This window comes from Megalopta genalis, chromosome 2 (genome assembly GCF_051020955.1).
Source record: "Megalopta genalis isolate 19385.01 chromosome 2, iyMegGena1_principal, whole genome shotgun sequence".
NCBI classification, from domain to species: Eukaryota; Metazoa; Arthropoda; class Insecta; order Hymenoptera; family Halictidae; genus Megalopta; species Megalopta genalis.
In genome coordinates this window covers 38106879-38167826 of record NC_135014.1, presented here as the reverse complement: position 1 = coordinate 38167826, position 60948 = coordinate 38106879, and the positions used below count along the sequence as shown (strand labels likewise).

At 35.9% G+C, this 60948-nt stretch overlaps 14 protein-coding genes across 33 annotated transcripts in view; 8 read left to right on the top strand and 6 right to left on the bottom strand.

Annotated features, from left to right (window-relative positions):
* Nucleotides 1-1540: 1540 nt before the first annotated feature.
* mop (tyrosine-protein phosphatase non-receptor type protein myopic) lies at nucleotides 1541-9414 on the top strand. Of its 3 annotated transcripts, XM_033478671.2 has the most exons (16): nucleotides 1541-2229; nucleotides 2435-2637; nucleotides 2708-3030; nucleotides 3132-3244; nucleotides 3318-3700; nucleotides 3788-4135; nucleotides 4220-4443; nucleotides 4517-4752; nucleotides 4828-5484; nucleotides 5554-7030; nucleotides 7097-7620; nucleotides 7695-7976; nucleotides 8077-8261; nucleotides 8377-8675; nucleotides 8785-8931; nucleotides 9016-9414. In XM_033478671.2, the coding sequence occupies exons 1-16, from the start codon at nucleotides 2143-2145 to the stop codon at nucleotides 9141-9143; spliced, it is 5616 nt and encodes a 1871-aa protein (XP_033334562.2). In that variant the 5' UTR covers nucleotides 1541-2142; the 3' UTR covers nucleotides 9144-9414. The 3 variants fall into 3 exon arrangements, with proteins under 3 accessions (XP_033334562.2, XP_033334560.2, XP_076375424.1); XM_033478669.2 differs by having other exon boundaries at nucleotides 1542-2229; nucleotides 4828-7030; XM_076519309.1 differs by lacking the exons at nucleotides 1541-2229; nucleotides 2435-2637 and having other exon boundaries at nucleotides 2892-3030; nucleotides 3115-3244; nucleotides 4828-7030.
* On the bottom strand, nucleotides 9415-13860 carry Stt3A (catalytic subunit 3A of the oligosaccharyltransferase complex). Of its 4 annotated transcripts, none has more exons than XM_033478674.2 (12): nucleotides 13710-13860; nucleotides 13035-13191; nucleotides 12810-12977; nucleotides 12574-12734; nucleotides 12106-12495; nucleotides 11874-12027; nucleotides 11559-11797; nucleotides 11318-11482; nucleotides 11043-11231; nucleotides 10736-10955; nucleotides 10355-10543; nucleotides 9415-10268 (listed from the first exon to the last, which is right to left on the bottom strand). In XM_033478674.2, exons 2-12 carry the CDS (start codon nucleotides 13129-13131, stop codon nucleotides 10123-10125), a joined length of 2118 nt encoding a protein of 705 aa, XP_033334565.1. In that variant the 5' UTR covers nucleotides 13132-13191; nucleotides 13710-13860; the 3' UTR covers nucleotides 9415-10122. The 4 variants fall into 4 exon arrangements, with proteins under 4 accessions (XP_033334565.1, XP_033334563.1, XP_033334564.1 ...); XM_033478672.2 differs by having other exon boundaries at nucleotides 13591-13825; XM_033478673.2 differs by having other exon boundaries at nucleotides 13608-13825.
* A 349-nt stretch (nucleotides 13861-14209) lies between these two features.
* Nucleotides 14210-21150, top strand: Nup205 (nuclear pore complex protein Nup205). Of its 2 annotated transcripts, none has more exons than XM_033478976.2 (7): nucleotides 14210-14367; nucleotides 14484-14647; nucleotides 14743-15159; nucleotides 15249-15540; nucleotides 15617-16336; nucleotides 16448-20389; nucleotides 20629-21150. In XM_033478976.2, the coding sequence occupies exons 1-7, from the start codon at nucleotides 14358-14360 to the stop codon at nucleotides 20832-20834; spliced, it is 5751 nt and encodes a 1916-aa protein (XP_033334867.2). In that variant the 5' UTR covers nucleotides 14210-14357; the 3' UTR covers nucleotides 20835-21150. The 2 variants fall into 2 exon arrangements, with proteins under 2 accessions (XP_033334867.2, XP_033334866.2); XM_033478975.2 differs by having other exon boundaries at nucleotides 16439-20389.
* Nucleotides 20710-22087, bottom strand: PIG-C (phosphatidylinositol glycan anchor biosynthesis class C). The gene is made up of 2 exons (XM_033478998.2): nucleotides 21940-22087; nucleotides 20710-21859 (listed from the first exon to the last, which is right to left on the bottom strand). Exon 2 carries the CDS (start codon nucleotides 21810-21812, stop codon nucleotides 20991-20993), a length of 822 nt encoding a protein of 273 aa, XP_033334889.2. The 5' UTR covers nucleotides 21813-21859; nucleotides 21940-22087; the 3' UTR covers nucleotides 20710-20990.
* A 198-nt stretch (nucleotides 22088-22285) lies between these two features.
* On the top strand, nucleotides 22286-23505 carry Rpn12 (regulatory particle non-ATPase 12). The gene is made up of 3 exons (XM_033478999.2): nucleotides 22286-22442; nucleotides 22671-22743; nucleotides 22831-23505. The coding sequence occupies exons 1-3, from the start codon at nucleotides 22335-22337 to the stop codon at nucleotides 23448-23450; spliced, it is 801 nt and encodes a 266-aa protein (XP_033334890.1). The 5' UTR covers nucleotides 22286-22334; the 3' UTR covers nucleotides 23451-23505.
* Nucleotides 23506-23650: 145 nt separating this feature from the next.
* Arp10 (Actin-related protein 10) lies at nucleotides 23651-26123 on the top strand. The gene is made up of 5 exons (XM_033478996.2): nucleotides 23651-24627; nucleotides 24702-24854; nucleotides 24931-25215; nucleotides 25292-25571; nucleotides 25646-26123. The coding sequence occupies exons 1-5, from the start codon at nucleotides 24548-24550 to the stop codon at nucleotides 25979-25981; spliced, it is 1134 nt and encodes a 377-aa protein (XP_033334887.1). The 5' UTR covers nucleotides 23651-24547; the 3' UTR covers nucleotides 25982-26123.
* On the bottom strand, nucleotides 26116-27601 carry eIF3f1 (eukaryotic translation initiation factor 3 subunit f1). The gene is made up of 5 exons (XM_033478997.2): nucleotides 27341-27601; nucleotides 27026-27195; nucleotides 26772-26954; nucleotides 26459-26680; nucleotides 26116-26366 (listed from the first exon to the last, which is right to left on the bottom strand). The coding sequence occupies exons 1-5, from the start codon at nucleotides 27447-27449 to the stop codon at nucleotides 26193-26195; spliced, it is 858 nt and encodes a 285-aa protein (XP_033334888.1). The 5' UTR covers nucleotides 27450-27601; the 3' UTR covers nucleotides 26116-26192.
* Nucleotides 27602-27937: 336 nt separating this feature from the next.
* LOC117225427 (DENN domain-containing protein 1B) lies at nucleotides 27938-34264 on the top strand. 9 transcript variants are annotated; one of them, XM_033478985.2, is made up of 15 exons: nucleotides 27938-28469; nucleotides 28758-28913; nucleotides 29006-29143; nucleotides 29217-29379; nucleotides 29446-29499; nucleotides 29576-29833; nucleotides 29913-30014; nucleotides 30113-30340; nucleotides 30441-30617; nucleotides 30707-30739; nucleotides 30824-30881; nucleotides 30945-31128; nucleotides 31229-31337; nucleotides 31766-32437; nucleotides 32734-34264. In XM_033478985.2, the coding sequence occupies exons 1-15, from the start codon at nucleotides 28453-28455 to the stop codon at nucleotides 33148-33150; spliced, it is 2766 nt and encodes a 921-aa protein (XP_033334876.1). In that variant the 5' UTR covers nucleotides 27938-28452; the 3' UTR covers nucleotides 33151-34264. The 9 variants fall into 9 exon arrangements, with proteins under 9 accessions (XP_033334876.1, XP_033334879.1, XP_033334875.1 ...); XM_033478988.2 differs by having other exon boundaries at nucleotides 27944-28469; nucleotides 29272-29379; nucleotides 29463-29499; nucleotides 31208-31337; XM_033478984.2 differs by having other exon boundaries at nucleotides 27946-28469; nucleotides 30824-30878; nucleotides 31208-31337.
* A 155-nt stretch (nucleotides 34265-34419) lies between these two features.
* ValRS (Valyl-tRNA synthetase) lies at nucleotides 34420-39026 on the bottom strand. 2 transcript variants are annotated; one of them, XM_033478977.2, is made up of 9 exons: nucleotides 38639-39026; nucleotides 38244-38417; nucleotides 38042-38169; nucleotides 37802-37966; nucleotides 37519-37720; nucleotides 37166-37454; nucleotides 36967-37091; nucleotides 34824-36872; nucleotides 34420-34752 (listed from the first exon to the last, which is right to left on the bottom strand). In XM_033478977.2, the coding sequence occupies exons 1-9, from the start codon at nucleotides 38819-38821 to the stop codon at nucleotides 34537-34539; spliced, it is 3531 nt and encodes a 1176-aa protein (XP_033334868.2). In that variant the 5' UTR covers nucleotides 38822-39026; the 3' UTR covers nucleotides 34420-34536. The 2 variants fall into 2 exon arrangements, with proteins under 2 accessions (XP_033334868.2, XP_033334869.2); XM_033478978.2 differs by having other exon boundaries at nucleotides 38651-39026.
* Nucleotides 39027-39112: 86 nt separating this feature from the next.
* Nup133 (nuclear pore complex protein Nup133) lies at nucleotides 39113-44104 on the top strand. 3 transcript variants are annotated; one of them, XM_033478982.2, is made up of 15 exons: nucleotides 39113-39219; nucleotides 39525-39650; nucleotides 39729-40068; nucleotides 40137-40454; nucleotides 40531-40701; nucleotides 40787-40919; nucleotides 40995-41162; nucleotides 41239-42161; nucleotides 42256-42399; nucleotides 42483-42684; nucleotides 42761-42920; nucleotides 43002-43197; nucleotides 43295-43489; nucleotides 43594-43816; nucleotides 43899-44104. In XM_033478982.2, the coding sequence occupies exons 2-15, from the start codon at nucleotides 39541-39543 to the stop codon at nucleotides 44030-44032; spliced, it is 3417 nt and encodes a 1138-aa protein (XP_033334873.2). In that variant the 5' UTR covers nucleotides 39113-39219; nucleotides 39525-39540; the 3' UTR covers nucleotides 44033-44104. The 3 variants fall into 3 exon arrangements, with proteins under 3 accessions (XP_033334873.2, XP_033334871.2, XP_033334872.2); XM_033478981.2 differs by lacking the exon at nucleotides 39113-39219 and adding an exon at nucleotides 39344-39464; XM_033478980.2 differs by lacking the exon at nucleotides 39113-39219 and having other exon boundaries at nucleotides 39341-39650.
* Nucleotides 43809-47939, bottom strand: LOC117225430 (uncharacterized). Its single transcript, XM_076519308.1, has 14 exons — nucleotides 47555-47939; nucleotides 47271-47457; nucleotides 46915-47180; nucleotides 46687-46851; nucleotides 46457-46615; nucleotides 46209-46376; nucleotides 45941-46119; nucleotides 45655-45878; nucleotides 45443-45594; nucleotides 45177-45377; nucleotides 44970-45095; nucleotides 44729-44880; nucleotides 44444-44651; nucleotides 43809-44374 (listed from the first exon to the last, which is right to left on the bottom strand). Exons 1-14 carry the CDS (start codon nucleotides 47592-47594, stop codon nucleotides 44235-44237), a joined length of 2367 nt encoding a protein of 788 aa, XP_076375423.1. The 5' UTR covers nucleotides 47595-47939; the 3' UTR covers nucleotides 43809-44234.
* Nucleotides 47940-47960: 21 nt separating this feature from the next.
* On the top strand, nucleotides 47961-52113 carry LOC117225429 (uncharacterized). Its single transcript, XM_033478990.2, has 16 exons — nucleotides 47961-48133; nucleotides 48201-48256; nucleotides 48341-48536; nucleotides 48609-48774; nucleotides 48863-49059; nucleotides 49135-49290; nucleotides 49375-49535; nucleotides 49608-49945; nucleotides 50011-50122; nucleotides 50204-50327; nucleotides 50408-50547; nucleotides 50627-50827; nucleotides 50940-51089; nucleotides 51163-51317; nucleotides 51378-51588; nucleotides 51681-52113. The coding sequence occupies exons 2-16, from the start codon at nucleotides 48211-48213 to the stop codon at nucleotides 51815-51817; spliced, it is 2490 nt and encodes an 829-aa protein (XP_033334881.2). The 5' UTR covers nucleotides 47961-48133; nucleotides 48201-48210; the 3' UTR covers nucleotides 51818-52113.
* Nucleotides 51112-54593, bottom strand: LOC117225431 (RCC1-like G exchanging factor-like protein). 3 transcript variants are annotated; one of them, XM_033478995.2, is made up of 10 exons: nucleotides 54327-54593; nucleotides 53944-54080; nucleotides 53762-53866; nucleotides 53606-53665; nucleotides 53238-53526; nucleotides 52988-53160; nucleotides 52705-52866; nucleotides 52508-52635; nucleotides 52298-52429; nucleotides 51112-52169 (listed from the first exon to the last, which is right to left on the bottom strand). In XM_033478995.2, the coding sequence occupies exons 2-10, from the start codon at nucleotides 54050-54052 to the stop codon at nucleotides 52092-52094; spliced, it is 1236 nt and encodes a 411-aa protein (XP_033334886.2). In that variant the 5' UTR covers nucleotides 54053-54080; nucleotides 54327-54593; the 3' UTR covers nucleotides 51112-52091. The 3 variants fall into 3 exon arrangements, with proteins under 3 accessions (XP_033334886.2, XP_033334885.2, XP_033334884.2); XM_033478994.2 differs by having other exon boundaries at nucleotides 53606-53866; nucleotides 53944-54077; XM_033478993.2 differs by having other exon boundaries at nucleotides 53606-53866; nucleotides 54327-54592.
* A 5503-nt stretch (nucleotides 54594-60096) lies between these two features.
* LOC117225327 (uncharacterized) overlaps nucleotides 60097-60948 on the top strand; it is a 3336-nt gene continuing 2484 nt past the window's right edge. Inside the window, exon 1 of the mRNA XM_033478801.2 lies at nucleotides 60097-60338. Coding sequence (XP_033334692.2) covers nucleotides 60334-60338 — 5 coding nt within the window. The 5' untranslated portion in view covers nucleotides 60097-60333. The remainder of the gene's footprint in view (nucleotides 60339-60948) is intronic.

Sequence of the window (60948 nt, the reverse complement as noted above, 5' to 3'; positions counted from 1 at the left end):
GAGCGGGAACCATCGAACGAACTGGATCTCCTGTTCGCGCCAATTCGGGGAACGAACAAGACTTAGATTTGAATACTTGTCGTCGCCTGTCGCCAGCCGAATTCTGTTCGTCTTTCTTCTTTCTATTTGCCGATGGAATACTATTATATTGCATTGCAACGACTTCTCCTTCGTTTTCGATGATTAACGCTCATTTAGCGGACTGATTGAAAGTAAGAAAGGGATACCCTGAGGTCCTAGGAATAATTTCATTATATTTCTCTAATAAATCGTTTGTTGAAATATTTAACAAATTGTCACAAATGCTTTGTTGTATTCTATCAGCTAAACACTCTAATCCCACGTTCCTTCTTCTTCCTTTTTCGAATTTTTTATAGAGAAGGAAAACAAGTCGATAAATCGACCGTTCGTAAGTTCAAGGTGAATCATCAGCATTCCCAAAACTGCTTTATTTTTAGGAATTCACGGTTTTCTCAATATACATACAATACATATAACATACACATCTAGCAAACTACGATGCTACGATCCTACTCTCGAATCTTTCAATGGGACGAGTTTCTAACACCCGCAGGACTTATCTCCTTTTTTTTCCTCTCGACCATGGATGGAATGCCAAGGAACATCGCCTCCCTCTTCCTGCGTTTGTTTGGAACGGTCCCCCATTGAGATTCGAGCTAATGCGAAAAAAATCGTCACAACCGATCAAAAGGATTTTGAAGATTTTCCACTCGTTCCAATTAAGCTACAGGTATTTTGTATTCGTGACAACCTGTAAGTTATCCTTGGCATCTTTATAGCTCGCCTTATATTTGTATGTTGAATACAAAACGATTGAAATATACTTATCAATATACAATAGGGCTATTGATTTCATCCAACATTTTCATGTTTTCTACATTTTATTTTGCAGACCTGTTTCCATTTCTACTGTTCCGAACATTTAATAACGTTCTTGTATACATTTAACTACTGTCGTGCATCTATCCTTATATGTATTTTGTTATTACTACTACACTATGAATTTTTTCGTGAAAATAGGAAAGTATTTTTTAATTATGAGTTCGCGTATATAACATCATAACCTACCTATCGTAAAGCGCTCTAGTTTTGAATTTCAGCCATCAAAAAGTAGATAATCTTGATGGGTGGGTTAATGTTAAAATAGCCAATGCGGGTAATGGTGGCGCCTCTTTTGGTGATAAAATGAAGCTCCGTTTGAGGTTCATACAGCACCAATTGGGGTAGTGGCAAAACATTCAATCTGTTAGCCAAATTACCGACTGTTGATTTTGGCTAGCAGCACCACAGACGAGGTATATGTAGTAGTAGACCATAGTGCAAGAATAAGAAGCTTAATTTTTGAAATATCGATAACGATGAGCGCTACACGGAAATGGTCATGGGGCTTCTCTCTTAGATCATATATTATTGTCTAAGGGGCTTCTGAAGCCCCATTTTTGAGTAACAAAAATTTACATTGGGTGATGATTTGGTGCTAGGTCACAGTCTGAACATGTACTCCAGAATATTCTTATACACTTCTATACCTCGTCTGTATGCCATGTACATACGGATCATTTCTTGGTCCGTGGATTTTATACACTCCACCTAGTGGTATATATTATAACTGTAACAAGTTTACGAGATTTTTTCATAATCTGACATGTTAATATTGTCACTTCGGCCAGTAGCAAAATTATATATGTGTGCATAACACCAATAAAATCTGCATTCCTTTCAAGTGACTTCTTTTCATCCGTGAAACGGTACAAACGATGCGTATGTAGTATGTACATGTAACTTGTGACTTTGTTCAACCAGTTTCCAAAGAAACAATTTATCTAATAATTAATTTTCAAGTCAAAATTTGTTAATTACATGCTTAACGCTTAAAATGTAACTGTTATTGCATGGAACAATACATAAATTAGATGAAACATTGAACTGTCACATGACATATCCTTCGAGTATGTTTTACACATGGAAATAGATCCAAAGGCGGTACAATCACCCGTCAGAAATACGTGACAACGAGAACTATGTTTTGTGAACAAATCCTATTTCTACGCGTTTGACAGATGATTAATTGTCAGTCTTAAGAAACTTAAAAACGGTTGCGATTAAAAGAATAAGCTCACGATGGAAGCAGTACCAAGGTTACCGATGATATCGTTCCAATTAAAAGTCAGTCCGGAAACTACTACGTTTGGATTAAAATTGAAGCAGGTACCACGAATTTGCATCTTAAAAGTATTTTAGTATTTTGTATATTACACTTACACTTCATTTCACTTTTTGTTAAGCACACCATCCTAATGATATTTTAAAATTTTTATTATACAATTTTGCAGAGCCATATTAATTTTGCTAGCTTTATTTGCAAAAATAAACAAAATAATAAATGCTTTTTATGTTTTTCTTCTATTTTCAGTACATCCTTGATTTTTATAATGAGGATCCTGAATCCTATTCGAATGAAATACATCAGTTGGAAAGTTTACGAGCAATGGCTATTAGACCACCAGTCGACATGGCTGGTTGTTTATTATTGAAGAAGTATTATTGTCAGTTACATTTTCTTCAGAGCAGGTTTCCTATGGGAAAAGATGGAGCAGCAGCAGTCACATTTACATGGTAAAAATTATACTTTCAATAGAAAACCATCTTTACAATTGAAAATTTTCATTTTTATATATTCATATAGGAGAGACACATATGCGAATATGGTTTGTTCTTTGGCCAATATTCGCTTTGAAATCATTTCGGTATTATACAATATCGGCTCGATGCATACTCAATTAGGTGCACGTACAGAGAGGCTATCTGCTGATGGTATGAGAATAGCCTGTGCACATTTTCAATGTGCGGCATGGGCATTTGAACATTTAAAAAACAGTTATCCACAGCCATCTGGTGTAGATTTAGCCCCAGAATTGATGACGTTTATGCATCAACTTTGTTTGGCTCAGGCACAAGAATGCATATTAGAGAAGAGTATGCTTGATAATCGTAAACCTACAATCGTCGGTATGTATTAAGCAGTTAGAAATTGCACGGATACTATTATGTTTTATGGCTTTAATTATCTGCTCTTGTGTATCATTCTACAAGATATATGTATCATGCAGCAAAAGTCGCAAGACAAATAGTGGATTATTATACGCTGGCATTAACCACGCTTAAACAAGGTGGAAGTGAAGATGGAACTATATCAGATACAGTTGGTACAAAAATATACAGGGTACAGTATAATAATGCTTTTATTTGCAAGTATTTGCATGCGATAAGATAAACTTAAAAGTATGTTGTTTCAGAGTTGGAAACGATACGTGAAATTTAAAAAGGCCTACCATCTAGCAGTTACTCATTTATATCAAGGGTTAGCAGCAGAAGAACAGAGAAAAATGGGAGAGAGGGTGGCATTTTATAATGCTGCATTAGCTTCGTTAAACGAAGCACAATCAATTTATGCACATGCAAAGACTGAAGAGAAGACACTTATAGAAGAAGCACTTACCTTTACAAACGACGTGATAGAGGGGAAACGTAAAGCAGCTAAAAATGAAAATGAATTTATATACCATGAAGAGGTACCTGAGAAGGAAACTCTACCCACAGTAAAAGGAGCCTCGTTAGTTAAAGGAATATCGTTTAGTATAAACGATCCTGAAGTTTCGGGTCCTGATATATTTGCCAGGTATATAAATTGGTCTCTTGGTAACTGTACATTGTAAAATTTAATCTACACAATATAATATTGTTTATCATTGGTCGTACAACATAGATTAGTACCAATGAAAGTACACGAAGCCAGTTCTTTGTACTCGGAGGAAAAAGCAAAAATATTGCGATCCATTGGCAGCAAAATCGAAGATAAAGATCAACAGTTGAATAGTTACTTAGCATCTTTAAAGTTAGAGCATATGAGTCTATGGGATCCCGATGTTCAAATTACGGAATGGGAACGTTTGCCTCTTCCTGATGAATTGGTTGAAAGATGCGCAGCACTGAATGCAAAGCAGCACGTCATTCAAGAACTAGTAGATGTAATGGGAAAATTATCCAACACCAGTCAAGACGTCGAGAAGATATTGAAGGAAATTAATAAGCTTCTTCTTGACGAAGAGATGAAGTTGGAATTTAACCATTTAGAAACTAAATATCTTTATTTTGTCCAACAAATCAAGAGTTTATTAATGCTTCCTTAATTTTACAGAGAAAAACAGTATCAGGATGCAGTTGGAAAAAGACCGCCATCGATCGTAGCTACTGATTTAACCAGGGAAGCTAAAAAATATGAAGAAGCTCACAGCAAAGCATCAGAGAGTAATCATGCATTGCACAAAGCGATTACAATGCATGTGAAAAATTTAAAAATACTCGCCCAACCACTTGCCGAACTTATGACTCATGTACCATCACCGAGTGCCTACCTTTCAGGTATACTATAGTTTTTTTGCAAACCTATTTTCTAAACAAACTCTTACGTTCTTGTCTATTCTACATTTTTCAGAACAAAACAACGAGAAATCACAAACTGCTATCGAATTGGAACGAATGCACACAAAAGAATTGAAACACATTTTAGGCAAAGTGGATGAAATGCGCCGACAAAGAAACGAATTACATACAAAATTACGCGATTCGATTGCACAGGATGATTTGACACGATTATTAGTTACTGCTACATCCGATTCCGGACCTTTGGACCGCTTATTCGCAGATCAACTTAGTAAACATCAAAATTTAGTCAGTATTCGTTTTCGCAAATTCATCAAAATGCTTCTATCCAAGAACTTAAAATTATTTAATTTGATGTTGCAGGTATCATTGATAGAGCAAAATCTTGTTGCACAGGATAATATCCTAGCAGCTTTGACAGACGCGTACGCTCAAACTGCTAACGTACGAAAAGGAGTCGAGGAAATATTAAAACGTCGAGAACATACTGTAACGTCTTTAATCGCGTCCTATGATGCTTACGAAGATTTGTTGGGCAAAGCCAACAAAGGTCTCGAATTTTATAGGAAATTGGAGATAAATGTGTCGAAATTGCTGCAAAGAGTGAAAAGCACTTGCAAGGTGCAGGAAGAGGAACGCGAGCACATTCTTGCTCAGGATAACAAAAATTCCCAAGGAAAAGTCGATACGATGACAACTACTACTTACGACCAAAACCGCGTTCGATCTGGTAGTGGTCTTAAGTTGAAAGATTATTTAAATAACAGACCAGAGAATGTTCAGAATCAATATTATAACGTGGGCAAAGGCCAAGCTAGACCATTTCCAGGAGACGCAACAGTGAAAGCATATTTAGACGATACAGTAGACAAAAACGTAATTCATTCCGCGGGAATTTCATTACCGGATACAGCATCGTCTGCACAGTCTATGCAACAGTATTATCCCGCATCATACACAGATTACAAACCCAATTTACCATACGCTTACGAAACTGTTTCGTATAATGAAAACTCCACGGTAAACAATACTTCGATTCCAAGCTATGTACAAATGAATAACACAGATACCACGAATACTTATCCGCAGGTAACCGTAACAAATATGACAACGAGTACTGCAAGCACTGTAGCACATTATCCGACAAATTCCTTCATGTCAAATGGTCAATACTCTGCAGTTTTGGATGGTCAACACAAGTATTCTACAAATACTCAACTGCAGTATAATCTTCCTTCAAATGTAGCACAATATGAAACTTATCAACCTCCGATAAATTACAACACCGGATACAATTTTACACAACAGTATCCCTCTACTGTTGAAAAATCCGACAACGCGATTGACACAAAAGTTCGGAATCTACCTCCCGAAATGTCAGTAGTATCACAGACAGCTGTACCAACGTCTAGTGTAACTAGCAAATCCCTGAATGTGCATCAAAATATTTACATGGCTACAGATCAACAACGGCAGCAGTATGGAACTGAGTCAGTTCCTCAGCAAACACTTGCTTCTGAAGGATCTGCGCAAACTATTCGAAACCAACAGGTGTTGCCAGCTAATGGTCCTCAGATGCAAAACTATGTACTCCCACAAATCAGTCAAAATGAAGTTCCATGTTCTCAAGATTACAGCAGTGGAACAGTATACTATAACCAATTGGATCTGCATACCCAGCAGACAGCTGGGTCTGCTCAAAGCACGCCTGGAACAGCCAATATTGCTGTCTCTACATCTCGCATACCAACGCATTACGTGCATACAAACATTCCTCAATCCGTTAACTCCACTACATCTTTGACAGTTATAGGGAACGAAAAGGACACTTCAAACTTACATAGTACTACTATTATGCAATATCCAGGCCAAACAGAGCCATTTTATGTGGATAAAACTTATTCGTATGGAACGCAAGTACCCATCAACAACACAGCTTTAAGTTACCCCTGTACATACCAAAGTGTGCAGCAAAACACTGGTGTTTCATATGCCCACACTATCATGCCTTCTGATACCTGTAACACATACACATACCCAAGCTGCTCAAGTACTGCAGAAATAATTCAAAGTCATGCAAAATCATCAACCATCCAAAATTATTCACAGATGTACCAGTATCCACAGCAATCACATTATTCTGGATATGTTGGTTATTCGCCTTCTTATAATCAAGGATATAATTACATGCAAAGCAATCAAATAACAAATGCAGTAACAGAGACTTACAAAAACCATATGGGATACACATATAATCCCACTAGTCAGTGCTACGATTACAATCCATCAATTAACCTACAAAATATGCAACCTGCTCAGGAACAACAACAACAACCACCACCAGCACCACCACCACCACCACCAGCAGAGTTGACATTGCAAACGACTGTTACAAACAGTAACGTTTATTTACCTCAAGAGAGCAATGCAACATATACAAATGCTAGCAATAACTCATTGGTGAGTCAAACACCATCTTCTCAGTATTCGGGGCAGCCGTATCAGTCTCAAGGTGCATCTGATATCTATTATACAACACCATATGGTCTTCAAATGCAAAATCAAGGTAATTCTGAAAACATTAGGTAATTAAACCTTTGAAAACAACCTGTTAGCTTTCTTTGTCTTTCAGCATCCACTGGTAAAAATGAAAACCAAACAAATTATAATCAAACATATATGCAAGCTGTTAACAATGGAACAAATACAACTACGAGCAAAAATCCCACAAAATCTACCACAAAATCATCAGAAAAGTCTAACGTGGATTTGTTGTCTGACTTGGACATTACTATAAATCATGCTCCCTTAGTTCCGGAAATACGTCCTTTGAACAAAACTCAAATACAAGAGGAATCTGAAGTCAGCACTGTCGATGATGGAGACAACATAGAACGACAAAATGAAAATGAACAAGCGAATGCACAGGCTTGTGTCAGCGAGGATAAAGTAGAAAATGAAAATTTACAAATAGTGTGGGATACATGGTATAATGATGTACAACCAAAAAAAGATCCTCTAGGAGAACCAGTGGCTCTTCAAAAATTCATTAGCGAAGTTGAAAAATATGAAAAATTTATAGATAGTTTACTTGTTAAAACATTAAGCGGGGCAACAAATCTTGACATAAAGTGGAAGGAGATCCAAGAATTTGAAGTACGACTTACTACCATAAAATATTTTGCTATTCTATTGTAACATTATTAAATATATAATTGATTTGATTCTAGGAGAGAGAAACAGGAAAGCAATCATGTACTGTGGCATTGGCTCATTCCTCAGAGAACAGAGTTATGGAATGTATCCCTTACGATGCTGCTAGGGTACAGATACTATCAACGGATACTCAACTAAGTTATATCAACGCTTCACATGTAGTGGAAATCACACAATGGATGCCAACATCGTTCATCGTTACTCAAACACCATTAGTAGATAAAACACAAGTATTTTGGATGATGACGTGGGAGCAAGAATGCGAAATAATTGCATGCTTAGCTTCGGATATGCAGGTGACTAAATACCTCATAAACAGAATAATTTTAAATACAGAACATTTTTTTTTTACCTTTAAACCTATTGTATTAAACGTTCTTATTTTGTTTTGTTCAGTTAAATGGTGAAATCTATTGGCCCACAAACGAAGAAGATATCTTACACATCGGCACGTTTACGATTACATTGAAAAAGAGGGTCAATCATGTTTCTTATATCCAAAGGGTTATATCTGTATATAATATTAAGAAAAATTCAGAAAAGACTGTCGTGCATATGCAATTCCTTACGTGGCCTTCCAAGTGAGACAAATGTTTTATGCGATGTTTACTTCTAGTTGGATCAGTATAAGATACTGATGACTGAGTACAGATGAAGATACTGACTACTTTTCTCCTGATTTTATCTTGTTTCTAGCGGCTTCCCTAGTAGTCCAGGAACGTTACTTACATTTGCAACAGACGTCATGACGGAACAAGCGTTGCGACGTTGCTCAAAGCCCATAATTGTTCATTGTCTGGACGGAGGATCGTTGAGCAGCTTATTTTTGGTTGCAACGGCAACAGTATGTCATATAAGGGCTGGATGTGGAATAGTCGATGTACCCCTGGTATTTAAAGGTTTTCTCAAATACCGCAAACAGGTTGTAAATAAGGAATCTCTGTTATTTGCTTATCAACTGGTTTTGTATCACGCCCAAGACATTTTAATGAAACGTAAGGACAGCATTACTTTTTAATTCAATATGTAAAATGCTCCTAGATTGTTGATTTTCAAATTATTATTCTTGAATTATCTTTATTTGTTATTTTTTAAATATCTTAGGCGGCATTTTATCATCCACACGCTCAACTTTCGAAAACTTCGAAGGATTCAAGGGGAACAAAGATAAGATCTCGAGAAAAATGCATCCTTCGGATGATTTCCTTCAAAGTCTCGGCATTAACGCTCAACGATCAGATACCGAACAAGGTTTACTTATAATCCATGTGCAATGAAATGCCATTCATATCATAACAATATATTGTATAGTAATATTGTTGATCACTGTTTTAGGTCAACAGAAAGCTGCGGCAAACAATGGTACAGGACCTTCGAATTCAACATCCATTCAAGAGAAAGGCAACGAAACAACGATGGATCCTTTGAATCAGTTAGATCCTTTGTGGTCCATTAGAAGATAAATGATTATAATTGGAAAGTAGAGTTTTATTATCCACGGATTAATAAATCTAATATTTAAATAAATGATTCCATTCCTATATTTCTTAAATTAATGATATTAATAAGGTACTGAGACAAATGTATAAACAACACGATTCATTTTAGTATTATATAAATGAATAATTAAACATCTGAAAAAAACGTTCGTTTCTTAATCCTAAAACAATTGAGAATTTCAACGTAAATTGTTAAATACGAGTATATCGAATAAAACATACGCACTGAAACAAATGCTGTCTTGTTTACATTTATTTTCACGTTCATCAAGAATCGCACATATTTGTACAAATTCAAAAAATTGGGGTTGACATTAATTACACTTTCAAGCAAAGCATGTCTGTACATGCCTTTGCATAACATATGGATGGTGGGACTGTATGTATAATACCTATGTATATATTCTTTTTTTATTTTTAGATATATAATGCTCTAGCATCGAAGCTTACGATATAACATTTCGATTACAAAAACTGATCTTTTTTTAGTGTAAATTTATTTTCTACCTAAGCTACTGTTATCTTATAGATTGAACTTTTATATTGTTAATTTTCAAGAATTTTAAAGAGAATAGAAAGCATATTCTGTGTACATTATAAAATTAAAAAATATACTTATGTATATGTATTCGCATGGAAAACAATCATAAAGATCGATACTAATAAATTCATATAGAATTATATGCTTTTCTAGGAAATGAACATGGACTATTTGTCAAAGACTAAATTACTACATTTATTAAATTACTTGTTTGCGACGAGGCCCGATATAATTATTTTTCATGGTTTCGGTTATACCGACGTTAATGGAAGTAATATGTGGTTCTGTATTTAGTGTCACATCCATACTTCAACCAATTACAAAACTTATAAGCGAGCAAGATTATGACATATGTAGTTTACAAAGTGATGCCTACTTCGGTGTTTATTATCCTGTATGCTTTTAATTTCCTCTATTCCTCAAATCTTTGACCTTATAAATTCGCACCAGCCAATGTTCTGTTGTATAAGCTTCTTCCAACATATCCAGCTCGAAATCTTTATTACCGATCTCCATATTTCTAACTCTATCATATCCTGAAGGTTTGCCTGTTTGATATAATTTCGATGTTACAGAATCTCAATTGTCTATCAAGTTTGAAAATCGTAATAATACAAACGATTGAAAGACTTACCACCTTCGGTATAAATTTGACCGAATCTATAGTAACACATTTTGTACATAAGACAATTGAGCAAAATTGGAGAACCTTCTTTATCCACTCTAAATTCTCCTGCGGAGTTATAGTAATCCCATTCCGTTATTGATTTGCCTTTTTCAGTGCTTCCACCGATACGCACCATCCATAGGAACTTGTTTATATCTATGATACAAATGCATGTGATTTTGTATAATATAAGTTAGAACAGTTTCTTGAGTTCAGTACTCGCTGTAATTCGTTTTCACTGTATAAAGTTGTATATTCATTCCATAACTAAGGTGATTCTTTCTTTTAAAAAAAACCATGAAAATCGAAAACGAAACCACATTACTTATGGGATGATCCAGTATATACCATCGGATGAGTATCCTGCAAGTCCTCCAAAAATTACAAGAACATAATTCACGTCTAATTCTCTCATTATTTCGTAAGCTTTCTCCTCGGAACTCGCCATAGCTTGACCAACTCGTGATATGTGAGTATTGTTCCATGTATTATTGTCCACTAAAATTGTACGGTTCGCCATTGCAGTAATTTGGTATCCATAATCCCACCAAGACATTACCTTGGCATTCTACATTTAAAGAAATTATAATTTACATGTACGTTCCAACAAATGTTTGTTCAACTATTTCAAACTATCGGAAATATAATGTATTACTTCTGGTGTGTTCATACGTAGCCAATAATATGCTTCTCTAAAATCATCAAAAATCATTCGTCCACCATCTGGAGATCTTGCTGATAATACAATACTGGGTGAACTATAAGCTTCTGCTGTAACCCATGTGCAGTGAGTAGTGTACGAAAAAAAGAGAATACACATTATTGTTATAAAAAGTGATGCAATCTGAAAATTAATAGTTATCAGATGTAACATTTTCATATTTTGTGTATTGCAATGATCAAAAATTTATAATAGTTTGCTTTAATTACATCACTTCTAAGTATGTAGTTGCTTTCAAACTTTTTAGACTTCTTATCAGTAACCTTTGTACCATTCAGTTGCTTCATATAAGTAACAAGCAAAGAAGATGCTCCGATTCCACCCAAGATACACATTACAGGAGCAAGAACTAACATTAGACGGACCATTACACCCTGCATGATTAAAAAGATATTTGAATATAACTGACATTAGTTGGGATAGAAATAATTCTGAATAAATTATACTCACGGCAAAATATAAACTAGTAACTCCATATAAAATAAGGAAAATATTGGAATCTGTTAATTTTGAGAAACAGAAATACAATCCCGATGGAAATAGAAATACTAAAATTTGTAAATCAAAGTAAAAAGAACTCCACGATGTTGGCTGATGTTCAGAAACTGAAGCAATTATTGGTATGTGATTCTTTGCATAAGATGGATCCAAAAGAGAGTAAAAACGCCCAGTCCATGGAGATATTTTTCCTTAAAAACATTGGAAAATTGTTAATGTTAATATATATTATGATTTCAATATATTATATGCAAATACAATAAATACCTGTAATGGTTAAAATAATCCCCAAAACAACTGAAATACTAACTATGGAGATAACGAGACCACGGAAAAGTACTTCAAAATCATCTTGAGACATTTTACTACGTAAATAATCAACTAAAGCATGAATTTGACAAAGTCCAAAAACTCCTAATGCCTATGGACAGAAATAAGCATGATTTCAACAAAGGTGTAGAATTAAGAAAGTAATATAGCTATACTTGTTATCACTTACAAGCATATGTTCAGAGCTTTGTACAGGTTGAAAACCAACAAATGATATCTGCATGGACAGAATGGTTCCTATACAGTATAGGATACTGTATGCATTGTATATTCTGTGCGAAAATCTGCCAGTCACCATTAGGGTCAACACATGCAGAGGAATAAGATTAATTAAGAACACATAACCACCCCAGGAAGACACCATGTAAAAATATGCGAGAGCAGCACAAGCCGACCAACAAATTGCTCCTGTCTTAACTGCTTTGATCCACATATAATATGTAAACAGCATACAAAAAATAGCTATACCCTCATTATCGTAAGAACCTGCCACAGATCGTGATATATAACCAGGAACTATTGCTATCATGGCTGCAGCAAATAATCCTGATGCAGAATCCTTAAATCAAATGAACGTAATACATTTTATCATTTTATCAGATATTAAGGAGTTGAATGTTCTATAAAAACAAATTACCTTTAGCTCTTTAGTAAGCAAGTAAGTTATAATTGTTGTTAAACTAGAAAATAATGGAGCAAGGAAGACACAAATAGTACGTATATCTAAGGTAATATTCAGTAACCATAGAATACGGTACAACGCTGCTGATGTTATCATTAAACCTGGATATATTGTCCCTGTAAAGTAATATTAAATTCATTGTAACTTCCGTAGTAATCTATACTGAACCATGTAGTATACTAGATATGTACCTCCAATTATCCTGCCAAGAGGATACCAAACACGATCGTCGAACCAATTATGAAAACCATAAAACCCATTTTCAGCTAGATACTTTGTTGTACGGTAGTTGAAGTATGGATCGAATTCGTGAATAACACTCTCGAATCTTAAGACCGAGAATAATCTTGTTGCAAATGCTATAAAATATTTTATTTAACTATATTGTTGATTATTCGTGGCTTTAGTATACTTACATAAAATTGCTGCAAGGGATAATACGGTTAATTTTAAAAGAGTTTCTTGCTTTTGCGCAGACATAAGCAAACCCTTTGTCTTCATTAACACACCCATATTTATTAGGCTTACAAATAGGACTTTCTAATTAATTAAGCGCTTCGTTTATAATTTTACCTGCACAAAGAAAATATAAAACTTTGTTATTTACTTGATTATTGTATTATACTTTATAATTATAATTCATTGTGAAACCACAGTGTTTTCACATACACGAATCAAACAATAAGAAGGAGCAAAAGGTATTAGGTAGAAGAAGCAAAGGTTCAGCATAAATAATACATGTTCACACATTCATGAAAATTTTAAACTGATTACATATGGTATTTGTCAGTTGACATTAGGTTATGATTCATTATAAAAGTAAACAAGAGGAAAAGTATAAAACTTAACGTTTGTGGGTGAGAAAATGAATGAATATATCAATGATCATACTATTTGAACAGTGCAAAGTGATATTATGCTTAGAAAACAAATAACGTGTACTATAATGATGTCGTCTATGTGAGAACTGACCACGTATACAAAATTACCGGCCGGTGACATGCGTGTATTTTGATTCACGTGTTTTCACGTTCCACATCGCACATTACTGTAGTTTTCCGACTAATATATAAACCGTGATCTTCACTTACGAGTTTAGAAATTTCCCAACAATACAAGAAAAGGAAGAAAATAACAAGATCATTTAAATGATTACTAACTCAGACACATTGCGACTCGAAAGAAAAAAGCATAGATTCAAAGCTGTTCCTGGTTATGCCACCTTGTGTTGAAATCAAGTGCCGATTACATACGCCCCCTGAGTTTGAATTCTAAAATTAAATACATTTCTGCAGAATGCATATATACAAATGTACATACTATACATATGTATAGCGATATGTACCTCATCTTGCAAAACTCCCTGGCCGCGGCACGCTCCGTTAGCGAGAGAAGCAAGTGAGATTTCTTTGGTTTGATTGGCTGACGATTCAATGCTAAGCCAGGATTCAGCGCGGGTTGGATGCGCAGTAAAATGGTAGGGATACAAGGGCTTACTTAGAGAAGAAGAGAAACGTACAGGAGTTAGTGCTAATACACGCAATGTATTTACAGGATATGGTTTCATGTCACGTTACTTGATGCTCTATGGCTATCAAGAAAACCATCGTTCCCGCCAGAGGACCGGTGTTTGTATTATGTGTGTTGCACGATATTTCTCTTTAATTACGTTACATTTAAGTACAACACTTATACTCGATAATTTTGTACCTTTGTAACGTTTTACTTGTTAGAAAAAGATGTCCGAAGGTAATTTTTTGTTTATATAAACACTTACATAGAGAAAAGCGTCTAAAATATTGAATCCTTAATGTGCCGTACATCGCGTTGCATTTAAATCGTTCTTACTATATTTTCAACTGCAGAAGAAACTACAACAGCGGATATGTGGACTCCGTATAAAGAGCTACAGAGTCTCGTAGAACGATATATTACATCTTCTCCAACCAGTCATGATCTTCAATACCATGAATTTACAGAAGCTTTACGAAATCATAGGCAGAATTTTCTTACTCTCTTAAAGAACCCTGTATGCAAGTATACAATGTGAAATAATTAAAGCTGTATAGCATATAGTAAAGGTAAACACTTACATTATATATTTTAAACTTGTTATTGCTGTAGCCTCAAAACACAAATAGTCGAGAAGAAATAAAGAAAGGAGCAACTGACGGCATTACACTTCCTGACTTGGGACATAAGTTATTATCAAAAGAGCTGGTGGATGAAACTCTGATTATATCTGATATGTATAATCTTAATGAATTCATGGCATTGGATCTTTTATGCACGGCGCAGTTACAAATGCCTTATCATCCTGGTTTACCTCGTGGATTAACAGCAATTTTATTATATTATGATGGAAAGAAAGCTCTTACATCGACTCTAAGGATGCTTGTGCAAGCTAGAATGGGTCATAGTTGGAAAATTGATGCACCCATCGCCCTTTTGAGGCACATCACGGAATATACGGATAAATTAGAGGAAGACGATTTGTTGGAAGGAATTTTATCTTTACTGAAACTAATGGATCCCGCAAAGGTATTTATTCCACATTTGCTATGCACATAAATACACATTTCTATTCCACATTTGCTATAAATTTAAGATTTATATCATATACTTTATAGGAACAAGAATTGCTAGAAAAAAATCGAGCATTAGGAGGACCAAAACATCGCTACATGGTGATGAAACTTTACAACGATTCTAGACAAGACTTAGCTGATATTTTGTATTTATGGTCTGCACAGTCCTCATTGCCCAATGAAATTTTGCTTGGCTTGTTGTCGTTCTTACAAGCAAAAGCCATAGATTCTGAAGCAGGTGAAGACGGGCTAAATAAAGTTACTCTCGCCCTTATAATGAGCGTGTTAAATGCGATCAACTTTAGTTCGTTACATAGTCGCGAAAACGGCGAAGGTACGATAGATATTTAACATTTATGGATCAGTTCTTAGATATAATTATTTTAAAGAACACTCGAAATTTGTTTCAGAATTGATAAATTCAATGCCGTTAATCACAAATAGCGGCGCGCGTGAAGAATTAATTGAGAAATTATTATCAACAAATATCACTTGGGAAAGCGCTGGACTGCGAGGGCTAATACAATTTGCGTTTGCAGTTGCCTTAACAACAATTAAAACCATAATCAATTCGCAACCGATAAACATTACGAACGAAGACGAAAGACTGCTAGAAGCAGCTTTATCCAACAAATGTTTCCACTTTATGGCTGAAGTATTATTCAAGAACAAGAGTATATATTACGAAGAATTTTATATTCGTTACTTTCACACTCTTATATCTGATTTTATATTGCTGATGCCTTTGAAAGTGAAAGATTTACGAAGTCGAGCGGATGAATCCATGCGCTTGATACAAGTCTATCAACAAGAGGGTATCGAGCCACCTTTAAATTTGGATAATCATTTTGAATATTTATTGCTAACGGTGGCGGAGTTATACAAAGAGGATCCTCTAAAATTGGATTTGTTAATGGATTATTGGTGTCACCATTCCGACTCTACACACGTATCTGCGCCTATATATATGAATCGTTTTCCATCTAGACAAGTTGCGTTATTTAAATTTGTACGGCTCGCAGGTGAAATATTGCCAGCTGGCCTGTTCGTACCTTATCTTAAAATGATAGCATCTCTCGCCTCTTCTTCGCAAGCAGCTCGACAAGCGTTCAACTTTCTTAAACCAAATGGTAACCAATCGTTTGATCTCACTATTTGCTTAGTAGTTTTATAATTACTCACGAAATTTGCAGTCTTCTGAGCAGTAGAACTCTAATAAATATTCTTCTTAGGGACTTCAGGATCAACAACGATTTCATGGGATCACTTTTTCAAGTCGTTGAGCCAGTATTATATTAACCTTCGAAAAGAATTGCCTCCTAGTCAGGATACCGTTTACCTAGTCAGGCAAAGAAATCATCCAAAGGGTATCACTCCAGACGAAGTAAAAGGACTCGAAGCAGTACTTTTGGTAGTTCAAGTTGTTGCGAGGAACGATGAAATGTCAAGAATAGCGATATGCGATCATCCAGGATGGAAAGTGTTACCATCTTTGATCGGTTTGGTCAGTTGCAGTATATCGATTCCATTGAAAGGAGTGCTTATAAGGACTCTAGCCGCGCTAGCAAGGTCTCCTGAAAGTTCATCCACCGTGTGGCAAAGTTTAGAAGCCGCGCAAATACTGTCAACGATCCCGACCATTAGTAGCTATCAACCGAGAGGAGTTCAGACTGAGTTAGAAGAAATTGAGTCGAAGAAAGACGAGTATCCGTTAACGCGAGCAATGTTAGAACTACTGGATGTTCTGACCGATTTCCCGATACCACGACTGTTGGGAATGGGCCATCGTAATCCCGGTTTCGATCCATATTTACATTTCATCATCAACACCATTTTCCTCAAGTTTCATACACGGTCGTACAAAAATTTCGCAGAAAAGTGGGAGGTCGCAGAGGGTTGTTTAAAAATTTTCTCAAAGCTCATAAATCAATACGAGCCAACCGTCGAGGATTTTACTGGATGCAAGGTAGAACTTCAAAACGGAGAAACTACGGTGGTTAATTCTGCTCCGGGATACCACATTATGACTCAGTTGCATTCGAAATCGGAGCTTCTTCATGTAATATTATACATCCTGGACAAAGGTTGCTCCAGTTTTGATGCATATGAGTCGTTCCCAGGTAAGAAGAATCTTGAAAACGGTACTTTGTACTGTTTGGAAATATTGGAAAGAGGATTGAAAACGCAGCACAGCTATATGGCTCAGCTAACAGCTGCAAAATCAGTACACAAACTCCTAACTGGGCTATCCAGGTTGCTTTTAGAGGTGGATCCACAGTCAAAGAAGCCCGACTACATGATAAACGTCGCGAAATATGTCTCGTACAGCTCGTGGCTGCCGCAACATGCATTTCATGCAGTCGGCGTGATTCTCGAGGTGACGAACGAGCCAGGAGCAGACTCTGAACTGCTCTCTACGTTCACATCGACTCCCACTTTAGCCACCAACATCAGACATGGATTTGTAGAATGTTTGGATACGGATATCACTCTAGATGAAGACATCGAGTCAATCGAAAAACAATACACTGGCAACTGTAAAGAAAGAATCTTACTTTTGCTAATGCAGAGTATTACACGGCCAACGCCGAACCTCTCTCACTACCTGCTAGCATTCGATATCACAAAAGACATACGTAAAACATTGTTCTGGCAACCAGGTTTCCTTGGGTTTCCACGAACGTGCTTACACTCGATACTAGGAGTTTTAGAGCAGTCTCTTGAACGCGGTCGCGACAAGATCACGGAAGCTTGTTACTGTTTCCTACATACGCTGGCTGCAAATAATAAGACTTCCGTCTCGGTGCTGAGATTTCTCCGTTCCGCCGCCAATCTGGATTTTGTACAAAGACACCTATGCAAGTTACCTTTCGAAGGTCAGAATACTGCGACGGACCTCGGTTGCACATCATGGCTGCTGAAACTAGCAGCGATCGAGTTGCGAGTCGCCGGTGGAAGATTACAAAGTTCTCTAGTTCAACGACTAATGGGAAATTTTGGCCAGGAGAAAGGACAAATAGTTCCATCACAAAAGCTTCTGATGGATCTATTACACTATATTGAGTTTCAACTTCAACTGGAACCACAGTTATCCTTGGATTTCTTTGATCCGTCTCAGGTTGAGATGGTACTAGGCCGCTGTAGCGTTCCGGTCGCCCTGATTGGGGGTCCACGTCTTGTAGATATCAGAAAGTTACACTCCTTGATCACGGAGGAGTTGGCTGTGACACAGAACAGCGCAACCGCGACTCAACGCAACCTGATGCAGCAGGAGGTGCAAAAGATTTTGACTCACGCCTTGAAGAGGAACCAGACGAAGCTGTTGTCATACGCGACCGTCAAGTTCGTGGAAGGCTGGTGTCAAACTACAGAAATACTGTTTTGTGTCGCAACCAATCAACAGCTACCCACACCACAGAAGCAAAATCTGTTGTTGAATCTGTCTCACGATCTGTTGCAGAAAATGACCTCTTGCGAAGCGCTCAGCGAAATCAAGACCTTGGTGTCTGGCACGGTACTGATGTTGCTGGTCAATCTGAGGAATAGTTTCATCACAGAGACGGACAATGAGTCGTTTCCGTCGTCGCCCTCGAACACGACCATGATGAAGATCATTCTAAGCCATATCTTGCAGTGGATACTAAACGCGGGTGCCTCTTCGCAAAAAGTGATCACGCATCTGTATGCAGCTCTTTTGAATTTTCTGTGCGTTGTAGGCTTGGAGAAGTCGGAAAGCACCAATATTATTGATACAATGTACGTTAGCCAATTGGACAGCACGGTGAACAGGGTAATGCCGGTACAAGAACGTTCCCATCGATACGCGACGATACAAGTGATAAATAGTTTTGGGAACAAATTAATGGATATCTTGTGTCACAATTGTTCTGGTGGTCACGATGTCTGTAAAATGCTGGCGCTCTCTTGTCTGGACAAAATCTTGGAGCTGGACTATGACAACGCTTGGATACTTTATCTGACTAGTAGGGGATACCTGAAGCACATGATAGACAGCCTCCTCGAATCTGATAACATGTTAAGGTGTATGCTACAGTCAGAACCACAAACGTTGCGACCGCTCTACCTCTACGAGGCAAAAATGGCGACGTTCTGTAGAATGGCTTCCACTAGGCTCGGTGCCGAAAGTCTTCTGGAAAACAAGATCCTGTCATGTATGTCGAGCATGGTCGTTTTCGATCATCATCCCGATGTTCACATCGGGTTCGAAGGGGGAGACTACTCTTTCATACCTTCAATCGGTCAACGATACCAGCAAATCTTTCTACCGGCATTATATCTTTGTGACGCTCTGCTCACCACCCTCGGAACGGAGAACCAATCTTGTGCTATACAAGTCTGCGGGTTCCTGCAAAGTCATCGGGATGCCATCGAGATGGTTCTACGAAACGCCTTTCCCAAAGCAAATCCTCTATTCTTGAAGGAGATTGCGTGTCTCACCGGCGTAATATCCAGATCCGCGAACATTGACATGTACCGATTAGTCGACGAAGAATTGGCCAAGTCGGACTTTGACGATCGCAAATTGGAAGATACCACCGGCATGAGAGAACTCCGCGCTCATCTTTATCGATTGCAACGACTGATGCTCTCCCTGTTGTGTAAATTTCAGCTGCAACCAGCGCCCGTTCGCTTCAGTCACGAAGAAACCGATGCGAACCAACAGCACATGTCGTCTGTGCAGATTGTCGCCAATATTATGCTATACACGCGCAATCAAATGCAACATACCAGGATGGATCAGAAAATACGTAACGTGCTGTTCGAACCGCATCTGACTTCCAAACCAGGAGGTAGAGATGATAAGATCAAAGACAACATCACTGGTGGTGTACACCTGGGGACAATCGTCGATCAACTTGTTTCTGTCACCAATTTGTTACACTCTGAACTACCGCATATCGACACTCTTGTGAGAAAGGTCGCCATGGTAGGAGAAATGAGTACTACGGAATTGAAGGAATATATGTCAGAAGAAGAAGAAACAGAACTCGCTATGAAGAAGCAACGGGTGATAGTCGAACAGCGATTGAATCGCTGGGTCAAAGAGAAGCGTCAGACCATTAAATACTGCTCCCTGATCATAGAACACGCTTTGTATATTCTCTGGAGTCACCTGGACTTTTACATGATTCAAGTGATATCTCGGCATAGTCGAATGCAAGGTAATCTGAGTTTTTTTTCTATGAAATCTATGGTCTATGAGTTCACTAAAGTGAATTGTACCATATTGGGTATATTCGTTCGTTCGTACGACCTACTTGATGAGGGAATTCTCTGTACACAGAGAATTCAACCAACCTGGGTAGGTCTTTAATATTCGCGAATTCACGTACAATTCACTGTTTGCTTTGACGATACTGCTTCTTATCGTTCACTGTTTTCTAACTTTTATAATTCTCAGTTTCATCAGGAGGCATAGACGAGGACATGGTCGCGTGGAAAGGATCGTCGGAGACGTTAATGGAACTTAAACAAGGTCTCGTTTCTACTTTTACGGATAGCTTTATTACGCAACTGTTGGATACACACAGCGAATACGCAACGGTAGATCACAACTTCGTCGATGCGCTCGTCAGAAGGATCAAAAGATTATTACAATTTATATAAACTCGCTTTATATTTACATATATATATAGTTATTCAAATGTACAAGAACATATTTTTTTATACGTCTGTGTATATTTATGAATGCTATCGAAAGTCATGCGCGAACGATATTTATTAGAAACATGAAATTGGACAGATCATAATATTTCAAAATTGCTAAGAAGTAATAACAGCCTCGTCCCAAGGACCATAAATGTTGTCTTTATATCTCTGACATTGTACATACCAGTAAGGACATATAAAATGAAGGAATGTTACAGATATCATAAAAACATAAGAGATTGTTTGCGAAATGAATAAAAGAAAATATAAAGTACTGAAGGTCAAGAAGCTTGAAATAAATATTTTGTTGCTTAATTTATATAAAAGGAATGGTAATAAAACAAAACATTGCACAGCAACCGTAAGAAGAGAAAATGCGTGAGATGGAGATGCCAATCTAGAAGCTAACATCAGCGAACCAAATATGGAAGATGTTATTGACAAAGAATCGGACAAAGAAATCTGGAGAGAACCATACTTGCTAAATATCAAATGCGTTAAAAACATCAATATGGTCATAACGTAGATTGTATCTGTACTAATGGTTTCTGTTAAAGTCTTCAAAACAGGAGACAAAATATAACCAAATGTAAGAAAAATTAATACTGTCCTAATGTCTTTTGTTAACTTGGTCAAAGTGTTTGGTTCTTTTAAACAATATACAAGATAACCAAATACTGTCAGGATTACACTTGATACAAATATTACATCAGGCGTAGTCCACTCTCTGTTCAACCATACAAATACAATGACAAAGAGTACTACAATATTTAATTGAATACATATTGTAGCTCCAAACATAATTGCTTCTGTTAGTGTTATATTATTTAGTTTGATATTCTTACGTAACTGCTTTAAAAACGAACTATCTGAATAATTGTCTGGCAGTCCATAATTTTCATATAAATTTTTATGCCATTCTATCTTCGATGTCATTTTCCGATTCACACATCAATTGCCATTCACGTTTTATATAGAACAGACTGGAAAATAATCGGAAATTTTTAAACAGTAATCAAATACATTGAAGTTTTATATTCTTGTATAGCATAATTAGACGAACCTTGCTTCTTATCCGAGATATTTAACCAATTGGGAAACATTTTAAAATAAATTTCGTTTGAATTGTGTATATTCGACTACAGGCAGAGCTACAGAAAAGCAAGTTCATTCGTTCTTCTCTTATTACTATAGTGTATGTATTTCATCTGTATTAAGTTTAGTTTACATGAATGCAATTCTGATATTCAGAAAAATTATTTCAAATTACTGAAATTATTCACTGCTTTTTCTAAAACGTTCAATAATTTCAATTTCTATTTGAAACCGTTGTTTGAATTCGCGTTTTACAATTTCAAAATTATCTCTTACGCCGATATAATACCTATGATGTGACTACACAACTATACGTTTGTCATCGTTTATGTACACAAATTATACATCGTCGTATGTGGAAAAATGGCACCGCTGAAGGATGTTGTTTCTTTGTACAAACATTTAAAGCAAGAATGGCAAAAGGTTCCGTGCAATTTAAAAAGATGCGGCGAAATACTTAATCAATTAAAGGTAGTGTATACAAATTGGTTATGGTACTTTAATATTATTGCGAAATATTAACATTATGAAATATGCAGACAGTATAACCTAATTAGTCTGTCAAAATGAATTGTCATGGTATATGAAGTCTAAGTTTATTATATAGTATTCGTTTAGTATTAAGTATTACTGTTTCCACAATTTTTTTCATATGGTTAGTATTTATCAGAAATTTGATCAAGTAATTTATTTTCACAGGTTGGTCTTACTCATTTGATGTTTCTTCCAACATCTAATAACACAGCAAGTCAGAATGAACTGTTGATAGCTCGTATGTATCGATGCATGATATACATGTATCTACAATTCGAACACAGATAGAAAATAATATTATTTCTTACCTATCTTATAATTACAGGTGATATTTTAGAAATTGGTGCACAATGGAGTATAGTCACAGAAGACATACCTTCTTTTGAACGTTACATGGCACAATTAAAATGTTACTATTTTGATTACAAGTCTGATCTTTTGGAATCAGCATACAAATATCATCTATTAGGACTGAATCTGCTGTTTCTGTTGTCTCAAAATCGTGTTGCCGAATTTCACACGGAATTGGAATTACTACCTTCTGATCAGATACAATCTAACGTTTATATTAGACACCCTTTAAGCTTAGAACAGTATTTAATGGAGGGATCATACAATAAAATATTTTTAGCGAAAGGCAACGTACCAGCGGCATCGTACAACTTCTTCATAGATATTTTATTGAATACTGTGCGTGATGAGATTGGAGCCTGTATGGAAAGTGCTTACGACAAGATTTCGATTCAAGATGCCTCCAGAATGCTTAATCTAAATTCAGAAAAGGATGTGAAAGCGTTCGCGATCAAAAAGAATTGGAATTTGGCCAAAGATGGTTACTTTTACTTCGCAACTACGAACGAAAAGAAAGCTGAAGAACCAATACCCAGTTCAGATTTGGCTACACTAGCCATAGATTATGCAAGAGAACTTGAAATGATTGTTTAATAAACATGTCTATCATCCTCTTGCTATTTTATAAATAAATACAAATTATCATGTAGTTATTACAAATTAAATTAGCCTTTCATACTCACGTTAAATTCGAAATAAAACATTAAAATTTATTTTTTAAAAAAAGAAGCATACTATGGTAAAATCATAATTACATGATGTACATATGTAGTACATACCTAGTATATATATATGCATACCATATAGTATGTGAGGTCTAAGGTACTTACATACTATACTTTCTACTTGCCTACATAGTTTTAATGTTTTGTCATAGTTGGTGCTGCAAATTTTATACATGTGTTATGTATGTAACATAATACACATATCCACTAATTTTTTAGCCTATATACCTATATATATAACTTCAGATAATTTCCCTAAAGCAAAGATAAAATTACCTACGTGACATCAGAATGATCAAGATGTATAAGCTATGCCAATATGATATGTATATGTACATACAATGATACGTAAGTTTTAATGTTAAAACAGGATTCACTGCGAATTGGATGCGGAGTAAGATGGTGGGGATGTGCGCGCCAGCATAGGGAGTAAGAAAAGTTTGCAGGAGTAGGTTCCATTATGTACTGTATTACGGTCCAAATCTAGAAATGTATTCTGTTATTCAGATCCAGAATCTGGACTGGAGTCAATTTGCTCTGTCTGTCAGCGAATCGTCAACCAATCAGAGCAAAGCAATTTCTGTTCTCATCCTTGACTGTGTAGCAAGCTGCGGCCCGAAACCGTGTAGGAGTTAGAGTTAGAATTATACAACTGTACACACTTCTAATTATAATTATAATCGATTGTAAAAAGATCAAGTAGTAACTAAAATATCAATAAAAGTAGTACTTGCTATTGTCATTGTTTTTCTATACCTTTTCTTATACGTGCGTTTAATGATCCACACAATTTGCACAAAATGAAATAGAGTGTGAGAGAATTTTTGTTTTTATGGTACTAGGACGGGCCAGTCAGCTAGTATAATTGTCAATGCGTTTATAATCCCAAAGTTTGCAAAATATATTCGTGAATCTCTTCATTTTCGAATTTCCTTGACATAAAAAGGAAAATTAGTGTTCATTAAAATGTTACGTCGCTATGAACGTGTCTTACTTTTTTCGGATAAACAAATGGTCATATTTGATATTGGAAGCGCATACACAAAGTAAAGCAACACCTGCATTTGTTTGAGTATTGTAACAATTAATTGTAACAATTTAAAATTAAATTTATGACTAGATACGGCTACGCAAACGAAGCTACACCACGCGGAATGGTAAGGACTGAGACTATTTGTTCAGAAACTAAACAGATCCGGAAGATTTATGACTATAGGGACACAGAGGATTTGTATCAGCTACTTGTAGAGTTTTTTCATTGTTTATTTTTCAGGTAACAACTTTATATATTCATAAACTATTTTCATCTTATTGTGTTGTGTTCTTTAATTATTTATCCTTGATCACAGATATGTTGTGATAACACCTAAGGATGCCAGAATCATGATATTAGAATCGTGTTTAACGCCATCTCAATTCAGAGAAACATTGGCTAAAGTATTGTTTAGGCATTTTGAGATTGGTTCTTTAACTTTTTTGTCTTCTCATTTGGCAACAATTAGTACTTTAGGCACCAATACAGCTTTAGTATTGGATGTTGGATACAAAGAAGCTACATTGATTCCAATTTATGAAGGTGTACCAATCTTGAAAGCATGGCAGGCACTTCCTTTAGCTGGCGAAGCTGTACATATGTAAATACTGCACATCAAAATATGATACAATCGTTATTACGTACACATGTGTGTTACTCATATTTTATTTTTATAGGCATTTGATGAAATGTTTAAAAGAAATATCACCCAATGTGAATATAACAGAAAAACTTGTGGAAGATATAAAAGTTAGAACATGCTTTGTTACTACATTGGAAAGATCCATTAAATTAGGAACTGAAGATGCTCCTAAACCTCCTCCTATGGTTGCATACCATGGAGTTAAAAATATTATTATACCTGGCGAAGTTAGAGAGAAAGCATTTGAAATATTATGGGAGAGAGATAATGATAATTTAAGCATACCTACAATGATATTAGATGCTATTCTTAAGGTATGTTCAAGATTATGTTATTAAGATCGCATTGATATTTATTTGAAATATCCTAATGCTACTTTTTGCTGCAGTGTCCAATAGATACTAGGCGAACTTTGGCTGAAAATATAATATTAATCGGAGGCACAACAATGGCAAAAGGATTCGTTAGCCGTCTTAAATCAGAACTTCTAGCTTTATTGAAAAGCAATCTTTACTCTGAAAAGCTAAAAATTCAAGTCTTCAAATTTCATACTGCTCCTAGTAAACCTAATTGCACAGCATGGTTGGGAGGTGCCATTTTTGGAACCGTTGACCTGCGATTGAGATGTATAACGAAAGAAAATTTTTTGAAATCGAACAGAGTGCCCGATTGGACTAGTTTAGTGGATAATCAGAGACAGGATCTTGCAGCTTGTGAATTATGAATCACTACTTAATGTGCTTGAGCGTCTTTATATGTACATACTAAAATGTATAAACAATTCTATTTATTTTCCACCTGTATTTCTTATCAATAGGAAATATACTTAAATGCATTAAATGAAAAGAGAAACGCCGCTTTGAAAATTTGAAATGCTTTTTATTCACAAAAACCGATTTACGAAATTTTCAAATTTATATTACAAATTTTTTGTATTACAAGGTTGTGAGCAGTGTAAGTTTCTCATTGAGTTGGAGTTGTGTTTTTATTAATTGCGAAAGTGCAACAACCATCAAGAGATCTTTTACGTTACTGTTAAACATTTCATCGAATTGATCGCTCGACATTTTTGGTACAGAGTGCACCATGTCTAGCAGAGCACGACCTACCTGAAAGTATTAAATAATTCATTGCAAATGTAAATAGAACATAGAAATACAAAAACTCATTACAATATAGAAAAACAGAAATAAATAAGTACTTGATTATCTGGTGGTTGTTTAGAATTGAGAACGTCATCAACATATTGAAGTACTTGCTCTAACATGGAAGACAGCTTGCCACTGGCTTCTGCAATTTGAGCAAGATCCATCATTGGTTCTATACCACCTCCTGTTTTTACACCAGCTATTTGCGCATGAGCAGGTAACTGTGTCTTTGAACAAAGCTGTAGTCCAACTATTTCTGGTTCGTAACATGTAATCTAAAAAGTAATTACATTTTTTAAGCTCATAAAAGTATTTGTATTTGATATACATAAAACCATCTCGTTTAAATTATAATAAATAACATACTTGTACTTTAACTGGTGTGAACATGGAACCTTGTTTTCCATTGGGTACTCCTAATGGTACGCACACATAGGCTTTAATTGCCATTCTAGTAGTATTTATCAGTGTTGTATCAACAGTCAAATGAACAGGATTATTACACTCACGAACATAGTATTCATGTATAACAGAGGAGTGAGTGGTAACCTATAAGATGTATTGGAAATAAAAGATTTTCATTACTTTTGACAACACCAAATTAATGAAAAGTAATTTACCTCGTTCCCAGTTGCCCACCAACCAACGATGTTTTCTTGTGCATTCACTCTGTGATTTAAATCATATAAGTCGATTCCGTATGTCAAATCGGCTTCTACTTGACTCTCGGACTCTTTATGCGGTACACAGAAACAATTTGTTACTTCGACCATACCTTTTTCAGCTGTGCCTAAAAAAATCATCGAATAATGTACAATTTTCAATATTAGTTCACATTAACAATAATTGGGCCTAATAAAATAACCAATATAGAAACTATATTATATTGAAACGATATATGTTTTGCATCGAAATAACGTCAAGTTTTGCATTACCTAATAATGTACCAATAACACGGTGGGATTCGGCTTTTCGACGTTCATAAGCGTCGACTACTTGAAAAAGAACCACAGGATGAACTTTTACAGTAAGATTAAGTGCCATATTTCACTTTACTTGCTTCTATGTAGATATGTATTCAACAGAAAGTACTGTACTTTAATGATCACGATTCTTGGTGCACGAATTGGTGCATGGGTACGATGCACGAAGTACGTCACGACACGACACCACTATTGCTTGACCACAGAGTGCAGAGACAGAACATTCTTATAGAGGTGAGCCTTCATCGTTGTCGGTCCATACATATCAATTACCAATGCGCATGTGTATAAGTACGTATGTGTACGCGCAAGATTTTATGAAAATTTAAAGTCAAATAAAAGAGGTTCTTCAAAAATTAACTTAGTCATTCGTTGCCATTATCAATTTTTATGTTGCGATAATTTTTACATTATTAATGTAATACATTAGCAGTGATTATGATATATACATGAGAACAAATGAGAATTACATAATGGTAGACAACCAATATCCCCACTTTCTACCTTTGTGGTTTAGATTGAAAGATTAAAATCGTTTGATTGTCATTGGTTATCGTTGTATTAGTTTAAATTATAATTATTATGGATTCTCTGTTAATACCATAATGTAGTATAATAATAATTAAATGAAATGGAAAGTAGCTAATGAGAAACTTGAACCCTATTATATGTATATTCGGAATTCTGAAAAATTTAAGCAACGCTACAAGTTTATGAGGCCGGACTTTCAACGGAATATTATTGCCATAAAACTTAGAAACTAACATGTGATGCTTCGTAATCATCGAACAATGTGCGTCTGGTAGGCGTGATTTCGATGTGGACAGCAGTGGACAGTTGGTTGTTGCTATAGTTGGTTGAAGCTAGTGGCTGGTACGACATTTAGTGGTTAAATCTTATAACAAAAAAGGATAGAAACAGTATTGTAGTCTTAAATGATAATACAGTTGCAACACGATTAAAATTCTCGTGAATGGAAGGCGTTACTGTCATGTAGTGCATACATACAATGACGTATAGACGTCAAGTGCACACCAAGTACTTATTTTTTTTCGACTGTTATCATGGGTTCCAGATTGAGGCAAGTAAATCTTTCATTCAAAATTTTGTTCTCATAGATGGGTATGCTCTCATGAATATTTCTCAGCTTTTGTGTTTATACTTTATAAAACAATTAAAACAAATGAAAGTACTTTTTTCTATCATACCATAGCATTGCCTAAGTCATTTTTTCTTTTTTTTTAATCAATGTTTAGTTCACTACTTTAGTAGATTTGATTTTTTAGTTACTAAAATTAAAAAAGGAAATATGAATAGTACATCAAATTCTTATTGTTTAATATAAATATTACGTTTATGACATTTTCAGAGATAATGTTCAACATCTTTTTGAATGCTTTTGCGAGGTAGCTGCACCATTGGGAGAAAAACTACCATGGATACTTCAGAAGTACCCTAGCTCCTTTTTGGATGAAGAAATACTTAAGTCGGTACCTAAATTTGCATACCCCTGTGAAATAGAGAAGTAAGTTTTTAACAATTATTTGCTTTGAATGCTTATACAAAAATTTTCAACGTGTAGGTGAAAATTGTTATAGTTGTACAAAATTATTTCAGCCTGGTGGTACAACATTTTTCATTTGTACTCACTAGCATTGATTCTAAATGGACATTTGGATTCTGTCGACATGATCCCAAGACAGACACTGGTCTAGTAATTTTAAGTGCATTACCATGGCATGAAATATTTTATAAGTTAGTATTTCTTTCAACACATTAAATACAAGATATCATGGATAAACTACAACAAATTTGGATATATTTAAAGTCATCTCATTTTATGTACGAATAGGCTTTTAAACAAAATTGCTACATTGATTCAGAGCACTGGCACTGGAGAAGATCTTTGGAAATTTTTTGAAACCGTATATAATAGTACGGTTCCCATTCCTGGTAGTTCCATATCGATTCCTGTACCAAATTCTAAAGTGGTATGTAGTTTGCTAAGCATGCTTCTTATTTAATATTTTGCAAGTTATATATTTATTAATTTCCAGAACTTTATTTATCAAAGTCCTAAGCAATTTCAATTACCGAGTATACCAGAAAATGTAAGTAATTGTAAATCGTTTGTTGTACTTTTGTGCATGGAATAATTCCTATACGAATTCTTCTTCTACATTTCAGAGAAATTTGACTGAATATTACAGTGCTGTTGATGCTCATAATATGATGATAGTGTTTGCTTCCATGCTGTATGAGCGGCGAATTATTTTCACTTCGAAACGTCTTTCAAGATTGAGTGCATGCGTTCAAGCGTGCAATGCTTTAATTTATCCAATGATTTGGCAACATATATATATTCCAGTTCTGCCATTATCTTTAATAGATTATTTATTAGCACCGATGCCGTTTTTAATCGGAGTACCGTCTCCAACTCTTCAGGTATTTAAATATTCGTTTCCATTTAAATCATTTAATAAATAGTCAATTTTTGTATTTTAATATTTTGTTCAATTTGTAGAGAGTCCGAAAAAGTGATTTGGGAGAAGTAGTCATATTGGATGCGGATAACAATATCATAGAGTCTCCGTTCGAAGATTTAGAGTCTTTACCTCAAGACGTAGTTCGTATAAACACTTGATTTTATTTTTCAAGTATCGATCTAATTCTTAAGAAATAAACACATCTTAAATAATAAAATAAAAAGTTTCTTTGTCCCAGGTAGCCAATTTAAAGAAGGCATTGCGCAATAGAGCTACGCTACTCGGTGATGGCGTGTCTAGGGCATTCTTGCGAGCATTGGTGCAGTTAACTGCTGGATACAAGGATGCATTAATTTTAGAGCAAGGCCAGTGTATTACGTTTAACCAAAATGCATTTGTGGAAAGTAGGCCATCTTCTATGCAACCTTTTTTACGAAAAATGTTGGAATTGCAAATATTTCAACAGGTAGGAAAAAAGGAATCTTTTATGATAGTTTGGTTGATTAAGGTTTCGTTTGTAATCTAATAATTTGTTTAATAACTTCGAAATTCCTACGTACTTTCAGTTTATAGAAGAAAGACTGAATATGCTTAATTCAGGCCTTGGATTCTCGGATGAATTTGAAGTGGAAGCTTGCAGCTATTCCGCCAAATCTAGCAGTAAGTTTATGCAGCAGTATCGAGAATGGACGTACGCTATGCGAAAAGAAAGTTCGGCATTTTTCCGTAGTGTAAAAGATAAGGTGAATTGTGTATTAATTTTTCTCGAACACATTATACGATACATCGGTTTGTTGAACGTATTTGTAGTTCTAATTGCCTGCGATTTCAGGCCAATCCAGCTGTGAAGTATGCAGTTAAATCTGTAAGTAATTATTAATTGCACAATAAGTTTTATCTACATACGTTTCGACACGGATATCGTTTATGTATTGGAACATCTTTACAGGTGAAAGACAAAGGAAAGGATATGAAAACAGCGTACAAAGGACTGAAATGGAAAGGTGGTATGTTGTTCCTTTTTATTCAAAATATCTTGGAATCCTTTAATTTTGGTTGACAATTTTCAGGAAGGGCGAACAGAAGTGAAACAAGTAGGAGATTTCACCAGCCGAGGTCTGCACCTAGTTCCCCTACTTCCGACAGGAGGCCTATAGACTTTACATCGCCACCAAAATCACCAAACGGTTTCACCGCGACCACTAGCTATAGGAAAGATCTTCGGTTGCGTAATAGTAATTTCGCTGATTCAAGGTACATTTATATTTCTCGACTCCACACTTCTACTTCATTGTACAATACATGCTTCATTTGTACCGCTGAACTTTTGTAGAAAACAATATTCACCATTAAGTCCTAGTTCTCCGGAAGAAACTGATTCTCCGCCAGAACGAGTGAACATTGACCTTATGCAAGAGCTTCGTCACGTAATATTTCCAAATACACCTCCTGTTGACAGAACAGTAAGTATACCAGTATATATATGTAAAGAAGTATCATCGAATTGTGTCCCAGGACGAATTATTTTGTTAAACGTAATGTTCCATTTGTAATTGAAGTGTATACATACAGCAGTACATATTGCTTATCACAATGTGTAATGTCTCTGCTAGCAGCATCTGTAGCATGGTTATCAAATTATAGATACTTTATGGACATTAAAATTCTCTGTTCAGAATCACTCGATCCATGCATGCATTATCTAAAATTGTTTTTCTTCTAAATTCCAATGATTAAATAGAATTAAATTTCTGTAGTTCGCTATTGTTTTAAATGTAATTTTTAAATAGAATTTAAGTTCATCAATTTTTTTATAATGTTATATGTCCGTGAAGTAACTTTATATGTGCACCCATTATGTTCATAATTCTGTGTGATGGATCAATTTCAGTTGAAGCCAGTACGCAGTTTAGACAGTTTGAGACCTGCATGGAGTGGGCATATGCGGCACGGTCCTCCACCTAGTACAAATGTTGCAAATCCCATCATCACAGTCACCTCGTCCGCAAAAACTCCATCTCATCATATTCCGCATTCCAGCTTCGGTAGATCAGTCGATCGGTCGAACATTTTGCTAGATATCAATGACGTATTAATTGGTAACATTCAAACCGGTGCAAATAGATCATTGCCATTGAATTCGTTGGCCATGAAATCGAACAATGTTGTCGAGAGTAAAACGGAAAAAATGTCGTTTCCACCGGTTTCACAAGTATGTGCGGATAACGTATGTTCGAAGAACGTAAGCCTGAACACGCAAAAAATGAAAACGAAGCAACACAAAAATATTGTTGGACTTTGCTCGAGTAACGTGAAATTTTATACCGACGACATTCTTACTAATTATGATCCAGGAATGGATGGGAAATCTTTTGATTCACATTTAAAAACTCTAGAATCTTCTACTAGTCTAAAAGATAATGATCCGTTCGATACAAGCAAAGTGTTCACACCTTCCTACTTGCAATCAACAATTTTCCAAACCACAAGCGCATCATTGTCTGTTAATTCGAACGTTTCATACTATGCATTCAATAGCACATCCTGCTCTGCACATTCGAAGGTAAACGTCATCAATCGTTGTCTTTTGTTTGTGAATCTACGTACTTACACGTACATCGATGTATACGTACATACATATGTACCTAACATACAGATGTATACAGGGGTTCTAATTGATAATTATCCCAAGTCAAAGTATGAGTTACATTTGGTAAATTGATTTTATTTTTGTCAGACCTTTAGAATGCATATTTGACTAGTTGGGTTGCAATTAGGATCCTAAGTAAATGAACAGTCATTTACATATACGAGATAAATGCGTTATACTTAGCAACGCTATTGTTTGATTATTTATAGGACTTCCCCGAAGTGCCAGATTTAATTAGATTAGACTCGACAGTGAGTAGCGATGACTTTGATCCGCTGCTTTCCAAATCCTCGGAATTTCCCAGTTCGAAACAGATGACGCAGTCATTGCATGCACCGGAAATGGGAGAAGGCCTCAGCAACCCGCTATACCCATATTTTCAACCTTTGCACAAAACCACCGAGAAGCCAAAATCATCAGACAATATTGGTGACTTGGATCTATTGCAAGCGTACGGCTTGGACTTTAATAAGTTTAATATAAGTAACGGTGGTTCACCGACCAAAAATGCTGCGACGTGCAACAGTACATCCGAGAGTAATATTGGCAATGTCGATAGCGCGTTCAGCTTAACATTGAACGCTACCGCCATTAAATCACAAAATAATTGGACGAAATTCGAGTAAGTGATACATTAGCAATGAAATTACACATGTTCACTTCACATATCACAATTGTAAATACATAGGGGTAGTTAATTTCTCACTTCGCTCTGTTCCATTAATTTACGAAAATATCATCGAACCTTTACACTACGGAGTGAATTATAGTTGCTAAATGCAGATGAAAGAATTTTACATACAAAAGATTAGTAATATAGTATTACTAATGAACAAAGAATTGTAACGTTTTAGCACGAACCAGCGAAACGGGTTGTAGTGGTATTGCTTTGTAGCACAACTCGTAATAGAATGTCTCCGTGCTTTTGTTACACGAAGATAATAATGATAGATGTTCAAATCAATCGTCCATTCATGCAAGTTTTTAGTCAGTCCCCCATGTTTGCACAAAACTTTTGTTATACTTTTAACTGTAAATGCTGGGAATGGGAGAATTCTACCGAACATTGAAATTAACACTAGAAAATCATTGGAAATATATACCATTTAATACATATATTATTTAAATAAAAATTTTAAGTATAATCTAATCTATATACATTGAAATCATTAAAAAGCGTAAACTCATGAAACGGAAGTCGTATTCACGCAAACAAATAATACTGATAATGTGTAAAAGTACTCATAAATTATCACTTACATTACATGATTATTTGTATCGTTCAAAAAATGATATTTAATCCACAGTAACATATTCCCATTTCTTTTGAGTTTATCAGTGATCAGAACATTGAAAATATTTACTTGTAAACGCAACAATAGGAGAAAAAGAATGATCATCTTTGATACTCAAATGGTTGATTTTCATCGAGAACGCTCATGTTTAATTGAATATGCTGGTCAATAAAGGTGATCAACGCAACGTTGTTTGTCTAACATAACTACTTCCACGCGCTACCCTCGAACGTAATCAAATCGTGTATTATATTAATAATTATCTTTATCGCACATAATCGGTAAATAGTAGAATTAATGAATCGAAACTTATTGAATATGTTTATTGGAATCATTAGTTTGTCATTGTTAGGTTTGAAGTATATTAATTTTTTAACGATTGTTGCACATTCGTCGTTAACGCTTTATAATAAATGAAGATGAGAAATAAATGCTTTCTCCATAATCGTTATTATAATATTTATACGACTATATGAATACATATACGTTACCTGTCTTGTCCTCTTGTCTTTAAAGAAGAGTAAACTAACATATACATATGTAATATGGAAAGATCGAACATACATTTAGGAGATTTTAAAAACGGATTTATGCACTGAATGAAGAATTTAATTTTCTTTTTAATCTATCAGATTAGAATCATGTAGAATTAGCTATTACCAGTACAGTTAAATAAATAAGACATTAATGAAGGAATAAATATCAGAAAAGTGATCGTTACATTGTTTTCAAAGCAGCGATTGCATCAATAATTCGTTGCAATTCTCCTTCGCTGTTTAGCATCTTCTCTTTGTTACCGTTTTGAATATCCAAAGGTACCTTAATATTGTAATCAGGAACTTCCATAGCCTTCCTTGTTTTTTCTATAATATCTACCAATTGTTCTTCCCTTTTAGAAAGTTTTTCTAACTCTTTCTTTGGATCGATTAAACCCTGTAATCAGATTTACAAATTAACCAAGAGTGATCTATTATTGAAATGGACCACAAGAAATATGCAGTTACCTTTAACAGCAGATGCACTTGAACTTTGTCTGTCACTGTAAGGATAGCACATCCAGATGGGGGTTCGTTTGTTCGTATCGTAGAGTAAGCAAGGGTCTCTATTAACAATTGATAATTCATAAGCTTCTTTTTCAGACTGTGATCGGTGCACACAATAAACGCTTCAGTTTTAGTTTTATTTGGTAAATTATAAGTAGCACGTGTGGACCTGACATTCTTTATTAGTTTCATGACAAAGTCAACATCCTTCTCTATTTCTAGATTCCTCCAGGAACACTCGGACTCCTCTGGATAAGGGCTGACACAAATACTGGGATAAATTTGTTTCTTGTGAGGTAAACGTTGATAAAGTTCTTCCGTTATGAACGGCATAAATGGAGACAGTAATCTTAATCCTACGTCCAGCGTTCTGAGCAGAGTTTTTGTTGCCGCGTGCTTTTTCTCGTTATCATTTCCTTGAAATACTGGTTTCAAATACTCCAGGTATACGTCGCACAAATCGTACAACCAAAGGTTGTAACAGGTGGTCGTGGCCGTGGTAAAGTCATATTGTTCCATTGCTTTGTCGCAAGTTTTTGCAGCGTAACTCACACGAGAGAGCATCCACAGATCAACATTTGTGTACGCTTCAAAACTAAGGGAGTCTACACCATGATTACTACTAATGCCATCATTATAATTATAATTACAATTACTGTTGCGAACTTTACAGACAGATTCAGGTAAGTATTTACCTTCTACCGGACGGAACAACAATTGCTCTTGTTCACTAAACGACGCAATGTGTTTATACCAGCGATGCAAATGCGGATAGCTGACAATGTTAACATTTAGTTCGACGAAAGTTAAATATACTTTCGCATCCGTTTGCGACGGTGTGTATCCATCTAGGTAAGGATAATCGCATAAATAATTATTCAAGGCGTCTTGCACACAAGCTTCCTTCAAAGTGCACTTGTACCATTCATTGTTATCGAGTATGTTAGCTTTGCTCTGAACAACTAACATAGGTTCTGCCAATTCGTCATTGTTGCCCATAGAATTTAAATCAAGGTACATCAAAGCAAATTTTGTCGCGTTCCATATTTTGTTACAGAAAAATCTGTAGCCCTGCACGCGCAGAATATCGAGATTGATGTCACGGCCCTGAGAAGTGTACGCGCACAGAGCGAATCTTAACGCGTCCGTGCCGCACTCCGGAATTCCCTGCGGGTAATCGCGTTTCTGTCCTTCTATTGCACGTTTCAGTTCTCTTGGATCCAAATTGCTGTCCAACAGTTGTTTGTGAAGATCTTCCAATGATATTCCATTAATTACGTCCATCGGGTCTATTACGTTTCCCAGGGATTTACTCATTTTTCTACCATGTGCATCTCTGACCATCGCATGCAGGTAGACTTCTTTAAATGGTAACTTCCCTAATAACTTTTGTCCAAAAAACACCATTCTCGCTACCCAAAAAAATAGTATATCGTGTCCAGTTTCTAATAACGAGCCAGGATAGAACGCCTCAAGTTCTTCAGTTTGATTTGGCCATCCGAATATCGAAAATGGAAATAGGCCAGAAGAGAACCATGTATCCAATACGTCGGGATCTTGTTCAACAACTATATTGTTCACAGTTGTACCTAACTTTCTAGCTGCTTTCTCCTTAGCTTCGCTTTCTGACCGCGCACTGACCCACAATTCTCCACGTAACTGCATATTTACTTCCCCATCGAGTACTTTAACGAAGTACGCGGGGATACGATGACCCCACCACAACTGACGCGAAATGCACCAGTCCTTGATATTTTCCATCCAATGATACCAGATTTTCTTGTATTGATCTGGAATAATTTTCAATTCGCCCGTTTGCACCGCTTTCATAGCATTTTCTGCCATTTCACAACACCTTACATACCACTGAGGTTTCATCAATGGCTCAACAACGTCTTTGGATCTACTGCATATCGGCACCACCATGGGATTGTCTTTAATTTCAACAAATAAATTTCTTGCTGTCAATTCTTCTATTATGGCTGCTCTAGCATGAAATCGTTTCATTCCCTGACCAATACAATTCAAATATGATTAGTTATTTACAACAATTTACTTTCAATAATAAACAAGCACTTGTAACTAATATAAGTAATGTAAATACCGTAAATTGTCCATAATCACCGATAACATTCCCACTATCATCGAAAATTGTAATAAACTCTAAGTTGTGTCTCTTTCCTATCTCATAATCGTTAGGATCATGAGCAGGTGTAATTTTTACAGCTCCTATGAAATCAATATATATACGTAAGTGTAAATCACATTCACATAAAAATATTTTGTACAATCGTAATACTTACCTGTTCCAAATTCCTTTTCAACATATTCGTCGGCAATAATAGGTAATTTTCTATTGCAAAACGGATGCTGTACGTATTTTCCAATAAATTTGGTATATCTAGTATCTTGCGGGTGCACAGCAATGGCGGTATCTCCTAGCATAGTCTCAATTCGAGTAGTAGCCACAACTATCCTTTCCTTTGTACCGATTACTTCATAAGCAAATAATACTAACACTCCAAACTCCACTTTTTCTTGATATCCAGGAATTGAAAACAACGTTCGACCCGTTAATTCTACTTTGTCAACCTAAAGCGAAAACCTATGTTAGACACATGACTTACAAATATATCTTGCAAGTAAATTGTCTTACTTCTATATCAGAGATAGCACTTTTTAGAGTGCATGACCAGTTCACCAAACGATTACTCCTATAAATTACACCTTCGTCGTGCAACCTTATAAATGCTTCTGTAACAGCATTGCACAGTTTTGGATCCATAGTGAAACAAGCACGGTCCCAATCAAAGGAACCACCTAGTCTTTTTAGCTGTAAATAAATTCTGTGCCCTTTTCTGAAATACATTTATCAAGCATCATAATCTTACTTTTTCCTCCCTTTTCTTTTCATTCCTTTATAGTTTATTTACACCTACTCTTCTTTCCAGTTCCAAACTTTTTCTATAAACTTTTCTCTTCCTATATCATGGCGACTTTTTTGTTGCTCCTTCCATAGCTTTTTTTCAACAACCACTTGTGTAGCAATACCAGCATGATCACAACCAGGATTCCATAGTGTTGTACGTCCTTTCATGCGATTCCTTATAAATTATAAATGCCTACTGTATACAACTAAAGAAAATGATACTGTTTTATAATTACATGATAATATTTACCATCTTGTAATAGCATCTTGAACAGCATTCGTTAATGCATGTCCAAGATGAAGAACACCAGTAACATTCGGTGGTGGTATGACCATAATAAATTTACCTTTAGGATTTGGTTCTGATATAGCTTTACCCTGTCAAAAATAATAAAGAAATTTAATATCTTATACATTTGCAAACTTACTACATAAGTAATCTGATTGCATACACCATATTCAGGTTTGAAAAATCCTTGTTTTTCCCACCATGCATACCACATAGCTTCAACATATTTTGGACTATATGTATCAGGCATTGTACAATTAACATCCTTTTTCTCTCCTAAAGGTGTATCAATAATATAGACAGCTGATTCTTTGGAATCTTTTTTATTTTCACTTTTCTGAAATCAAAGTTGTGTAATCTTCACTGCGAGACTACTACAATACAACCAACCATGCAAAATCACGATATGGAACTCAAAACTCATAAAGAAAAAGACACGAGTTTCAATAATTATTTTAAATCATACAAATATCGTTCAAATTTTGAAAATCTATAATTGTAATGACCATATGGTCATTATAGAGCGATAAAATAATGTGAATGTTATAAAAGATAAACCTGTATCCTCACTTCATTCTTTTCTTTCACTTTCACCGTTTTATCGCTGACTTCTTTCTTTTCTTGTTTTTGCTTAAACTTGTCGAGTTTTGCTAATTTCTTAGCTTCTTTCTGCAATTGTTTCGCGGTTTTTTGCGGAGTTTCAATCTCTCCATTTACTTTCTCGTCTTTTATATCAACCATTTTACCAGTAGTCACGGTTTCTTCTTCATATATCACGTGCAACGCACAATTTTAATCTGACGACACAATTTGAACAAATACAATTTTAACCATGTGCTTTTTCACGTACAGCACATTTGATCGTACCAATTTCGTACTGTGTAGTAAGTAGTTACTTCACTGTAGCTGTAGTCTATAGTCTGTATTACAAGTATGTACAACGTGCAATCAAACAGCAAGTGTACAAGTTTGTGTTCGTGAGTTTGCATAAGTGTGACTATAATGAATTTTCACCGATGAATAGGAAGATAAAAGATAGAAAAAGTGACGTTCCAAAGATATTTTTCAATTAAATAAAAGCTAGCGTGAATATGCATGTACATACATAGAAATTCACATCGACCTGTAGGATAGACGAGGTATCAGAGTAGGACATGTTCTGAAATACATACAATTTGTCTAAAGTTTAATAAGTATATTCGCACGTGTTTTATTGAATGTAAGCCTTTATAATTCGTATGCAGTTTGACGAATACATATATATTCTGTGTGTGATTGTGTGGTTCGTGCCAAGCACATGTTGTAACTTGTAACCGTTATATGTACCGGCACTTTCACAAGGAAAGATACCCGAAAATGTTTCAAATTTAAAGACAAGGAAGAGGTGAATGAAAACAATTTCAAGTGTTTGCTCGTACAATTCTATTTGTTTTTCTTAATGTAGCATTTACAAGCTTCAAATGAACGGAGTAATGGATCGTACGAGTATAGGAAACTCGGTTGCCAGAAGTTTTACGCCTTCTTCGAGGAAACGCATCTCGAATGTACAATCTTTAAAGAAAAATACTTCGTAAGTTAGCCTCGGATATGCATTGATTCAACCACTGAAGGTTCGATTGGAAAGAGTTGGTCGGTTTATTTGTTTCAGAACTAACAGCGTGTCTGGACGTTCAAATCAATCGGTTCAAGTAATATGTAATACACCGAATTATGTAGTAGAAAGTTTCGGTTCCCCTTTACCTGTTCTTGTCACAGAAGCTTTAACGTTTGTTGAATCAAATACCGCTGTCAGCGCAAACATTTCTGAAGATGGTTGGGCATGGCTTGTTTGTGGTCGTAGACTTCTTATATGGCAATGTAAAATTACAATTCATGATCCAAAACATAGGAAAGTATTTAAGAGTCAATGTCGTGAACTGTTGTTACCTCAGAGCGATTTAGCTCATAAAGCGGACTGTATTGCAATGTGGATACCTCCTGGCCACCAGGTTACTGAATTTTATTATTATCTGTATTATTATTGTTAAATATTCTTACGTTACTTTTTAATATATAGCTTCCTAGTTGCATGGCTGTATCACCAGAAGGTATAGTGCGTTTTTGGACCAGTATTGCGCATGAAGGATCTTCCATAGAAACAAATGCAGAACTTACTGGTCAAGAAGTGAATTGTCTTACTTATGTTCCTGGGCATGGTTGCATTTTGGTTACAACCACGTGTACAGTAGCATTGTTACAGCCACAGTTTACCAATGGAAAAAATAGTATTTCTTGTCAAGTACTTAGATCAAGCCAAGGATGGTTGGGAGGCATAGGACGTAGAATGAGTTCTCTTATATTTGGAGCCATACCACAGTCTCCGGTCATAGAATCTGTAAGCTTCCGTATTTTGTGTTCTTTTACTTGTCTAATTAAATAATACTTGTTTAGTTTTTATCTTTTTTTTCTAGAAATTTGTAAAAGTTGCCTGTACAGGATTAGGTGATAAAGGATCCAGAGTCCTTATTTTAGCTGGTTCATCTTTACAGTACTGGTCGTTTCCTCATAATGAACAAGAAAAAATGGAATTTGACGAGGACATAGGACATATTCTTTCACAAGCATTTCAACGAAATGTTTCAGTGTGTATAAAAGCTATTGATTATATCGGAGTATGTGAAAAGATTTTGTCAATGATAATTTATACATTTCTGTAAACAATTTTAGGCATTGAGCACTTGTCATTTACAAAGTATAATGACTTGGTTGGTCGACATGCAAGTTTGCGACGAAGGCATAGTATTTTTAATGGCAGCGCAATCAGGCGACGGACTCCTTGTTCCAATTTATCTTGCTATTGGTAATATATTGCAACTCAATTAATTATATTTTATAATATGCAGAATGTAAGTACACCTATCTAATTTTATTATAGGTTTAATACAGTTGTCATCTACGACATTGGCAAATACATTCAAATGGTTTGTACCAATTAAAAAAGATCTTTTCGGTTGCCCTGAATCTTCACTAGCTACAGAGCGCCTTATATTGTATGGTAGGGAAGCTATTGTATATGACGACTACAATGTAATCGTGATTAACTGTGAGTAAAGTATTTCTTCTACAGATTAAATATGCCACAGTGTTCCTTTCATTTCTTAATATACATTTTTGTATAGGTATGTCCGATTTCGAAGAGAATGAAATACAATTAGAAAGACAAGAGGACAAAGTACTTGGTGGCGCCCTGTGTTCTGGTACTCCAGTGTTACTTACAAAAGTTTCGGGGTTGGTATCGATCTTGCCAACAGACATAGCATCACAAGACTTTAATATAAGTTACGTCGACACAAATGCAAGTACGGATTATAGCCACCGATTCACTGTAGCTGCACAAAACTTCTCTAGTCTAATTAGCAACGAAGAAGTTCAGGACATGTTTTACAGTTCCGATAGCGCAACACAATTGCGGGCTGCATTCCTTCTTAGCTTACGTCAGAATAAGGTGCAGTGCGAAGAAATTTTATCGCAATTATTCCCCTTGCAAGAAGAACAAGTAATGGATATAGATGCCAGCCTCGACACTCTGGTTCTTAAAGTTGCTCGAGATTTAATTGATGATTATCCGGCAAACGATCCACGTTGGTCCAACCACAGGGACTTGACGATGACGATAAATGCAGTTACTTCTATGCAAATACCTCATCAATTAGAAGGGAAACAGAAAGCATTGGACCTATATATAACATTCCTGAAAGAACACAATCTATGGAACAGATTTTGCGCCGTTACGCACCGGGGGATAATAATGTCTACGCCACATGTCCTTGCAGAATATTCGGAAAAAATAATTGCAGCCTTAACTATATATAATCTTCAGAACAGGTATCCAGACATTGTGGACACTACAATTGAACAAACACTGAATCCTGAATCTTATGTGTCCGACGAATTAACAGCACGCGATATATTTTACCGTGAAACGAGTACAATACATCATTTTCTTCCCATCCTGGTAAATAATGCGAACGAAGTAACACAATCTGAAAGACCTATTCAGCAAGTGGCGCATTACATTATGCAAGTGAATACTATATTATTGGTAAGTACGAATTCGAAGAATCATTTTTACATTTGTATAAAACTTATTACTAACTGAAATCAAAATTATTATACGAATTGATTATTGATAATAGAGCGTGTTACACGAAGTACTTAAATATCGGCAATACAATGCCGAACGATTTACTACCACAAGATCTTCAAATGTTACAACGGAATATCTTCCATGGACAGCTGCAGTTGGAAAACATGGGCTAAGGAATTGTCTAACTACAATGGTCGGATTTTATGCTTACAAGAATAGCATACGGTTTTTTTTCGAAAGCATTAACGTTAACGTATATCTGTTTATTCGTTGTAGTATAATTTAACTTTGAAACACGGTGTGACTGGAACCAACGACTCGATAGTAAGAAACGAATTGTACGAACAATTAGTAAGTTTTATAGATTTAATATTAGATGGTCGGAAATGTCATTTGGAAAGCGTTAGAGGTCCAGAGAAGTTCGAAATTCTTATGAAGCAATACGAAACAGACAGAACGAATTTGATACAACCTTTAAGTATGTATTTCTAAAATGAGTACTGTAGTCTTTGGAAATGAAAAAAAGATAAGTACTTACATGAAATTATTCACAGTAAAGGAGGAACAGTACGATAGCGCAGCGATGTTAGCCGAGAAGTATTGCGATTTCGCATCTCTGATACAAATCTGTGAATTAACCAACAACAAAAACCGATTAGACGGATACATAGAAAAATTCTCGGATCAAGACTTTGTAGGCTTTTTATTTTCTTGGTATGTTCTTTCCTTGTCGTTTCAATAACCGCAATTTATTTTCATTTATTTTTATTGATTTATTTATGTATGTCGGCGTAGGTATGTAAAAGATGGCCGACAAGGTCAATTAGTAGAAAAATGTAGACAAGGAGGTACTGTAGAACTAGCAGAAAAGTTAGCAGAACACCCTACATTATCTTGGGTACAATCCGCGTTGACTGACGATTTGCGGTTTGCTGCTAGTACGCTTCATTCTTTGGCAGTCGAAGAAACTGAATTAGTTACTCGCAAGAAGGTAAGCTTACTATATGTATAGTACACTGTATACGATACTATAAACATTATTTTTTGTATTCCCATACAATGATACTTAACATTTTTTCGCATCGTAGTCCATGCTTTCTTTGGCAAAATTAGCTTTGCTCGCTTCCGACGATCCTGAGAAGGAAGTACAACAACGCTTGGAAAGAATTGATAACGAACTGGCGATGATAGCTCATCAAGAAGACTTACCAACCCACGTACTCACTACGTATGGTTATGATATAGAAAAGTTACGAGTATTCACACCTACAGAATTAATCACGGTATACATAACAGTTTTCCTCGAATCCTGCAAGAGTTAGTTTCTTAGTTTCTTCTCATTATCAAATATTTCATGTTTGACTTTTGTATGATGGAATCGGTGCAGTTATATACGTCTGAAGACAATGTAGACGCAAATGAATACGATTTCAAGAAAGCTCTTGATTTGCTAGAATACGTGGAAGACAAAGACGAAACAGAGTCTTTGAAGTTAAAAATTTGGGCACGAGCCGCAAAGCGAGATCAGTGGAATACTATAGGAAAGAATCCGGAACAACAGGTGCAGGAAATAGTTTTCTTTAAATTAATGGATTTGACACATTTCATGGGTACGTAGTCAACTGTTTCAAATATAGTAAACACAGAAAATCTTTTAAATTTATACATAACATTCCTTTTTTTATATTACAGGTGGAGTAGCAGAAGAGTTTCTTCCACCAATTGATAGGCTACTAGTAGAGCCTGAATTGGGAGATCTTGCTGCATCAAGCAACTTTCAATTCCTAATAAAATTCGTGTACGAGTATGCATATCACAATTATTAAACTATCCGAACGATTGTAAGTAAGAATAGAATTTGTATTTTTTTAATGTAATAAACTTCTATCATATTCAAACTGTTATATGTATAATGTTTGGAATAATTCTGTTAGCTTGTATCTTTTAGAATAGTAGAAAAAGCGTACACAGATATACATATACATACAAAAAATAAATTCAAGATTTGATGTGGTTTTTTTTTAAAGTTTACGTTAATGCACGATACGCCAATAAAAGCACAAAGATTAATGAGATCGGCATTGATTTTTTATCAACAGAATTTTTGTAATAGACATTCTGTGTCCTTATGATGAATCTTACTTGATCCGGTGTACGGCAATCTATCTCTGTAATAAAAACGTGTACCCTTATAGTAAACGCTTTTTCTTATGTTTGACAATTAAATCAATATTTACCTGCACATTTGTAGGAAGATGTTACATTTTGTACACAAAAGTACATATTGGGACACGGAGTGGTACCATCGCATTTGAAATCGTTAGGTAAAGTAATTTCTTTGAGACCAGTTAATTCAGTACAATAATAATTTTCTCTTTCATTTTCTCTTTCGTTAAATTGTACCCACGAACATACTTTCATTGTACCATAGCCAAAAGTATGAATCTAAACAATTGGTAACTCAATGACATTGACACAAAGAGGGATAAAGTTCTGATTAACGGATTCTTTGGGATACTAACTGAAATTGGTATTTTTTTAATATTTCGTTTCCACTGCGAGTGTAATCTATATGTAGTAGATCTCGAAGGACTTATATAATCTTCCATCCAAGGGGTAATATTACGTGGGTTATTTGAGTCGAGAAGCATTAAGGGCCTTATTATCCGTGGTACTGAAAAGTAACATAAAAATCTTTTACACTCATATCATAACATATTGTTGATATTAATTGTTCTAATGAAATTAATACTTTATACATACTAGTCTTCAGATATTGAGTAATAGTGTCAACATTAGTGTCCTTTGTTAAGTAATCTTCAGCCGTCAAAATAAATGGCTTAAATAAATTGGCATTGGATCGTGATGTACAGTATAGAAAGTGAACATCTATGAAATGCAGAGGAGAAAGAATACTAGAAATTTATTGTTTCTAGTCCACAACAATATTTAAAATTTTATAAACTCTACCAGGATGAATGTCCCTTATTTTATGCAATATATTTATCGTAGACTGTTTATCATTATTGGACATGTAGCCTAATGGAATCAGTAAAACAACTACTTGACCTAGACTTCCAGTTATATGTTGTTTCCGGTTGTTTTCCCATGTTTCATTCAAGTGGTTAAAAATTGTTTCCAAAACTTGAATATAATTAAATTGTGTAGGCCCTGAAAAACACGATTTCAAATATTCCTCAGTGATACGTATAAGATTTTTCTATTAGAATACATACACGAGGCCTCTGTAAAATTATTCAGTGTGTTGAATACAAGAGATGGGCTGTTTGTAACATTCAGCAACCATTCTCCTGACATACCATGTATTATACCCATTTTTGATCCATACATTGATACATCCAAATCTTGCGTTAGAACTCTAACAAAACTAGCTTTGCTGAATGTAATATTCAAATTAATAATACTATCAATATACAATAAAACTCACCCAAGGAAGTCCTTTGTGTATTCTATGGACCATGCACCATCGAATACGATTAACGCCTCCACTCGTGGTGGATCTACTTGTTGACACGACAATTTTGGGAATAAACGATTCTCTGCGTAGCTGTAAAATGTCTTGACAGCATAAGTAGCCAGAAGTTGCAATACATCGGGTGATACGTATGCTATGCTTCTATGATAGCCTAACATTTTAGCTGCTGCATAAGTCTGATGAAAATAATATCTATGAATTAGGATTGAGTTTTCATACTTCGAATTTCACTACAAACCTGTTCATTTAGTGTAGTATTCGATACAACATGTAGAAAATTCTGTGCTCTGTTGCATGCTTTAATATTTGTATTAAAAGCAATGCCCTTGTATGAATAATACATGTCCAAGATTTGACTAAGTCGAAGGTTGTAAAAGTCTTGAATCCAAGAATGCAAATTATTTGCGATAATCAAACCTGAGATAAGTTATAAATAACATAGATAATCAAGTTATTTTTTAATTTAATATATGTATATATAGTCTTAATATATTTTAACAGATTACCATCAATGCCTCCTAATAATTCAGCTCTAGTAGCATCAAAATTTGTATGTGAACTTGTGAGATAATAAACAGTTGGCCGTATTGTATTATTCCAAAATCCAGTTGCACCGAGGCTCATATTTTGCCATACGTAAGGTCCCTGATATACAGCCATCTCTGCCAATTCACCTAAGATAACATCGTCTTTTTATAAGTCAATGTTGCCAAATAAAAATGGAAATATTAAAGTGATTACATATATATTGTACCTGCAATTGTAGTCAACCATACATTATCCAGTTCTGCGTACGAAGTCATTAAATTACGATACCACATAGACAATTCGTGGCTCATTTCGCTTTTTGGTAGAATAAAATCAATTTCTTCATCATCGTATTTTGGTGTCTGTACAATTGTAGAATTTGTTTCTGCAAGATCAAGGATATTCTAATGCGGTACGAAATTACACTGGCATCTATATAATATAGGAATTCTATACCTAGAGAAGGTGCTTCCAAACTAGTAATTAATTGATTTAATGGAACGTTTTGGCGTTGCAGGGATGCAGCAATAGCTCCTATAATTGTTCCAGGAGCAACAGTTCCATATGGTGTTAAAATTATTCCTTGTTGTTTCGGATAATTTAATGTATTGGTAAGTTTACCTGTACAATGGATCTTTTTGTGTACGTTACTTTAAATAATTTTACGTTCTATTACAAAATTACCAGATAGTTTTGCAGTTTCAGTATGTTCCTTGCAAAATTCATTTCTGCATTGACTATCAGGCTGCAGAATCGTGTTGGAAATAGCTCGATGAAGCATACAACGTTCCACGGGTAAGAGTATATCAACTGGTAAAATTTCTCCATTGTCTGGTATCAGTTCTTCAACCAGCCTTTGCTTGACACGTTGCGATCCAGTTGCACGGAAGGGAAGTACTCCATCTGTAGCTTGCACATTCTGCTGGTATTCAACGCCATCAAATTTAAACCTGCAATTTATAGAACAGTATCAACTAGTTGTCTTTAAAATAGTGAATTCAATACCAAGGTCTAAATACTGTTTCATTATATTCAACAACCTGTGGAGTAACGACGATGATAATACTCTCATATCCATTGTTCTGTGAGACTGTTTCTCCAGTTTCTGTATGATATCTATTAATACACGTAAATTTAACGGATGCGAAGAATTGAATGCAGTACTGTTTGTATAACATTCTTTGAGTTGATCTGGTATAATTATTTGAGACCATGTTAATTGCAGTTCTACACAATAAGAAAAACGTATTTAAGAATCGTTACTTCATTGATTTACTATCAGTTGTACAAATGAACGAGTTTATACTAGAATTTATTAACTTACCGAAGTACACTATCCATAACACAATTTTGTTAATCGCCATATTTGTGTTAGAGAAAATTCTGTCATTTGAAATCTTGCAAGAGTGTCGTGCTTTTGATGTTTATCTGAATCTTTTCAGTGACTCACAATCACAGAAGGATGGTAAAGATTATATCGTATTTTAATCATGATAAGATAATCATTAGTAAAAAGTTCAATTCCTGTAATAAGAAAAAAGAAGGGAGTATATATATACCTGCTGTTGTTATCCTATTACATAAAATATAATTTTTAATTGAAACTTATGTTACATTTAGTACATTAAAGAAATGATTGCTGTTTCTTATATTTTTAATTATATGCAAGCAAAACTTCTTAAGAACATAAAGATAAAATACGAAGTAACAAGTAAAAATATTACTTACAGAATACCTGTAACAAGGTGGGGTATCTATTACTCATGGCATATCATACTATCTTATCAGTTTAGTGATGATAGATACTACTATATCTGCAGATAGGTGTGGTGTTATACTATGGAATATAGAGTTGAAGGAGTATCATTCATTCTGTGCTAAAAGTCTTCACCTACAAATTATTGTACGTACTCCATTCCTTCAAATACGGTTTAATTGTCTTACATAATCATATAAGTTTCATTTTTCAGATCTAGCAAAATGGCAAAGTTATTGCTTTTCTATTGCCTGAGTGCCTTTATAATAAGTGAGTATTCTAACGGAATTAGATTAAATAGTACAAGCAGCACGACTTTTATTTCATTCTAAATTCGAATTTTGCATCTATCAGGTGTCTGGGGACAAGAAAATGCAATTCGAAATTTGTCGCCTTCTCTTAAAGAATGTTACGATAATAAGTTTCTTTTACAAAGGAATAACAGATTGCCGCATACTTTAAACACATTCATTTCGATATTACGGAAAATCGAAAATGTAGAAGGTCTTAATATGGATTTGAGAACTCTATCTGTTGCTCTTTTGCATCGGTAAGATTGGTGATTATGTTGCTAACGCAAGATACGATTAACAACAATTCGATTAATATTTTAAACTTCTAGTTTCAGACAAGATGGGATTGTACCGAATCCCTCGGTTCCCATACAAGATGGAGTGACACCTTATGTGCCGTTTGGTTTTCAATTTTTCCGCCATTCTCAAACGCTTCAATTTATACAAGGAAATGCTCTGCAGTTTCCTAACAATAGCATCACAAACATTGAAAGGGTACAACTAACAAACTACAATTTTTGTAGTGTATTCGCTTGTTACTCAATGGTTTTAAATTATTTCATATTATATCATCGTTTTACAGTGTACATTACACTTCATGTTATCTGATAGCATAGAAATGTTTGAAAGAGGAGATGAGGCAATAGTTTGCAAATACGTAAATCCAAGACATTCAAGAAGTCTTTCAAATTATGATGAAGTGACAAACAAAGGTACCAGTGATATGGAAACTGACGATGTTAATACCGACGATGTGGAAACGTTAACATCCGATGAAATGTAAGTGACAAAATTGCAACGTAATGGAATAGATATACTGAGACAACAAAGTAACACGTATTCATGAAATTATAGAAAAACCATGTCGAATCCAAAAGACGAAACTGCTAAAGTTACAGTTGATCCAAATTCATTATATCCAGAATTACCACCGAATCATCCAGACGCCTCGAAGCTGCTACTACCACCACAAAGCAGATGCCCTATACAGAATGGAGTCATAAAGACCCCGTATGTTAATGTATCTCTGAAACGAGTATAAACTAATCTACAAGATACTTAAGGCACAAACTATTCTAATTCAATATATTTTAGGTGGGGCGTTGTTTCTCCTGGTTTAGTTCTTTCTGCAATAGCAGCTGCCACACAACCAGAAAAATTTATGCTACATAATCTACAACCTGAGCTAGCAAAGAAATATAGTGTGAATTTATCAGATGTTGCTGTAGACAATAAATGGTTTGCTACTTTGGCTGGTAAGATTGATCTTCCCAACTACAAACAATTAACGTAAGTTCTCTCTTCTTATTCCTATTTATTTTCTACAGGGGACTTGGCAGAGGTTGTTTTAATACAAGGACCAATAAGATCAAAAGTTAGCGTCGGGACAACTGGTCATTGGAACTCTACTGCTTTGCCACGGTGGTTCTTTTTGGATTCCAATGAAACATTTGAAATGACAACACCAGAAATTAGAGGCGATTTAGATGGTTCAATTTTGGCTAATGAAATTAAAAAATGGTATTCAAAAATACCCAGTTTAAGACTGTCACAAGTATTTGATATGTACTACAGCGAGCGAGGATTCTTTGATCCGTCAATCAGAGCAGCCAATCGCAGATCATTGTTCCCAGCTGTTGCTCCCAACGAAACGATGATTGAACAGGTGAAGTTTCTAAAAAATTTTTTTTTTTAATGCTATGCCAATGTTCTCAATATATTTTTTCCTAGGTGTATAGTGCCAGTCTAGTGTTAAACACTTATATAGCAGCAGCAACGCTCGATCTTGAAAAAATTAAACAGTTTTCAGTACAAGCGGTAAACGATTTGATAACATACGTTCGTAAGTATTAATCTTACAATATCAGTTTTGACCAGTTCTTGAAAAACTTTGAATGTTTCTTTAATTTCTCTACTTTTGCAGCGTCTATGAATATGGACCTCCAGTTCGAGAAGTCAGATTCAAATAATTTCCATGAAACGAATGTTGATTTAACTATAATTTTGGATACAAATTGGGCATTCTCTGCTATACAGCCTATTCTCGCGTGAGTTCCTATATTGTTTACCATACGAGATATTTGTTAAGATGCACATTATATTAAAGTGAGAAAATTGTGTCTTCCAGAACATTATTAGAGAGCATAGAGCTAAATCCTTTTAATAGTAATTTCACCCTAATGAATGGTTACGATGGATCTGAAATTATAAACAGTACATTTAGTATTCAGGATTTCTATGCTTACAATTCGTCACGCTACGACAACCGTACGTATTTCAAATTATTCATGTAAATAAACCAAGTTGGACAAGTAACGAGTGTTCAAGTGTGGAGAATTGTTTGCAGTTACACATACATTCGATTTGTCGAAGTCAATTACCAAAGTACAGAATCGCTTGATGAATAAATTGGAGAATGAACGCAAGCGAGGGGAAGGAGGTGCAAGATCTGACATTGTTTTAATTATTCCGTATACTTCAGTTATTAATGCTGGTGACAAACAATACTGTCTGCAGAACATATTACAAATGCAGGAGCATATACCAGGTAAGCGATGACACATATCTGTAGAAACATTCTTATCTGTCTATTTTTAGATACAATGAATCATAAAGTCAACATTGATACATATTGATCTAATTCGTTCATTTCTACCTAGACACAACATTTCTTGTTATGGCATACGGATCAAAAGATACGTGGTCCGATTTCGTTAAAAATCCTGCAACAGATTTGTTCACTATCGGTATCGGTGATACAGAAGAAGCTTTGTCACCGATAAACAATTTGGTTTCCAGGATAAAACAAGGTGAAAGAATTAGTGAAATTGATACAGTGAATTTCGAATTACTATATTAACAACAAAAATGTATCTTTTACAGTTCCCAAACGCCTTATTAATACACAATGTGGTTCAGATTACGTTCCGAGTGGATCTTCTAATGCATACGTTGATTACGTTACACCAAATAGTACTAATTTGTATAGATTACATCCTAATTACTTTTTCAAAACTGAAGGCTCTTCCACAATAAAGGTAAGATCTTTAGTCATATACATAACCGTAATCAATACTTCGACATGTAAATCATTTTAGATTCAAGGCACCGGTTTGGATAAACTGACTATATGCTCGGCACGAGAACCGTTGTATGTTAATAACACACAAAATGTAATATGCGGGTCGATAATTAACGAAGCATACAATGTTACAATTTCTTGTGCGAGTGCTACTTTTATTCATGCCTGTCCACCGCTTTATTTATCTGTAACTGCGAATTCCACGGATCTTTCAACATCATGCACAGGTAGACGCAAATAGTTGATACCCAAGAAAATCAAATAAGAATATAGAATATAGAATTACAGTCCGTAATGCTAATCTGTTTTTTTCTTTTAGATCGTCAGAAGTGTCGATTTTCGACTTCAATAAAGTATACGATATCCTATGAAGATCTAACATGCGTCAGCGGAGCAAGCAGAATTGCATTCAGTTCGTTTATTCTTATTGTACTTTTAACATTTCTCGATTTATAAAATAACGATCATATCCTTAGCTTCATGAACCAAATAATCATCTATCATACGTTTCTGAATAACAAATATTCAGATAATGTTTAAAAAATATTTTATATTAAGTATGCTAGTGTTTATGTAATAACATGTGTAGCCAATTATAAAATTTGACTCGCATACTTATAACGAAGAACTTATATTCACAATTCTTCCATAGCATATTGACTGAACAAGTATATTTTGTTTTTCTACAAATAATGTGTTAACCTTGCATACAAAATAAAATGTAAATGCATTAAATAAAAGGTTTACAGAGAGCTACTGTATGATCTATGCCGCATGCAACTCGCTTTACTTGAGCTCCGACAGTCACCTATAATATAATTGTATTGTTATGTTTATATTATATGTATATGTACATACACTTGTACATATCATATATGTGTACATACACATATATACATATCACTTGGTTCTTTTTTCTTAATATAATTAACTTACCTTTATTGGAAAATATTGATCTTTAATGTATCCCAATCCTAGTGATCCAAATTTATTACAACCCCACATATACAAATCACCTATATTTGTTAAGGCAGCAAGCTGACTCATACCACAAAATATTTTAATTACCTATGAAAAACACATATGTAACTATTTTATACATTAGTATTTATATTTGGTTTTGTACTTAAATATGGTTTTGCTTACTTTCGTATCTTTTTCATATGCATTTCTACCAAATAAAATTGGTGGAATTTGCGTTGGTTGTAAAGCACTTTTAACTTCAGGACCAAAACCAAGAATACCATATCCCCATACATAAACATCCCCTACATCTACAACACACGTTGAAATTATTACAATGTAAGAATATAATACAAAAATTATTATATACAAGTACATACTGTTTAAAGCCATACAAAAACAACCACCACTTGCAATGTCAGTAATGTGACCTAGATGTTCCAATGCGTTTAATTCTGTGGCAATGTTTATTTGTTGATTCTCACCGGTAGTAAATAATTGTCCATACTCGGAGTTACCCCAGCCAAATACCTTTCCTTTGTCTGTAATTACATAGTTATATTACAATCTATAAACAATCATAGTGTACTATAATTCAATGATTTCGAATATCATGTAAATATACAATTTATCATAGTATTAATACATGAATATTGGAGATACCGCTGAGTGCTAATACACAATCTGCAACACAAGCAATTTTTATAATATGCTGTCCAGCCAAATCTCCTTTCACCAAAGTTGGTCTATATTCATTTTGGTAATGTGCCAAGCCAGTCTGTCCATCCGCACCCCAGCCAAAAGTATATACTTCACCAGATTCTGTCAAGAGTATGCTATCATATAGCAATAAGGAAGGATATTCAAATATATAACAATTAAATTGATCTTGGTTAATTATTATATATTATACCTGTGGTCTTGACCAGCTGTAACAGCTTTTATCTTTTTACCCTTAATATCGGATATATGATGAACCACTTTACTTTTATTGTATTCTTCTTTCAATATTATGGGTCTACCACACTGTCCGTACGCGTTATTTCCTAATGTGAATAAGCCCTCATTCGTTAATACCAACAAGTGTGCTCTACCAGCAGCAATATCAATAACTCTAGTCGAAGATTCTTTAAGTGGTAATATAATAGGCCTTGGTTCGATTATTAAATCATTTGGAAACTTTAGGTCTAATTCATTGAAACCTGTTAACATATTAGTCATTAATTTTAGCATATAAAAAAATCATGTGTGAAGCTCTCATAATTGAAATATAATTTTTACCTAGTTGGGAGTCTGTGTTTATTCCACTTCCATATAAAATATTCTTATCTGTGGAAGATACTGCAAAAGCAGTGAAACCGTAACCACAAGCTATATTAGTCACATTGTGTTTTTCCCCAAAAGCTAATCGTTTCGGCTTTGACAGATAATGGATACCTTTTATGTGTAAGGTGTGAGACAGTATTCCAAGAGCCCCATGTTCTGCTAAACCCCAAACGTACACTCTGTGATCTTCTGGACTACTCACAGGATATTGAAACACTAGACACGAATATCATAAATTAATATATTTTCAAACGCTTTATACCTATCAACTAATATTATTCAGAATATGGTACCTGGAAGTGTTTTTGATGTAGACCTTTTATTTTCTGATTTCTTCAAACGTAGATTTCCACTGCGTTTTTGTGCAGACTTCTTAATACAGGTTTTCATCACATTTAACATGTTTGAATCGTTTCTCGTTTATCAACTACTAAACGTTTTTATAATGTATAAACAAATTTTTCGTTTTCAGTTTAAATTTCAATGAAAAATTGTCGGGTTTGTAGTTTAGAATTTCATGAGAGAGAGAGAGAGAGAGAGAGAGAGAGAGAGAGAGAGAGAGAGAGAGAGTGTGAGAGAGAGAGAGATTAAGTTTCGAATCTGAATCATTTGTAACGTGCAAGTACAAGCCACATTGTGAATGAGTAAAAATGCTTTTCGATTTGTCTATACTTACTTTTAATTTGAATAGAGAGTACACCACCGTAGAGAGTACACCAGGCGAAACTCTTCTTGAAATCTTTGATGTAAAATGTAACCCCGTTATTGTAGATTTACATACGTACATATAGACGGCATTACCGTTACTTTTTTCTCTTTTCTATGCTCTAATTTCGCAGCAATTAATTGGCGATCTAGGTATGGCTTTTAAAAATTTTAAATTGTTTCTGCATACACATGTGGGTGATAGCGGCGCCTCTCGTGAAGAATAAACGAAGCTCCGTTCGAGGTCTGTACAGCGCTAATTAGTATTGCGGCAAAGCGCTCATACTGTTAGCCATTTGTCAGTAATTTTACTGACAGTCGATTTTGTCTAATTGTTTGTGTGTTTTGCCACTACCCTAATTGGCGCTGTACAGATCCCGAACGGAGCTTCCAAAAATCGCCACAGCGGCGCCACTTTTGCTCACAATTTTTGAAAGATGAGAGGAGATACCACCCCACCTATTTATTTAACTAAATCGTTTATTTAGCATTGTTAACGGTATTCCGAAGTTGTAGCATTGGTCGATCGACCAAATGACATTAACTGGTATTTATATACATTATTATTAGTAATTCACATCCAAATTTATATACCAAAAACTATTTTACAAAAATCACAAAGCTTCAGCGATCGAAATTTCAATTTCTATTTGTTATAATATAAATATTGAATCAATTTATCCAATAATTTACTGCAAAGCCATCCTTTTAAAAGAAAGCAATTTTTATTCGTTTTTTTTCTTCTAATTGTTTTGACCACAACTAATTTCCAATCGAACTCATAATAGCCAGCTAGTTCTCTAAATTAATTTCCATGTGATTCATCAGCCGCAGTTCCATGGTGTTCAATAAATTACTAGCTATTGCTGGAACGGCAATACGGGGGACTGAAAAATGTTTCCCTTGGTTTCGTCAACGTCGTGGAACGCGACGATACGATCGGCATCGTGCATACACACGCGTATCGATCCGGTGTGAAGCGATCCGTGAATTTGTCTCGGCTAAACGAGTCTAACCCGGGATAGAGCGCCGATACGATCGTTCTCGGCGAACTTGCGCAACGATCGGCAAGGGTTATGACACCCCCCGTTATGGCACCAATGCGCCGGGCCCGTGGTTATTGTCGAGCGAGTTGCACGTGTCGTTGATCGAAAGGTCCGAGCGTGCTTCGCTGGCGCAATTCCCCGGCTGCACCTACACGCTTATTCATTTAGGATTACACAAGTCGCTGGATGGCGGGGGTAGGGGGAGGGGGGCTGCAGGGGAGACATTCCTCTGCCGAATCGTCGACGGGAAACCGCTAATCGCTCCATCGACTTTTTAACCGATTATCGAGCCGAACAAATGGGGACTTCTTGCCTTCGATCTTTCGATCGCGTCTTTGCTCCTTCGAGTAGACAGTGAATGAATGATTTCTGATTGATCGAAGAATCGAGAGGAATCGGCTGTGGAACGAAGCTGATCGTAGCTCAATTATACTAGTTTTGTGTCGAGTATAACTTAAAATTGAATGGTGGTCCCGTTTGACTTGGAAATGGCTGAATCGTTGGCACTGAGTACCGATTATATCTCCACTCCTTGGCGCCTCTTGAGATTGAAATTTGTGTCACGATCGATGCATAACTTTACGATGAATTGAGGATGGAATAATTCTTGTCCTACTCTTGTCTATGAAAACTCTAGGTCGAGTGCAATGTAACGTAAAACGGAAGCTTCGTTCCATCTAAGAACTGCTTTGGATCTTTGGTACCGATCACACCTCTGCTCCTTGGCGGCTCCAGTAGAAGATGAATTTTATTTCATGACTGATAGACGTATTTAGGGTGTATCGGGAGTGGAATAATGTCATTAGTTGTGCCGATATAACGCATTACTAGAGGGCAGACTCTGTTTTATGATGTGTAGATGGATTTGGAATAAATTGAAACGATCTAGACAGGGCGAATCGGTCGCGAAAGCGTTTGCTAGACGACCAGCCGATTTTTCAGCAGTCTCGGCTGGATCTCGAGCGGATTCCTTCGTCGAGGGAGTCCTTTGAGGTCCCGTCGAGCATCAAAGGACTTTCTATGGGCTTACGTGGAACTCGGTAATAGGAAGATGACGTTTATGAGCCGGGGAACGCAACAAAAAGGTCCGGGAGCTATCTTTATCTCGGCGGAGACGCTCGCATCCGGTCTCGATCCTCATCCCAGCCGGCCCTATCGTTCCATTCCGATCCCTTCCATCATCCTCCTCATTCCTTTCGCTCCTATGTGATGTCATTGCCTCGTTTTTGAACCACACTTTCGGCATGTAATCTTTTTGGCCCCTGAAATTAGCTTTTTCGCTATGGAATCTCGTATGCATCGAACTTTTCTACTTGAAGATGACTTAGCGAGAGGTCTCTGTTTTGTTTCTACATTGGTGACTATTTTGGAAGCATCAATAAGCGATCATTATGGGCATTTACCCCCACTCGCTTAATCATTTTCCTATTTTTACTCGTTTTTTTCTTGAATTTTTTGTTTTCTTTTCTTTTTTCTTTTATACATTTTTATATATTTTTTACAGTCGACAACACAAACGTCAATTGTAACGACAAAACTGTGCAAAGTGATTTCTGCGAAAACTTAACGTTGGAAATGCGTTAATCACTCCTCAAATTCAATTCTCCAGCACGATTTCATGCCGGGAAACCAAAAGTCATACTGAAATCTTATCGAAGAGTAACGTGTTCTGATTTCTTGGTAAGCAACGATCTCAGTTGTCGAAACAAGCTGCAAAATCCGATAATCCACGAACGGATGGCCAAGCAATCCTGCCACTCTCCCATCTCGACATCGTCGAGGGGTGAGTCGGCCTTCTTAAGGTGTATGACCGAGGGTGGCAGAGGTTTATGGGACCCCGTGGAGAGGGGAAGCGATGTGACTCAGCGATGAGGATGACGTAAGAAAACGGGGGACTTGGGGGAGCAACGAGAGAGAGAGAGAGAGAGAGAGAGAGAGAGAGAGAGAGAGAGACAGAGGAGGGGAGAAGGAGAGAGAGAGAGAGAGAGAGAGAGAGAGAGAGAGAGAGAGAGAGCTGGAACCTATCTCCGAACGTTCCCCTCTTCTTCCCGATTACGCTCGTGCGAGCGGCGATTAGGGGATCCGCCCTAAATCAACTCTGTTCCATGGTGTACCGAGCAATTTGCTGTGGGACAACTTTTCGTGCCTTCGTTCGGGGACCCACATTGTTTTTAAACAATTACTTATGGTTTGTTGTATCTGAGTTTCTTCAACCATTTATCTTCCTGTTATACTTCGCAATTTTTCGACATGATCTTGTCCTTATCCGCAGATCTGCATGAGTTTTTCGCCAAGTGTAATCTTTCAGTTTCAATTCGAACTCTCGAAAGTTTGAACATCTCCACAGGAACGTATCCTAAAATTGTTTCGAAGCAACATAAAGTCCAATTATTTTTCTCCGGACTACCGTTCGCGGTTTTCGGAGTTTTCGATTCGATCTCATTTTCCCGTAAACCTGAATAATTTTATCTTAACCCTTAATTAGTAAACCCACTAAAACTCACACAAGCACTATTAGCGGTCTCACTGACTGCTAAACGCGTTATTTAAAAAATCAAAATTAATTCTTCTTATTTCGCACGTTATTTTTTTTTACAATTCTTCTTACAATTATATTATCACCACAGATGAATAAGTAATTAGCAGCGGTCCCACGGACCGACAAGAGTATCTGAGAGTTAAAGCTTTTATTTAAGCTGTGGAATGTTCGAAAATTCGATTGAACCGCATATGTGATCAAATTCAAGTAAAAAATCGACGCTACGAATCTTTCGACTTCGCAATTAATTAACATGAACGTATCCAAGCGATTAAACTGCAGAGTTCGAAACACCAAAAAAACAAGAAATTATTTCCACCATTAGTTACTTAATTCGCGACTGCGTCACGATCACTTTTCCCTTCGGAATCGGCGATCAGGAACGATCGTCTCGTTCGAGTCCCATTGGAGATGCAAAGGGCCACTTGTCGAGGAACGGGTAGAAGTCACGGGGTCCCATTAACGAGAGGACATCGAGCAGGCTTATGCAACCGGCCGCGGACACTCGCACCCGAGCCGCCATTGCTCCGGAATGTCCATTATAATGCTCGCGCTCGCGACCGTCCATTCATGCGTTCGGATCCTGTCCTGTCATCCGCAGACGCGATCGCTTTGTTTAGCGTTTTAACGCCGGGCCCGCGTGACAGATTGAAGATCGATGCGACAATAGGCCGCGCGTCCGATATTTCCATTGTTCCGTTAATCTGTCGCCGGTAATCCCATTGTATGTACCTGTTCCGACGGCGGGCGCCTATCCACCCCGTCTCGCGGAAAAATCACGATCCTGGACGAACTGGGATCGACGAATCTTTTATCCTCGTTTTTTCTTTTCAGCGGCTTTTCAGCCGCACGCCTCGCTCAAATATATTTCTTGGCCGTTTCATAAATCGCGCCGTTTCTTAATCACTGTCACACTTTTCTTCTAGTCCTTCAAATAATGGTCTTTCATCTACGAGTGAAATTTATTTGAATATCAATTGTATCCGGCTCGATTACAGCCTTCAATCAATCGTTATTAAACGACGCTAGTCGCCTAGATCTTGATTTATTGGACGGACGGGATACTCCGTTTCTAAATTTTCAGATGCATTTCCTCGCATTTCTGACGCACTTTCTTCAAACATACTCTTTTCAAGCGTTGTTCTCTTTAAATTTATCTAGCATACGTCTCCTGCTGGCATCTCTTGAGCGGTTCAATTTAATACTATGAGTGCACCGATTTTAGATCGGTGTAATGCTTAAAATGCATAGAGAAATGTGGGAACTTGCAGGAAGAGCAAGGCCGATCGGCGTGTTGCCATAATCGTGGATGAAGAAAGATAGGATAGATGGATAGGAAGAGGGAGAGAGAGAGAGAGGGGGAGAGAGAGAGAGAGAGGGAGAGAGAGAGAGAGAGAGAGAGAAAGAGAGAGAGAGCGAGAGAAAGAGAGAGAGAGAGCGAGAGCGAGAGAAAGAGAGAAAAGACAGAGAGAAGAAGAGAGAGAGAGAGAGCGATAGAAAGAGAGAAAAGACAGAGAGAAGAAGAGAGAGAAAGAGAGAGGGAGAGGAAGAGAGAAAGAGAAAGAAAGAGAGATGGAGAGGGAGAGAGAGAGAGACAGAGAGGGGGAGAGAGAAAGAGAGAGAAAGGGAGAGAAAGAGATTAGCGTAAGAGCCTGTCGCCCTTTCAATTCCCCGAGTGAGGTCGATACATATCAAACGTGTAATTCAAGATTTCCCAGGGATCGGTTCTGTGCCGATCCGATCTGAATTGCATCAACGCTCGGCTTGCATAATGACCCGTAACACGGACTTTTTTCTTCGACTTCGCGCGTGCACGATACAATAACTCCTTTAATAAAGCGACCCTTAATTTTTAGGGAACTTTGGACACCTACGTACGATTAAAAATTATCGTATCTGATTCGGGGAACTCAATTATTCGTCGACAATATGAAGTTTTGTAATCTCTGACTTCTCGAAATCCGTTTAGATGGAAGAGAATTTGAAACTGACGCACGATGATCGTTGGAAATTGTCTCTGTTTAGAGTCGAAATTGGCCGAATGATTCGATCAGCGTGTACAGCGTATCGTACACAAAGGACAGAAACGGTTGCCGGAAGGTGAACCCCAGAAGGTGCAAAAACCGTTTGTATAAAAACCGAAAGTGTGGCTCGCGAGGTACACTTGGGCAACAGATTGCGAGAAACGAGCATCGTTTTGTGGAATCGAAATTTTAATCTCGAGCTTCGTACAGTTAGAAATTCGAACGTCACGTGACACGGTGTTAAACAGCAGAGAGAGAGAGAGAGAGAGAGAGAGAGAGAGAGAGAGAACAGGTGGAAATCATTTAATCGACGCCTACAACCAGAGAATATTTCAGCTGAGTTAGTTGTAGCAGAAACATCGGTAAAAAATGAGGTGAGAGTTTGACGAATTTTGTGTTGCTTGAAATGAAATAAACGGTACTTGTTTGGAATATCATTGCAAGATTCGAAAGTGTGTTCCTTCTTGAATTTGGTTAACCGTTTGAGTCCTAAGCAGCATGATCGCACAATTTACATTTTGTGTCGAAAAGTTTCCGAACATTTGAACGCTATGGTGCGCTTAACTTTACTGACGCGTAGCTGCTTTTTTAAAATGTAAATAATACAACTAACACCATTTGCATTTCATTGTCATCTTCTCAATAATTTGTATTGAATAAAATTTGAAATATTTATAAACTCTAATTGTGCGCATATTGAGACAAGTGCTATCGCGTTGTTCGGCGTTTTTCGACCGTGTTTTTTCAACGACCCCTGGAACCCAAACGGTTAAGAATGAAATACGCTTGTAAATACAGTAATTTCTCCCTAATTCGCGCTCAGATTGCGCACAAAAATGGACAATCTGGGAAGAGGATATACGATTATTCGAGCCTTGCGTCTCGTTTTTATAATTGTTGACAAAACTATAAAAAATATAAAGTATTATATAACTATAATCGTATCTCCTCTTCCCAAATTGTAATTGTAATTCAAATAAGTAA

Bases quoted from the DNA above. Each gene is read 5' to 3' on its own strand.
- mop (XM_033478669.2), top strand. From the start codon at position 2,143: ATGGAAGCAGTACCAAGGTTACCGATGATATCGTTCCAATTAAAAGTC. The intron at 7,031-7,096 runs GTAATTCTGAAA...TTTGTCTTTCAG, and splicing joins TCTTCAAATGCAAAATCAAG to CATCCACTGGTAAAAATGAA. The intron at 8,932-9,015 runs GTTTACTTATAA...TCACTGTTTTAG, and splicing joins ACGATCAGATACCGAACAAG to GTCAACAGAAAGCTGCGGCA.
- Stt3A (XM_033478674.2), bottom strand. From the start codon at position 13,131: ATGGGTGTGTTAATGAAGACAAAGGGTTTGCTTATGTCTGCGCAAAAG. The intron at 12,735-12,809 runs GTACATATCTAG...ATTACTTTACAG, and splicing joins TCTTGGCAGGATAATTGGAG to GGACAATATATCCAGGTTTA. The intron at 10,269-10,354 runs GTAAGTCTTTCA...TATATCAAACAG, and splicing joins TCAAATTTATACCGAAGGTG to GCAAACCTTCAGGATATGAT.
- Nup205 (XM_033478975.2), top strand. The intron at 16,337-16,438 runs GTAACCAATCGT...TATTCTTCTTAG, and splicing joins CAACTTTCTTAAACCAAATG to GGACTTCAGGATCAACAACG. The intron at 20,390-20,628 runs GTAATCTGAGTT...TATAATTCTCAG, and splicing joins TCGGCATAGTCGAATGCAAG to TTTCATCAGGAGGCATAGAC.
- PIG-C (XM_033478998.2), bottom strand. From the start codon at position 21,812: ATGACATCGAAGATAGAATGGCATAAAAATTTATATGAAAATTATGGA.
- Rpn12 (XM_033478999.2), top strand. From the start codon at position 22,335: ATGGCACCGCTGAAGGATGTTGTTTCTTTGTACAAACATTTAAAGCAA. The intron at 22,443-22,670 runs GTAGTGTATACA...TTATTTTCACAG, and splicing joins AAATACTTAATCAATTAAAG to GTTGGTCTTACTCATTTGAT. The intron at 22,744-22,830 runs GTATGTATCGAT...TTATAATTACAG, and splicing joins GAATGAACTGTTGATAGCTC to GTGATATTTTAGAAATTGGT.
- Arp10 (XM_033478996.2), top strand. From the start codon at position 24,548: ATGTTACGTCGCTATGAACGTGTCTTACTTTTTTCGGATAAACAAATG. The intron at 24,628-24,701 runs GTAAAGCAACAC...ATTTATGACTAG, and splicing joins ATTGGAAGCGCATACACAAA to ATACGGCTACGCAAACGAAG. The intron at 24,855-24,930 runs GTAACAACTTTA...CCTTGATCACAG, and splicing joins TTTCATTGTTTATTTTTCAG to ATATGTTGTGATAACACCTA.
- eIF3f1 (XM_033478997.2), bottom strand. From the start codon at position 27,449: ATGGCACTTAATCTTACTGTAAAAGTTCATCCTGTGGTTCTTTTTCAA. The intron at 26,955-27,025 runs GTAAATTACTTT...TACATCTTATAG, and splicing joins GGTGGGCAACTGGGAACGAG to GTTACCACTCACTCCTCTGT. The intron at 26,681-26,771 runs GTATGTTATTTA...ATTACTTTTTAG, and splicing joins TCACACCAGTTAAAGTACAA to ATTACATGTTACGAACCAGA.
- LOC117225427 (XM_033478983.2), top strand. The intron at 30,341-30,440 runs GTAGGAAAAAAG...ACGTACTTTCAG, and splicing joins AATTGCAAATATTTCAACAG to TTTATAGAAGAAAGACTGAA. The intron at 31,129-31,207 runs GTACATTTATAT...GAACTTTTGTAG, and splicing joins AGTAATTTCGCTGATTCAAG to AAAACAATATTCACCATTAA.
- ValRS (XM_033478977.2), bottom strand. From the start codon at position 38,821: ATGGTTGATATAAAAGACGAGAAAGTAAATGGAGAGATTGAAACTCCG. The intron at 37,967-38,041 runs GTAAATATTATC...ATAATTTATAAG, and splicing joins CAAGATGCTATTACAAGATG to GAATCGCATGAAAGGACGTA. The intron at 36,873-36,966 runs GTATTTACATTA...TGTATTGGTCAG, and splicing joins GTGATTATGGACAATTTACG to GGAATGAAACGATTTCATGC.
- Nup133 (XM_033478982.2), top strand. From the start codon at position 39,541: ATGAACGGAGTAATGGATCGTACGAGTATAGGAAACTCGGTTGCCAGA. The intron at 43,198-43,294 runs GTAAGCTTACTA...TTCGCATCGTAG, and splicing joins AATTAGTTACTCGCAAGAAG to TCCATGCTTTCTTTGGCAAA. The intron at 43,817-43,898 runs GTACGTAGTCAA...TTTATATTACAG, and splicing joins GGATTTGACACATTTCATGG to GTGGAGTAGCAGAAGAGTTT.
- LOC117225430 (XM_076519308.1), bottom strand. From the start codon at position 47,594: ATGGCGATTAACAAAATTGTGTTATGGATAGTGTACTTCG. The intron at 46,852-46,914 runs GTAATTTTGTAA...TCCATTGTACAG, and splicing joins TGAAACTGCAAAACTATCTG to GTAAACTTACCAATACATTA. The intron at 45,595-45,654 runs GTGAGTTTTATT...CAGCAAAGCTAG, and splicing joins TACACAAAGGACTTCCTTGG to TTTTGTTAGAGTTCTAACGC.
- LOC117225429 (XM_033478990.2), top strand. From the start codon at position 48,211: ATGGCAAAGTTATTGCTTTTCTATTGCCTGAGTGCCTTTATAATAA. The intron at 50,548-50,626 runs GTACGTATTTCA...AATTGTTTGCAG, and splicing joins TTCGTCACGCTACGACAACC to TTACACATACATTCGATTTG. The intron at 51,589-51,680 runs GTAGACGCAAAT...TTTTTCTTTTAG, and splicing joins TCTTTCAACATCATGCACAG to ATCGTCAGAAGTGTCGATTT.
- LOC117225431 (XM_033478994.2), bottom strand. From the start codon at position 54,052: ATGTTAAATGTGATGAAAACCTGTATTAAGAAGTCTGCACAAAAACGC. The intron at 52,867-52,987 runs GTATCTCCAATA...ATGTAATTACAG, and splicing joins TTGTGTATTAGCACTCAGCG to ACAAAGGAAAGGTATTTGGC. The intron at 52,170-52,297 runs GTAAGTTAATTA...ATTATATTATAG, and splicing joins ATCAATATTTTCCAATAAAG to GTGACTGTCGGAGCTCAAGT.